This window comes from Esox lucius, chromosome 23 (genome assembly GCF_011004845.1).
Source record: "Esox lucius isolate fEsoLuc1 chromosome 23, fEsoLuc1.pri, whole genome shotgun sequence".
NCBI lineage: Eukaryota > Metazoa > Chordata > Actinopteri > Esociformes > Esocidae > Esox > Esox lucius.
In genome coordinates, this window is record NC_047591.1 from 13,868,961 (window position 1) to 13,941,049 (window position 72,089).

The 72,089-nt window shown below is 42.2% G+C and overlaps 2 protein-coding genes across 2 annotated transcripts; one reads left to right on the forward strand and one right to left on the reverse strand.

Annotated features, from left to right (window-relative positions):
• The first annotated feature begins 616 nt into the window (after positions 1–616).
• On the forward strand, positions 617–5,360 carry cd36 (CD36 molecule (thrombospondin receptor)). The gene is made up of 12 exons (XM_010892587.4): positions 617–874; positions 1,189–1,349; positions 1,854–2,001; positions 2,494–2,640; positions 2,824–2,915; positions 3,110–3,159; positions 3,261–3,330; positions 3,651–3,838; positions 4,100–4,215; positions 4,389–4,462; positions 4,544–4,598; positions 4,738–5,360. The coding sequence occupies exons 1-12, from the start codon at positions 752–754 to the stop codon at positions 4,909–4,911; spliced, it is 1,398 nt and encodes a 465-aa protein (XP_010890889.3). The 5' UTR covers positions 617–751; the 3' UTR covers positions 4,912–5,360.
• A 3,745-nt stretch (positions 5,361–9,105) lies between these two features.
• sema3c (sema domain, immunoglobulin domain (Ig), short basic domain, secreted, (semaphorin) 3C) lies at positions 9,106–52,408 on the reverse strand. Its single transcript, XM_010892588.4, has 18 exons — positions 52,080–52,408; positions 47,019–47,181; positions 32,386–32,546; positions 31,918–31,980; positions 29,913–30,032; positions 22,868–22,958; positions 20,910–21,029; positions 20,443–20,585; positions 20,243–20,357; positions 19,868–19,937; positions 18,933–19,077; positions 18,481–18,703; positions 17,263–17,351; positions 15,813–15,854; positions 15,573–15,730; positions 14,617–14,684; positions 12,567–12,697; positions 9,106–12,007 (listed from the first exon to the last, which is right to left on the reverse strand). The coding sequence occupies exons 2-18, from the start codon at positions 47,146–47,148 to the stop codon at positions 11,573–11,575; spliced, it is 2,304 nt and encodes a 767-aa protein (XP_010890890.1). The 5' UTR covers positions 47,149–47,181; positions 52,080–52,408; the 3' UTR covers positions 9,106–11,572.
• Positions 52,409–72,089: the final 19,681 nt, after the last annotated feature.

Genomic DNA, 72,089 nt, shown 5'->3' on the forward strand with positions numbered 1-72,089 from the left:
GTCGCTAATATAATTCGTTTTTGTGCATTAGTGTTGGCTGTCTGTTGGTACGTAACTAACACTTCTTGTCCCGATTTGAATGCTTTCTACCTGGTTAATATCATAGTATGGTCTTGAAACAATTACAATCAGGAAATATAGTTATAAACACTGTTTGAGCTAAATGTGAGTAAATAATAGCGCGGTTTTACCAGCCATTGTTACGTTACTTGTAGCTAGGTATGCTAATGGTGCGTTCTAAACATGACGTTCTAATCACACCAGTGTGATCGTACGCTCCAGGGACCACTCTAGATTGATCACACTGGTGTGATCGTACGCGCCAAAGGGTTAATGAAATCAGGATGTAACATTAGAATAGAATATCCAGTTAAACCTACATGACACACAGAGACAGACGATTGCAGACGCACACCAGAGACAAAATTGTGTACCACCAACTCCTCTTGTTTCATACTACACAAATTACAAGTCTCTCAGAGCCACTTCTCCCTTCCAGCCTCTTCAGAGCTCTAATCAGCGGTCAGATAGTGCAGAGATACCACGCGGATCAAGAGTTTATTATCATCCAACCTTCAACCCCTATTGCTGTCTTTTTATTATATAATTTCAGTTGGTGTCTGTCTTGTTCCAAGATAGCTATGAAGGCCGGTACCTGCCCTGTACTTCATTAGTCTCTCAGTCTCTCTGCTGGCACAGCAGCTGCTGCAGGGACATAACTACATCCTCAGAGAGAAACACACACTCCACCATGGGCTGCTGTAGCGTGCTGTGCGGGCTGAAGGCTGGAATTGGGATTGGAATTGCTCTGGCCATACTGGGTATAATCCTTTTCCCCGTGGGCAACAACATCATCCAGGAGACTGTTGAAAAGGTGAGTGGTCAGCCACCCGCATTCCCGTAGGTCTCAAAGAGAAGACAGAAAATAACATTTATTGTCTGGAAATGCGTTTTGAGGATTTATGAAAAACTGCTTGATGCTAGGACCAATTCTCCAAAAATACATCTCAATGCAACCATTGTCTCACCTTACCAGGTTTTGTTCATACTTTGCCGTCATTGAAACCCACTTCGGGCAAAGTGTAAATAAAAAAAAAAGGAAAAGATAGCTGTTTTACTCTTAACTATGCCACCATATGCATATTTTGTGTTTGCCTGTCTGTTTATCGGTCTGTCTGGTGGATGCAGGAATCTGTCCTAGAGCCTGGAACCACAGCTTGGGACAACTTTGTGTCTGTAGGACCACCTGTGTACAGACAGTTCTGGCTCTTTGATGTGCAGAACCCACTGGATGTGGTGGAGAATGGGTCAAAGCCGATAGTGGTTGAGAAAGGGCCCTACACATACAGGTAAGTCCACATTCAAATGATTCCAACACTGCACAGAATGCCTATTGGCATAGTTCATCTCTGTTTTGTGTGCAGACTATCTTTTAATAATTCGCTCCTTAAATCTGCAATTAGTAGATGAAAAGTAAGCATAAGAAAACAACACAAACTTGAAATATTTTTAGTCAATTTAATCAATTAGAAAGATGTTTCCATGCGAGTTTAGTCAGATGCAGATTTCTAGAATAGTTGAGCATTTGTCAAACAGCCTTCATTGACTAAAAGCTCAACTATGACAGAAAACAAGGTCTAACTAAATAAACCTTTCACCATCTTTTCAGTTTCTATTACCTTGACCTAATAACTGCGGAATATTCTGCCCTTCTCGTAATCAATCCGGTTCAGAACATAATCTAATCTTGTACACAGTACTGTATGATGGGTCAAAAGTCACTGGCAAAGTGGCGTGGCTGAAGACTAAAGGGTGTGTAAAACCTTTTCACACGTCTCTCTTTATGCATCAAGGACGCGATACCTGGCCAAAGCGGACATAACGCCCAATACAGAAACCCACACCGTGTCCTTCCGGCTCCCTCTGGGGGCTATCTTCGAGCCCTCCATGTCTGTGGGATCTGAGGGAGATAATGTCACCTCCCTCAACCTGGCTGTGGCTGTAAGTGTCACCTCACAGTGTCATGTTGTCTCTTTGTACCTATAGGGATGTTGTGTATCTGTCAAGGTTACTTTCAGTAAATCTTTTATTAATAATTAGGATTCATTATTAAAAGTGTATATAATAACCTAACCAAGGGTCTGTATTGTACAAGCGAAATATAACCGTTTTTTTCACGTTATTTTGTTCTCAGTGTATTGAAGATGTCAGTCTGGCTGGGGTCTCAACATTTCAGTGTTGTTATTGAAGATTTTAATTTGAAATTCATCTGATTTGTATGTAATTGACATGGCTTTCCAAAGATGACATAGGCTGAAGATAATAACAAAGCAAATTGTAGGACAGTCTTCTCCTGCAGGTTTCCGTATCTACAATCATTAAAGGATTTTGTGATATTCCTCAACTACTGTATGACCTTGCAAAGCATGTGAATGTGTGGTGGTGTTGTGCAATGCACTTGTCTTTAATAATGGAAATGTGACTGACTTTTAGGCTGGTTACAAATTATTGCCCCCTGGTCTTCTGGAGGCTGCAATACTGCTCAAAGGTGTCTCACTCTTCCAGCGACGGACAGTAGGGGAATTGCTCTGGGGATACAAAGATCCTATTCTGAAAAGTACACTGGGCTTCTTTTATCCTGTAAGTTCACAAGTATATTTTATGCACCGTCTCTAGTATAAACATGATTCCCAAAATACCAGTCTAGATTGTATAAGCCTTTGTAACATTTACAGAAAACGTAAGGTAGTTTGAATACTTTTGGTTGTGGTAAAAACCCTGTGTGTTCTAGCGCTACCTGACTGTTCTAATGTATTTCTGTAGTACAATGGCACCTTTGATGGGCCCTACAGTATCTTCACAGGAAAGCACAACATCTCCAAAGTGTCTATAATTGACACCTGGAAGGGGAAAAAGTGAGTCTTTCTTGAGCCTTGTCACATACTTTTTGTAAGGACTTCAATCAAAATATTGCAATGACTAATTCAGACTAATGCTATATGGTTGTACAGTATCATCTCAAGAGCAAAGGGGGTAAAGCTCCATCACCTGGAAGTGGTAGGTAATTGTGTGATAATGGCCAATAACCAAATACTTTTCTGTCCAACAGAAAGGTGTCTTTCTGGAACAACACATACTGCAACATGATCAATGGCTCAGGTATACTAAGCCCAGTATTTAGGCAGCAGACGACTAACATCACTGTCTTCTTTAACTGGGGAATTGTTAGGTAACACTTCCTCTCTGACTGTCTTCACCAGATGCCACATCATTCCCTCCCTTCATAGACATGAAGAAATCTCTGTACTTCTTTGTCTCTGACATTGCAAGGTAGACTAAACTATTCTTCATAGACCTGCTGGGTTGGAAAGGACAGTCGCTTCAGTCAGATCAGGAACATTATATACGCTAAGCCTCTGAGTGGATGTTGATCGGTGGATTAGGACACCCTGTTAACGCAATCTTAAAGTCAAAACTGATCCCAAACTGGCGCTAAAATTGAGGTGCTTTATGTCCCTGATTTACTGCTTTATTCCAATCGTCATCCCCACCTCTGAGAATGTTAGTTCTTACCATGACCACAAGAGGTCAGGCTCCTCCTGCTACCAAGTACCTCATCTCCTAACGGCGCTCTTCTTCAACATCCTCAGGTCTGTGTCTGCTGTGTATGAGGACAGCCTGGACCTGAAGGGGATTGAGGTGTACCGATTCAAACTGCCTCCGCTCACCCTGGCCTCTCCGCTAGAAAACCCAGACAACATGTGCTACTGCACGGATCCTGTAGTTACCAGGAACTGCACAATGGCCGGAGTCCTGGACATCAGCTCATTCCGCGGTGGTAAGGGCCACGGGCAACAGGCACAAACCTGTTGCTGCACTACTCATCAATCAAGAAATATCCCAGTGGGATCAGCCTTTCTGTTCGCACAGTGTGAATTCCACAGTCTACTAGCAGCTAGCTTTTTACTGCGCTTTTATTTTGGAATGAGCAGGTTTCAGAGTCAAGAAAACTGTTGATTCGACACATCCTGTATGCATCTACTGTAGCGCGTAAAACGTTGCGGTGAATAACATTGACGTTTTTGATCCTCTCCATTAGTACCAGTCTACATCTCCCTGCCCCACTTCCTGCATGGTAGTCCGAATCTGGTTGACGCTATTCAGGGCCTCAGACCTAATGATGAGCAACACTTTACTTTCTTGGATGTTGAACCGGTGAGAGCCTGGCATCCATTCACGTTCTACAATATGTTACATTTGTCTTCTGAATAACACCAAGAATTGTAGAAGTCTTAGTCTGTATGGTATTTACAGCCAGCTTCAACTTTTTTCTCAATCTACTTTGATTTGTGCTGACCATTTTGACTAATCCTTTTTGTTTTGCTCAGACCACAGGGTTCACTCTGAGGGCTGCTAAGAGACTTCAGGTGAACATGATGTATGGACCCTCCGATGTCATCACGTAGGTTAAATGTCCGTTATTTCCCCCTAATTAACTGTTGTTCATACAGATTTTTGTCTAAGCATATCTCTCATTCTCCAGGGTGTTAAAGAAAGTGAAAGACTACACCATATTCCCTTTAGTTTGGCTAAACGAGGTAGGTCATTCGAGCTGTGTTTTGCCAGGTCTGACTTTCTAAGACTTATTTGCATGACAACATCCATACTTAAAAGCATTTCCTAAGAGCAGTCTCTCTTATTTCTACACATGATGCTGTGAATGTGTCTTTTTTGCAGACAGCATCCCTGGATGATGAGACAGCAGAGATGTTTAAGACGGAATTATTCTCCCGAATTGAAATGCTAAAAACAGTGCAGTTTACCCTGTTAGGCTTAGGGTCAGCATGCTTTGTTCTATGTCTGGTGGCCCATTGTGTGCTGAGCAGAAGAAAGAGCAACGAAAGTGTATGAATGGGGAAGTGCAACCCTACTCCCACCGAACGGCGCGCCGACAGAACATGGATATCAGCACAATCACTTTTTATACAATGCACTTTTCTTAATTTAAGTTAATTTAAGTGTTATTTAAAATGTTCAAATTCTTACTATGATACATAGCAAGCATGTGTGAATGTAGATATTTTGTGAGTAAGAATAATACTACACATTGGATATCTTTGTACTGTTCTGTCAGAAGATAGATATAATATATCTGCAGTAACAGTGTAATTATTGTGTTTCACAGTATTACTTACCCGCCAATTATGTGAATGGCTCCAATATTTAGCCGCTGATTTCTCCTGACATTTAATAAGTTAACATGCATACCAACTATTTGGTTAAACTGACTGACAGCTGGCCAAAGCCCACTGACTCTGCTTTTTAACAGTTAGGTCAAAATAAAGGTGAATATATGTTAATATATGCTAATTCTGGTCTATCTTGTAACATCCTAAACACAAAGTAAGATCGTAACAACTGAAAGTATGCATTTGAGTTTAAGTTTAGTTTTCACATTCAAAGTTAAGGGGCAAAACTTGTGAACTTTTTAAAACCTTCAAAATGTGACTATCTCCATAAGAACATTTAATAAAAATGCTGTTTTCTGGAGAAAAACGTTTTTGCTCTTTGATAGGCTAATGAGTAATTACTGCCATTTTGTCATGTTAGCATTGGACTAACTTTGTATGTCCTATGCTATGTATGAGTCTTTGTATGTTTCTGAAGTATGGCTCCTGTACTGTATGTTTGAGCTTAGAATCAAACGCAGCTTCGCAAACAAAAACATTGTCACTGTGGCGCAGTGTTTATCTTCAGATCAAATCAGCCTCATTTTCAGATGTGTTAACAGAAACCATTCATCTTGGAAAGCAAAATCTTTTGAGTCAAACCTTTATATTAATCAAACTATCCACAATAATTACATTATTGTGCGCATGTAAAAATGTCCATTGATGTTAAGATTTGAAAGCTTTTTTGAGTTTGAGGTTGGGGCAAAGGACCAATGGAGAAAACTTTCTGGTTGTAAAAATACATTTGGTGGATGAAGCCGAAGCTAAAAAGTCAAGCATGTGTGAGGGGAGATTAGTTTGGAAAGAAGCATAATGTTGCATTCACTTGACTTGCATGTGTGGAAGAAATTCCTTGTTTAGCCTTTTTTTAAATGTATTACTAACTATTATTTTAGTTGATTGTAATTTAATATGCACACCTCCCACCAATATTGTGGTCTGATCATAAGGTAGTTAAAAATATTTTTCAATTCATCAGCATTGGCTAACATTCATGACTAATAAAAACAAGTCAACGCGGATTCAACTGTACCCAACTCACCATTGACAGGCACTGAGGTTGGGTCATGAATACCAACAGAAAACTAGTACTGTTTTTTTTATTGATACCTGCTTCTGTGCCCAAGGGGTCTTAACTGGGGTTATGAGTCTAGCAAAATTGTCTGACTTCCCTAAGGAAAGTAACCAGCTCAGGTTCTGTAGCTGCTGGAACAAACGCTCTATTGTACACTTTGATGCCAAATTATTTGATTTCCCTTTAACCTCACGTGACTTGTAAATCATAATGACGGTGAAAACACACATACAAAGAATATGCTGCGGTTTCTGCAAGGCACTTAGGTTTATTTGGTGAGAAAGCAATGTTTTAGCCCATAAATATCTTAGTTTTCTCTTAGTTTCATATGGTTGAAAATGACCCTCTGTGGTAAAATGTAATTTACAGTCTAGATCATATATAATGTACAAACTATATGCTTCACATGTCACTGTATAAGACTGTGCGAATTGATGAACAAAACACACACAGTCAACTAAGAGGGACCTGTGTGATCAAGAAAAAGCACTACCATCAATTTTGGTTTCTTCACCACTGAAAACATTTGATCATATACAGTGGGGGAAATAAGTATTCAAAACATAAACAATATTGTCATAAAATATATTTCCAATGCCGCTATTCACATGAAATTCAGACCAGACATTGGTATTAACTTAATAAAGCCCCGCAGCTAAAGAAATCATAACATTCCAGTCTATAAAAAAAGTTATGTGCAATAAAGGGAAATTACACAGGGAAAAAGTATTGAATATGCTAAGTGAATTTATATAATACTTGGTGGAGAAGACTGTGAGCAATGACAGCTTTCAGATGCTTTCTCTACGAAGAAAGTAATCTCTCACAATGTTCAGGTGGGATTTTTGCCCTTTCTTCTATACATACAGTCACTAGATCTTGAAGATTCCAGGGGTCCCGCTGGTGAATGTTGATCTTCAGATACTTCCACAAATGGCCTATTGGGTTTAAGTTTGCTGATTCACTGGGTCATTCCATCACCTTTGTTGTCTTCCTCAGAAACACACTTGAGAGTCTCCTTTGCATTATGTTTTGGTTCGTTGTCCTGCTGGTAGGTCCACCGCGTCTCATCCTCATCCTTCTGGTTCTTTTCAAGAGATACCGCTACATGGCTCCATTCATCTTCCCTTTGATGATTTTGGTTGTGTTGGTACCATGAGAAGAAAAACAGCCCCATATTATGATGCTTCCACCTCTGAACTTCACTGTATTTTTAGGGTCATGTGCAGAGACATTTCTCTTCCAAACAAGGTGTGTCGTATTGTTCCCGAAATGTTTGATTTATTTCTTGTCTGACCACACTATTTTCTCCCAGTAATGAAAAGGCTTCTCAAAATGTTGTATAGCAAACTTCAAATGTGCAGCAACATGCCTTTTCTTCAGTAATGGAGTCTTCCAAGGCGATGGAGATGGAGGGCATGGAGACCGTGAGGTGGAGTGTGTTGCTTATGGTTTTCTCTGTGACAACTGTACCTGCTGCTTCCGGGTCTTTCTCAAGCTCTTTTTGAGTGGCATCTTGGGGTAATCTTGCAAGGAGCTTTTGTGTGTGGCGTGTTGATGGTGGAGTGATGTTCCTTCCTCTTGCTGATAATGACCCCAATGATGCTTACAGAAACATTTAAGAGTTGAGAAATATGTGGGTCTCCTGTACCAGTGCCATTGCTATGTTCCTCAACAATCTGATTACAAAGGTCTTAGGAGAGCTGTTTGCCTCTGCCCATTATGGGATGCTTAATTGAGTTAATACCAACATTTGGGCTGAATTTCATGTGTATGGCTGCATTGGAAATAAGTTTTATGACAATATTGTTGACATGTTGAATACCTATTTCCCTCACTACTATAAGCATTCTTCCTTAGTCTACAGTGCTGTTTGTCATTGCTGAGTTTACTTGCATTTTCTTTCTTGTTTGTAGTTGGATAGTTAACACACCTACGGTAATGTTTGACCATGTCTCTGATCAATTAATACTGTTTTGTCTACCTCATGATGGCCTGGATGTCTTTTATTGAAAATTCTTTAGCTCTCATTTTGCCAGACAGCAACAGACTCCAAATGCAAATGCAAAGCCTAGAATCAAGACAAACACACCTGTGTAATACAAAACTGCAGTGAAGCCAGTTGTCCAAGTACTCTCAGGATCCAAATTCCAACGCTGTTTAAAGTAAATTAATAAAATATTCAGAAGATTCTCAAGCCATGTATTTTAACAAAATGAAAATGAACTTTTTGGCCTAACAATAAACATTGCATTTAGTTCAAACCCAACACCACACATGAAATGCCTATGAGTGACCCAGTCAGAGGCCAGACAGAAATTCAATAAGTGTGTCTTGTCTTGAAGATTGTCGTTTATCAGTGCCTCCAAAGGAACTTGACAGAGCTGTTGTTAAAAAAGAGAACAATCTCTCTGCATCTTCAAAATGGCAGAATTTTAAATATTAAAGTTTTTCAGTATATGACCTAAGGCACAATACATACTTTTACTTGCTTTATAAATTATATTTTATGTTTTTTAATTTTGAAAATAGACAACAATGCTAATGATATTAGCCCTGGCTCATGATATACTGTATTTAATATTTTAATAATCTAAACAATCAAGGCCTTTGCACACTTGTTGGACTATAAATGTAAAACTGTGTTATGCAAATCTGATACTTTGATCTTACAAAACAGATATTTTGAATGTTCCTTATTAAAACAAATATGTAAATAAAATAGGGAATGTTTTGAATTTCAATAAATCCTAAATTATTATTTAGAAATAACATCAGTTGCCTGTACAGCTTAAAAAATATTGAGCATTCATAATTTATTTGTAAACATCTTTTCACAATCAATTTGTTGAAAAGAAACCTTGACAAAATAAAATAAAATTCACACATTGAATGAATTAACATTTTGGTGATATTTAGAACATTTGTAAAGCTGCTGTTTCTATTACACCTCACAATGTTTTTAGGGGGGTGGGTGGGTATCAAATGGATTTATTCTGGCTGCTATCAATAAATATAAACAAAGAACGTTCATGGTAACATGGAAAATACATTGAACTGACATTCGCTGTTGAAAATGTAAATCCATCTTAAAACTTAAGAGTAATCAATTGTTGTCAAAATGAAATGATATCTCTGCAATTTGCAGATACAGTCAGACAGTTTTTGATGAAATACATATATTTGTTTACTATACACTAGGATGGCATTCAAAAGCACAAATCCACATAAAAATAACACATTATGACCGATAAGTTAGAATGATGAAAATATAGAATGAAAAAAAAAAATCTGTACACATACCAAACATTACTATATCTACACTAACCATACCTACAAACAGGAGAGAGCTATTCACACTATTAACAGAGAAAGCCAAACTGACAGTCTCACAAAGTGTTGTGTTGAATACATTATATGATCAGTGTAATTATTCCTGTCTATCTTGATGTATGTTAAATCCAATTTCAGTAAAAGGGTTAAATAATATATCCCTACCAAATCCTCTATCAAGTCAGTCAGACAATAAAATCAGGAAAGGTCCTAAAAATTGTACATTAATGAAGATTTTGAAAATAAATGTTTTAAATGAATATTCCACTTTTGCAGTAGGTATGGGGTTCTTTTCTACTCATGCATTCCTATCTCAAAACCAAATTCATTACTGGTTTGCATGGCCAAAGAACTAGAACATATTTTCTAGAATTTTGCTAAACAGCATTTGCATTTGGTTTGGAACTGGTGCTTTGGTCAGACATATTAGAATAAATGTCTTAGCGCTGTTTAGGTGAGATATTGGAAAAACAAGGCTTTCTTAAGTTAGACTTAGTCCAATTTTATAGCAAATATAATTTCTACATTTTGTTTGCAAACACTAAAGCTCATAATGTGAAGTATTCATTTAATCAATTACGTTCATTCATATCAATGTCTAGTCGGCCTACTGTACATGCTCATACAGTACATACCTGAATACTATTTATTGGGTTTTTGTGATGTACAGTGGTGGCGTACAACCCACCAGCTATGTATTTTAAATAGCCACACGGTTTATAGAAATTGTATACACATTAAGCATGCTTCTGTGCTGAAACACAACACAGTGTAATAAATTATAAGACAATAGAATAGATACTGTACTTGTACTGTATGGCACACTTTTCAATACCCTGTACCATGTAAGAACATTGTGATGTTCTATGTCAATAAATACAGGAAAGACAGAATGTATGGATGCTGAGACCTTTTATGACCTTCGTCCTATTATAAGTGATGTTTATGAAACGACACATTTTCCCTTATCTGTGGCCTGTATTTCTGTAATAAAGTGATCAGAATCCCTCCCAACGATGTATCTTCTCTCAGACAGGGCTACAGGTTGGAGTGTATGTATGCTGTCCATGGGGGTGGCGGCTGAGCTGAAAGTGTACTTTGGCCTAGCGACTACGTTTGGATTTCAATGGCAGTGATATTTTTATTGGGAACACTTAGCATAGACACTCTGCCCTTTGTAGACTGTTGCTATCTTATCCGGTGTTGCTATCTTATCAGAGACAGTGCTACGACGTGCACATACAAATGGTTCAGATAATTAGAGGTTGGATTAATCTTGACAACAGCCATGAACTGAAACATGTTAGTTGTAAACAGTGTTCATATAGACCAATATGATGTGAATATGAGTGGATGTATAGTAGAGAGCGGAGTTTAAGCAGCCATCTGTAACTCCATATTAAGCCATGCTGTGGATACATTCGGTTCATGACAATACTGTAATACACTACATCAGATTATTTCCTACTGTATAACTCCACTACAGTATTTGTCAGGCCAGTATTATCATACTACAATGGGAGCAGCTTCCTGGATGCAGTGATTAAGCATATAGGATCTAACCTGAACCTGATGCCTAAATTCACTCATCTACATGGATCCAGGGTCACGGAAAACGCCTCTGTCTAAATTGCCAGTGTGACAGGACGTGAGGTTTGTGTGTGTGTGTGCGTGTGCGTGTGTGTGCGTGCGTGCATCTCACAGTATCTGGTCAGCGTACCTCATGCATTTAAGACTTCAGTTAGCCCCAGGCAGGATGGATCCCGCGTCCACCTGCACTTGCTCAGGTGCAGCCAGGAAGAGAAGTGTTCAGGTAAGGTCCATTGTCTCTGGGCAGGAGCTCCGGGGTTGTGACCAGGTGTGTGTATGTGCGTCAGTATAGCCTACGTATACCTCCCTCTCCATAGACCCGTTAACCCCTCGCTCGCCTCGGTCAGACATCGTCGTGCGCTTCCAGGTGATTTCGGCGGTTGCGGCTCTTTCTGCGGTCCAACAGGGGCTTGAGCTTGGCCATGTCTCCCCTGAGAGGAGGCCCTCCGCCCGGACCCTGGCGGTGCTGGATCCCATGCAGGCTCTGGAGCTGCTTCTTCTCCTTGCAGTACTGCTGCACGGCCAGGCTCTCCGCAGGGCTGAAGGCGGACAGTAGGGCCTTAGGGTGCAGGGCGTTGGCCCAGGCCCAGGGAGACTGCTGCTTGTCCGTCAGCACAGTCACCATGGCTTCACTCAGCACCCGCAGGCGGATCTTGGCCACAGTGCGCTTGAAGTGGTTCTCCGTGGCCAGGCAGTAGTAGAGACCTTGGTCGGACAGCTGGACCGAGCGAATGAGCAGACCGTGGTCGGTGGAGACCACGCGGTCACCCAGCTTCACCTGCAAGGGGGGGTGGGGGTTCAGCACTACTGTTGTGACACTGTAGATCCGAACAGTTTACCTCTTATAGTACTTATCATAGAACAGGTAAATGAACTGTTACGCATGAGTTTAAACATATTCTCAAATCTATAAAATGCTTCAGTTTTATTCAGGGAGCAGTAACAGTTTTATAGGGTGTGCTTAATTCGTGAAATTTGCTTTTTCGTTTTTATTATGCTGTATCTCTAGTCTGATTGATTTCACCTTTTACTCTGCTAATAAATCAGCAGTATCATCCCATATGTATTTCATTCTAAAAAGATCAAGCCGATGATATGATTAGACTATGATAGGGTGTTTGATATTACTTCAGCCTTTGGACTCACAGTCTGCCATGTGTGTTACTGACAAATGAAAACGGTCATCTACACAGGTCTCATCTTCATTGTGGGATTTCATATTCGCTTTAGTTGTCCGAATTGAGCTAGCTCTGAAGCTGAACCCATAGCAAGACTCTTTTGATTTATGTGGTTCAACCTAGCTTCTCAAAGCCCTTTGACCTGTAATGCTGTCTGACCTCTTTCCTTCTGTCATTGTCTCTGTGTATAAGCCAGCGGACGGAGGCCTGAGGGGTCTTGGGCAGACACTCTAGGAAAGTGGTGTTGTTCTTCACCCCATACTGAGTCATCTCCACCGCATTCCTATACGCTGAAATAAGAAAACAAGGGCGGTTAACAAAATCCATTTGCTGACAGACAAAAACCCCACAGCTGGTTCATGTAAGTCTCAAAACATCCAACATTCCAGATCATGAGACCTGAGGGATTGGGACACCTGCAACCAAAACCTCCTAGTCACTAGGAGCCAAATCCTAACATCCATTAGGATTTGACATTAAAAATGAAAAGTCAACCAGAGTGAAAGTCAAAACAAAAAAGTCAGATTGTTTTGCTAGAAGCACTTTACATATATTTTTTAAAACCCAATTGTCTTAATCTGTCTGCATTGTCATAATTTTTTGGTTAATTTTCCAGGTAATGGGCATATTTTCGTAGACAGGTGGCAAGAATCTTTTGAAGCCCAGCTGATCTTTACAAATTGCAGTAATTCCTGGTTTGGGGTAGTTATCTTTGAATATCAGTGATTTTAAACCTTTTCTATTACATTCGGCAAGTAGGTAAAAATGAAAAATAACAAAATCATGAAAAAGTGTGAACACAGACTTTAAACTGTTCTAGCACTCATGGACCCATAGCCTCTCCTCGGGTGGGAGAGCATGCTGACAGCTGACTGTGTGAATCATCAGTGTTACACACACACACACACACACCCACACACACACACCCACACACACACACACACCCACACACCCACACACACACACAGCATTGAATCAATTTGGGTTTGGATTGAGAGAGACTCAGGGGGACTAAACAGTAAAATACTCTATGCACCTGCTATTGAACCATGAGAAGGTCTGAATCCAAATAGCCCATAACCAATGTAATCTATGCTACAGTAGGTAGACCATTTTCATACCAGAGATAAACCATCATGAGATCAGAAGTCATACTGTTGCTATAGACCATGGAATCTGACCAAGTCTAACAAATGGATTAGCTCCCAAATTGCATTTATTGGCCAATACCCTGAATAATGTGCGTGTGATCCAGGTCATTGTGTACATGTGGGGACCAGATGTCTCCACACAGAGAGTGAAGACAGATAAATATTTGATCTCTGGCTTAGGTTAGGTTTAGGGTAAATTCAGACAGGGGTTAGGTTTAGGGCAAGTTTTGGTTATAAAGTTTATTATAGGGTTAGGCTTATCTCATCAACAGTGGATATAAAAAGTCTACAGACCCCTGTTAAAATTCAAAGATTTCAGATTTTCAATTGAATTGTTCACATTATAGGTCATATTTAAAGTGGAAAAAAGTTCTGACATGATTTCTCTTTGTCTCGTTCTTTTACATCACAAAAACCTGTCATTTTAGGGGTGTGTAGACTTTTCATATCCACTGTATATGTATTTATGTATGTATGTTTGTTCATGGATTTTTATTGGTCGGTATATATTGTGAGCATTTGGGTGGCCTGGTGACCTCGGGACTCCACAAACAACACAAACCTGCCTGCTCAGTGTGGGGTAAGCACAACTGTTTGCACCTGTTACTAATTATGTCACTTGTGTCTCTGCCCACAAAACCTGGCCAGGCTAGATATTCAAGAGATTCCATTTCAGATGACGAACCAGTCAAGTCTATGAACCGAAAAACCACAAACTAGCCATTACTCAGAATAGAGCCGGTGGCTTCCATTCCCTGCTGAGACGCTTATCATTCGGTACTTTACCAGCAACCAGTCCTTGTTAAAGTGTTATTGTGCACCTGAAAGAGTATGTTAGGGCAGAGAATGTGACTTTTTGTACCTGAAATGTTGAGTGTAGGTTACAATTTGGGTTAGGGTCAGAAACAAGGATGGGGTTATGCCTATGGACTAGGTTAACTTTAGGGTTACAGTTGAGGTTAGTGTAAGGCTTAGGGTTAGAACTAGTGTCCCCCTTTACATAGCTAACTGTGTGTGTGTTTATACAATATGTGCTTGCTGGCTGGATGCTGTACTACCTTTCAGGTTGAATCCTCTGCACTGAGTCAATGGGTTGCCATGAATGATGTCCTGTCTTCTGCTCCTCCTATACAGAAAGAATAACAACATGTATTTTGAGTGCCACAATGGTATCGCATATCTCTCACACAATTTAGCCAAATATATTGTACATAGAATTTTCAATGGTTACATTAAATAGCTGGTAAAACACACATGAAAAAAAGCCCAGTAGCTCTGAATATGTAGTTGCAAGCTTAACACTCATAATGTAAACAGTGAGGGAGGAGCATCCGAGGCTGACACAGAGGAGTGGAATTAATATGATCCAGTGTTATTCCACTCTATGGCACAAGAGTCTCCCATCCAACAGCTACAGGATGAGACCACATGAACAGCAGGCACATTACAAGCACATTGTCAATAAAGAGGCAAAGCCTTTGTTCTGTGACCAACCTAAACTTGAACTATGATTGGCTGTAATAGCAGCTGAGCAGGCGTCAAGAAAGGAAACAGAGTGCAGATTTTTCCTACGCTACTGCTGCGATATGGCTGTGGATGGATCAATTAATTACATTGCGTATTTTAAGTCGGAACTGAAGGTAAGAAATATTGCACAACCAGCCTCTGAAACAATGATTTATACCTGTGGAAAAACCTAGCTATGCAGTCTCAGTCACAAGCTAGGAGTTTGTGTAGCACATAAATCATTAGCTGAGAGCTTTTAAAATGTTTCAGGGAAAGGAAAATAAACTACTAACAAAGTTGAATAGTAACATTTACCTAAAACACGTGATTATTATCTAGGTTATGTGAGGGACAGCATGAACCCCTAAACAACAGGGGTCCTGAGCCCTGGGGGTTTACACCCTAGACAGTCCCCCGCACCCATCCCGGTGGAGAGGAATAACAACGACACGTTCTTGGTTGGCCTCAACGCGGTGATAACGTAACGTCAGTGTTAGCATTAGCGTACCTCTTGCCAGTGGGATAGAAGCGCGAGCAGGTCAAGCCATCCCAGGCGCAGTAGGGGTCTCTGGCCAGGCAGCAGTCAGCGCACGCAGAGCCATAGGCATGACATCGGTGCAAAGACACTTGGGAAACGCCATGCTCTGAGCTAACATATAGCTGTTGCTGCAGGAGGGAACAGTTCAAGTGTCAGCCACACTGTATACGGTACATGGGTATGTGATGAGTACAGCTTGTGTATACTTACTTTTTTGGAGGATATTCTCAGGTTTGTCACTGGAACTTGGTTCTGGGAAAAGGAAGAAACAAGATATCAATAATGTTATGTAACAGATGTTTTGACAGTATGTCATAAAATTTATTATGTATGAGCCATAAAAAGTTACTATTTACTTTCATCAAATTCCACGTAGCCATGGGCTGATTGTTGTCAGTGTGTGTGGGTGGTTGTGTACCAACATTTCAAGGTAATTTTACACTGCAAACTGATCACAATGAAGCCCAAAATGTATTTAATAAGTTGATTAAGCAGAGACAAACTGTACACATTCCTGATTTGCGAATAGGATGGATGCTTCAGCCCACCCCCTTACACAGTTTAACAGTAATTGGTAGATTACAATCTGTTCAATTAAGCGCCATCAAAGTAAGCAAAAAGTTCCATCCAACTAAAAAGATTACAAGCAGTAATTTTTTAAACAGCTTTTTATGTAGTACTATCATGATAAAAAAATAATCTGGGTTGTTTTGACATCTCAGTGTGGACACAGCCATTAAAACAGAAAATCCCCCTTTGAATGCACTGGGCCTTTAAAATATTCCTTGTTGCACATTTCACATTTTTCTGTGAAAGGATCTTTTCATCACAGCCTCATTTTTCCACCTCACACTGTAACACTCTTTAAATGTTCTAGCATCCTATTAACCCAACCTCCCACCATGAAACACCAGTAGGATCAGGATGTGAGATCTCACCATACCAGTAGGATCTGGATGTGAGATCACCCCACACCAGTAGGATCTGGATGTGAGATCTCACCACACCAGTAGGAGCCTGGATGTGAGATCTCCCCACACCAGTAGGATCTGGATGTGAGATCTCCCCACACCAGTAGGAGCCTGGATGTGAGATCTCCCCACACCAGTAGGATCTGGATGTGAGATCTCACCACACCAGTAGGAGCCTGGATGTGAGATCTCCCCACACCAGTAGGATCTGGATGTGAGATCTCCCCACACCAGTAGGATCTGGATGTGAGATCACCCCACACCAGTAGGAGCCTGGATGTGAGATCACCCCACACCAGTAGGAGCCTGGATGTGAGATCTCCCCACACCAGTAGGAGCCTGGATGTGAGATCTCCCCACACCAGTAGGATCTGGATGTGAGATCTCCCCACACCAGTAGGATCTGGATGTGAGATCTCCCCACACCAGTAGGAGCCTGGGAGACTGTTTTAGCCCAGGTGCAAAAACAGATCAAAGCTTGGTTGAGCCTTGATCACACAGATGACTTTGTTTATCCGGCTGTATGCTTCCCATCATCTATGTCAGTCTAAAGCCCGGCTCATCCCTCTCCTGAAGACAGCTCCCTTAGGAGTACAGTGTCCACCACCCTATTGGTCCTAACCCTTTTGTAAAGAAGCCAAGAATCTCCAGATGTCTTTGATGTGTCTCAGAAAGAGAAAAATTCATACCTTAAACACTTCCAGCTCCTCTAGGATCAGATCTTCATCCAAGGAGCGGTTGGTGGGCAGAGCAATGACCTTCTGCACTGTCCCTTTGTCTGACGAGTCACACACAAACACAATTGTTATTAGATTATCGCTCCACAGGCACAGAATGTCACTGACACTGACCACACACCAACCTTCCCACAGACCCAGCTTAAAAACCTGCGTGTGGCCAGTGAAATCACCATTCCAAATGGAAATGACACAAGAACCCCCTCTCCCCCCCCCCCCCCCCCCCCCCCCCTCCCCCCCAGGGGAACAGACAAAGGCCATGAAAAGAGCAGAACTCTGTTACTTCATTTAGCTAGCGAACGTAGGAAGGGGAGACAAGAATTACAACGTGAGCTCCTGGAAATCTCTGACAGAACTACCCACATCCAAGAAACAAAGCCTCTGCTTCTCCGCCCTGCAGTCTGACATTACTGGCACGTCTTCAGGAATCCTGGAGGACTGGGAGGCAGATAAACATGAACAGCTGTGTGTGTGTGTGTGCGCGCACGCGGGGGTGAGAGAGAGGAGAGAGAGTCTCCTTGGGATGTGGGAGACACAGCCAGCTCCATATCGCCTCTGTCTGTTCCAGAACAGTGCTGTTCCTCTTCTACATCCTCCCAAAGAGCTGCATCTCCCTCCCGGACGCCTGTTGGTCCCCGTTGTACCTCGTTAAAATCCTATTTCGCCGTGCAGAGAGAGTCAGCCTACTTGTTATCATTCCCAGTATCCCAGTCCTGCCAGAGTTCACATCCCGTCTGTAATCATATGCTAAGGAAACGCCTGCGTCAAAGCATGAAAGTAGACGTGGATCATTTAACCGTAGCATGGTGGCATGTACAGGAATTAACTGCTTTATTTACTGCATGCATTGCGGTCTCTGCAGAGGACGGGTCATAGACGCGTTGAGGATGGGTCATAGACGCGTTGAGGACGGGTCATAGATGCGTTGAGGACGGGTCATGGACTCGTTCAGGACTCGGGGGGCTGTCGGCCTCTGTGGCAGACACGGGTGCTCCGCACGCGTCATACTTGAAACGCGCGTTACGCAGGCATCGGCCGCATTCGTTAGAACCCTTAGAGGCGTTTGGTTGTTGTGGGCTGGCGGTGAGAAAGCTGATACATCATGTGGCGTGGCGAGACCGGCATCGCTAGATGCAGTGGATCAGTAAAGATGGATGATTTGGTACAAACCTGTGCCCAGGAAGAGCACTTGGTACTGGCCATCTGCAGCGGTGACCTGGTCCACAGCGATCGACGTGTACTTGTAGTCGGTGTGTGTTCTGACCACCAAGGGTCGCCGGCCCACAGGGTAAATGGGATTGAACATGACCGGATGGTTCCTGACAAACGTCACCACCTCGTCTGGAAACTCCTTGGTGCTCTGTATGTGTGGCGTGAAGGCTCCACCTGGACACTGACAGGGGCGAGGCGGACGTGAGGAAAGAGAGATATTTGTTATGAAGTTCAGCTCCGTGAGAAAGGCCTTGACCATGAACCCTACTGAACCTCTGAGTGTGCTTTCTCAACTGCTGGATCACATTTGTAGACATTTATGACGTTTAAAAAGAAGCTGCTCCGCCTACAGTATTTGAATTGGAGCTACTGTGTTTTGGTTCAACACAGATATGAGACCCTTAACTTACTGTTCCAGGTCGGGGATAAGGGATGCGTCCCTGGTATGCCACCCACTGGAAGTTAGGCCCATCCCTGTGAGCGAATGGGCCGTTGAAGACCGTCAGGATGTCCGCCATGTTGTAAACACAGACGGCTGAGCCCTTGAACACAGAGCTGTTGGAAAGAAACAAGATGTTCTTTTTTTTTAAATGTGATGTCGAGAACTAACATCCAGGAAGCCCCTACATCCATCCAGTTAAAACAACACTGAGGTTCTAATAATGCCCAAGCTATCCAATTGGGATTAAGCTTACTTCCACTTCACTTCGCCGTACCCCAGACAGCTAAACCCTGCACCCCTCACTTTGTTCCCAAAAGGACATAAGGATATGATGTCATTTGGAATGTACCCTAAAACAATCACACAAGCTTTGGTAATACAGGGAGAGCTTTTGTTCAGTGAGTGTAAAGGAAAATGGCTGGGGAACGAGAGGAAGAAAGACATTGTTCCAATAGGAATAATAATGTTGAATAGAGACCTGGAGATTACTGAATGTTTGTTTAGGCCAAAGACAGGATGAATCCCAAATTGCTCTCAAATGCCTATAGGGTGAAATACAAAATGACGTGCAGCTAGAGCAAAATTTAATTAAGCCTTGATCTGCTTCTTGGGTTACAAGAGGTAATAAATGGACCATGGGGTTATGGACGTGTCCACTACATTATTACAAAAGGCTAAGAAACCCTTTACAAATATTTAACAAATGCAAACAGTTTCTATTCCCAAAACGGCATTGCTATTACACAAGTACAATATAATGAAAGAATTAAAAGTGTGGTTCTCTGTATTAAGGTAACAGTTCTCTATCCAGGAGCACGTTCCACATTATTCCTGGTGAAATCCGGTTCTGCTCTGTGTGTTAGCTAGCTACTAGGTTTAGAGAAATATTACCACTGGACTCACCTAGTGGAAGTGAAAATGCCAAACACCAGAAGGCTCTTGGGGTTATCTGTTTCCAGCAAAAATACGCTTTCTAGAAGAGAAAAAGATAACACTGTTATGGAGTTGGCAAGCATTCACCATCTTATCGTTTAATATTCCTGGAATGAAGGAGTATGTGTGGGGATTCATTTAATTATTATTGGACAGGTAACAGTAAGGAGTTAGTCAAGGAAAGTGTGTAAACACTATCTCAAATCAGAAGCTATGCTGATGTTTTTAAAGAGTTAATGAATGTTTAGTTTTAGAGTAAACAGGAGAAATGGGTTCAGGTTGGCTCGGAATGTGATGCCTCAGGTCTGGGTAAATACACTAAGTGTGTTTTGGCGTCTTCCTCACCAAGCTCGTCAAAGTGTGTCTCGGTGCCGTCCTCTTCCAGGACTGAACACACCATCCGGGCCTTCAGGAATGTGGTCCACTTGTTCACCAGACTTCGCTGGCCACCTGTGTCATTCTGTAGACATAGACGGAGTTGGGATGTAGTTTAGGACATGCGAGTGCGCGCACACACACAATAAAACAGACAGACATCCACTTACTGGACACACTCTAGCCACCATGGTGTGAATGTTTTTGGTATTCCCACTGTTATCCGTCAGCCTCTCCCGGAAAAAGAAATACAGTTTAGCATCGTTGGGATCCGATCCATCTGGAATCAACTGGGCATCTATAAAGATGGGTTCTATGGGGAAAATGTGTACACTGTTATAATACAACACATTCTTTTTTTACTGAACTGCTTCAGTATTTAAAGTATCTGGACTGAATGGGCACTCCAAGTGTACGGGATGGTTTCCTGGACACATATTAAGCCTGGTCAAGGACTAAACATCAATGCCCACGGAGACTGCGTCCATGATTAGGCTTAATCTGACTGTAAAACTTTGGGTATGCCCAATTACAAAGCCTTCTCAGAGAACTTTGCTGAATTGTGTATATCAGAGTGTGTGTGTGTGTATATGTGTGTGTGTGAAGCGTGTGTGCGCATGTGTCATTGTTTACTCACCACTCAGCCATTTGGAGTTATGCTGGTCAGTCCTCACAGCGTTTCTCCTGGTGAGGCTCCTGAAAACGGCAGCGTCTGTCCCCATGAAGTCAATGTACATCCCAGAGAACAGCTCCTCATCTGTGACACAACCGAAAATGTTCATTAGGCACTAAACGTCACAACGAGACGCTACCGGAACTTTTTCCAGTGGGCAAAACGTTCCTTTTCTTGCTATAGTGCGCTCAAATAATTCACAACCAAGTATATACAGTGGGGAGAGCAAGTATTTGATACACTGGTTTTCCCACTTACAAAGCATGTAGAAGTCTGTAATTTTTATCATAGGTACTCTTCAACTGTGAGTGACGGAATCTAAAACAAAAATCCAGAAAATCACATTGTATGATTTTTAAGTAATGAATTAGCATTTTATTGCATGACATAAATATTTGATACATCAGAAAAGCAGAACTTAATATTTGGTACAGAAACCTTTGTTTGCAATTACAGAGATCATATGTTTCCTGTAGTTCTTGACCAGGTTTGCACACACTGCAGCAGGGATTTTGGCCCACTCCTCCATACAGACCTCCAGATCCTTCAGGTTTCGGGGCTGTTGCTGGGCAATATGGATTTTCAGCTCCCTCCAAAGATTTTCTATTGGGTTCAGGTCTGGCTAGGCCACTCCGGGACCTTGAGATGCTTATTACGGAGCCACTCCTTAGTTGCCCTGGCTGTGTGTTTCGGGTCGTTGTCATGCTGGAAGATCCAGCCACGACCCATCTTCAATGCTCTTACTGAGGGAAGGAGGTTGTTGGCCAAGATATCGCTATACATGGCCCCATCCATCCTCCCCTCAATACGGTGCAGTCGTCCTGTCCCCTTTGCACAAAAGCATCCCCAAAGAATGATGTTTCCACCTCCATGCTTCACGGTTGGGATGATGTTCTTGGGGTTGTACTCATCCTTCTTCCTCCAAACACGGCGAGTGGAGTTTAAACCAAAAGGCCCCTATTTTTGTCTCATCAGACCACATGACCTTCTCCCATTCCTCCTCTGGATCATCCAGATGGTCATTGGCAAACTTCAGACAGGCCTGGACATGGCTTGAGCAGGGGGACCTGCGTGCGCTGCAGGATTTTAATCCATGACGGCGTAGTGTGTTACTAATGGTTTTCTTTGAGACTGTGGTCCCAGCTCTCTTCAGGTCATTGACTAGGTCCTGCCGTGTAGTTCTGGGCTGATCCTTCACCTTCCTCATGATCACTGATGCCACAGTTGAGGTGTACCTATGATAAAAAATTACAGACCTCTACATGCTTTGTAAGTAGGAAAACCTACAAAATCGGCAGTGTATCAAATACTTGTTCTCCCCACTGTATCTGAGGGATAGGTGCCAATAAATAGTATGAAGCTTTTCCCCTGTCGGTCCTCGCCCTATACCCTTTGCTATTCACCATTCCATGACATTGTCACCCGCTCAGCATGCATCCCTCTGTGGAGATACAGTGATGGTCCAAGTATGTTTGTCTATGTGTCTGGACACACTGAGGGTAGGACAAGCTGTCTCCATAACAACCAGACAAACCCATGTCTCATATGAGGGGTCCAATACATAGTTAAGTCTTTTATCTAGTTCAGACACAGGCTGGATTGTCTCTCGGTTGGACACGGAGTAAAGTGGGGGATGAGTACTGCATTATTGCTTTCCCGGCCTGGGTGTTTGGGAGCAGGGCCTGATAACGGGTGAGGCTGCCGATGCCACGGGTGTCTGAAAGACGAGTTGAGAGTGTGACGAGGCGTCTCTGGTTGTGTCAAACGCAAACTGACACCAGGCGACCAATTAGAGATTAAAAAAGAGACTTCACTTGACGGAGTTTAGAACGGCCCAACCCGCTGCATGGGCACAGATGAGTGGCGCGTGTTTGCGTGTCTGCGTGTTTGTGCATGTGCGTTCGGGGGAGGGGATAACTCACTAAGCATGACAGAGACAGTGTTGACTCTAGGATTGAAGGAGCACCTCCCCTTGCCAGATTCCGCTCTGGAGTCAATGTTAAAGACTTGTTCCTGAAGGAAAAGAAAATGGAAACAACAGATACAAGAGAGAACTGAATATGGGAATTTGATGGAATTCTACCCTTCACCCTTAATAGAACTAGAACATTATGATCATTCCAAATGTTGTCACGCCAGTCCGGTGTAACGTTTTCCCCTCTGGTTCAATGAGTAACAAAGCCAGCATCGGTCTTTACCTTTATTGGTCTGTATGGAACAATAAAAGAAGATTCCATTAGAGCGGAGAGGAAGAATGTCTTCCTGATGGGTAGGGCTGCCGTGGTTCCATCTCAAACCTGGCTGTCTGCCAACCCTTACACTGAAATGGATCACTGGGCTTCACAACCTCTGCGGTCACAAGCTAGCTCCCCCACCTCACCCGAGGTTCAGTCGGACCCACACTTCCGCAGCTTTGAAAGCGGGGATGAATGAAGAAGGCCTCACGCGGCTGCTCAGCGGGTGACAGTTGGGAATCGCACTACGTGGCTAGGAGGGGCAAAACTTTGCCGCTCGTCACGGGACCTGAGCAATGGCGGGTGACACATTCACATGCAGATGACCTGGCCCGTCTGTGATAGCGTGACCGTCCCCTCACCGGGCTACCATACGACGCCGTCACACACGCCCAAAGGGCCCAGGCAGTTGTGTCACACAATAGCAGATTGTTAGGATTGGCAGACTAACACACCAGGGCAGACGCCAAAGGGAAAAACCAAGCTTTTCAAACAAAACACGTAATGACTGAAGGTACCGCAGTGCGGAAAGAGCCTGGTTTTGAGCTTTGTGTCTGCTAGCGCTTGGCAGACACCGAGCCTGGCTCTCAGCCAAACTGACATGACCCTCACTACTACACGAGCCGGTGTCAGCTAGACCGGGTCTCTCCAGCGGAGAGTTCAGTGAGCATTTCTCCTGGAGGGGGATTCCCGTTCCCTTCCCAGTCTTGCGGCTGGAGACAGGGGCCGAAAGGTCAGTCATTTCTCCTCAGCTTCTCCTCAACTCCGTTCCTTTCTTCTCTGTCTAGGGAGGTGAGCCGCCAGGCTGATTTCCTGAGGACACTGATTCGAGACTAGGATTTATTCTAGGCTCAGTTGTGTCTATTAGTTATTGATTGATTATGTAATGTTTAATTCCAATAGCTGTACATTTACTCACCCACAATCTTGCAGGGTTTTGGGAGATGGATCTAAATCATCTAGACTGTATTGTCTCTGAATTACCATTCATCCTGTAAATCTATCCTCACCATCCTTTTCTTCCAGTTTCTCTCCACTCAATCCACTTTCTATCACTCTAAATGTAAAATGTCTAACACGCCCCCACAAAACTCTTTGCCACATTCTCATCTATCCTTAATTCTTCACCTCATCCTCTTTTATGTTCCTCGTCTGGAATCAACTTTGTCAACAACTTTGAAAAGAAAGCAGATGACATCCATACCTCATTTACTCCTATTGAGTCCACTAGACACTCAAACAATGAACAAATCAGACAAAGCAGTTGTGTTACGTGTTAATGGGTTGATTCCCACTAAACCTTCTTAAGATGAACGCACTCTGGATAACATTGTCTGCTAAATGACTACAGTATACTTAACCCAAAACATTTCCATAACGATTCCAGCAACACCCCCATTAGACTGGATATCATTTGAAAAATGAATGACATTTTTCTTTGAGTAGCATATGCTTAATTAACCAACAAACACATTTGCGAGGAAGACATGGAGAGGAAGATTTGTCCTGAATGAAGATCCGACTCAGTTTTTCCTGAGACGAACTGCATTGTGGGATTGTTGACGTGCTGTACCCTGCCTGCTGTTACCTACCTGGCTACCTGCCAAACTTTTTCGAATTTACTCGATATAAACTAATTGGTCAAAATTCTATTTTAGAGTTTTACCAACGCAATATTTATCTGTTGACCTCTTACCCAACTTTTCTACACCGGGACTCTTTTTGGACATAATTAACAGAACTACTCACCCCTGAACACCCGAGGCTAAGTATCATTACAATGCCTTTTCACTGTAATTGTTGTAGCAACAACACGGAGGAGAATGTTCGTCTTAAGTTAAAGATAGCAGAGTTAGAGGCTCGGCTTCTGACGCAAATGCCAGGCAAGGATTATGCTAGTGTAGAAATAGAAAAATCTGCGTCAGTGCCACCAGGTAGAAACGATAGTTTTGTTAGCCCCCCGGCACAGCTCCTGCAGCCGGGCAATAACTTTCTCTTGGTCACTGGGAAGAAATGCCGTCGACCAGTTAAACCTGAATCGTTGCTAAAACCAACTGAGACTTTGAACAGGTTTTCCCCACTGGAGTCGGAGTCAAGACCCGAGCCGTCTTCGGAGGGGAATGGTCGGCAGGCATGTTCTACCGGTGGACTTGAAAAACTGAAAACTTTAGTCATTGGCGATTCCATCACACGCAGTATTAGACTAAAGAATCAGCCGGCGATCGTACATTGTTTACCGGGGGGCAGAGCCACCGACGTAGCCGCAAATCTGGGGTTGGTGCTAGCGAAGTCTAAAACTGGCAAGTATAGAGAGTACAGAGATATTGTTATCCACGTTGGCACCAACGATGTTAGGATGAAACAGTCAGAGGTTACGAAGCAGAACATAGCATCAGCGTGTAAATTAGCTAGAAAGATGTGTCGGCATCGAGTAATTGTCTCTGGCCCCCTCCCAGCTAGGGGTGGTGACGAGCTCTACAGCAGACTTGCGCAACTCAATCGCTGGCTGAAAACGGAGTTCTGCCCGTCGCATGAGGTAGAGTTTGTAGATAACTGGCCTTCTTTTTGGGACTCTCCCAGAAATAGGGCCAGGCCTGATCTGCTGAGGAGCGACGGACTCCATCCTAGCTGGAGTGGTGCTCTTCTTTTGTCTAGGAACATTGACAGGAGTCTCACTCCTATAGCTTTAACATGAGATAGGGTGCAGGTCAGGCTGCAGGCTGTTAGCCAGCCTGCTAGCATAGTGGAGTCTGTCAATAGCATAGCCAGAGTAGTTAGTACAGCTTTACCTATTGCCACTGTGACTCGTTCCAGGCTGAGAAAAGTTAAACAAGGTAGTGCTAACAAAAACAACCTTATTAAGATAAAGCCTTCCTCCACCTCGGTCAAAAATAAAAATAATTGTATCACTTCGCATCTCAAAATGGGACTCCTAAATATTAGATCTCTTGCTCCAAAGGCAGTTGCGGTAAATGAATTAATCTCTGATCATAAACTAGATGCTATTGGTTTATGTGAAACGTGGCTAAAGCCTAAAGAATTCACTGCCTTAAATGAGGCCTCTCCTCCTGGCTATACTAGTGATCATATCCCTCGTGCATCCCGAAAAGGAGGGGGTGTCGCTAATATTTATGACAGTAAATATAAACTTACTCTCAAACATATCACAGAGTTTCATTCTTTCGAAGTTTTACTCATGAAAGTTAACCAGGCCGATAAATCATTTTACATAGCTACTATTTATAGGCCCCCCGGGCCATACACATTGTTCCTCAATGAGTTTCCAGAATTCTTGTCTAACCTTGTAGTCATGGCAGATAGTATTCTAATTTTTGGCGATTTCAATATCCATATGGAAAACCCCCATGATCCTCTTCAAAAAGCCTTTCAAGCCATAATCGACTCAATGGGTTTCATCCAACATGTCTCAGGTCCAACACATTGCCACAATCATACCTTAGATTTAGTCCTGTCACGAGAAATAGATATTGTAGATCTAATAATTTACCCCCAAAATCCTGGATTATCGGATCACTGTCTTATTACATTTACCGTTAAAACAAGAAATTCACTTGCCCCCCAAACAATGAGTTTCAAAAGCCGTACTATAAATTCTCGGATTACAAATAAATTCCTTGATATTCTTACTAGTTCGCTCTTAAATGACAGAGTAAATAAATCTGTAAACGATCAAATCGAGGATCTAAACTCAATACTGCGAAATACATTAGACATAGTTGCACCACTAAAAACTAAAGAAATACGCAACAAGAAACTTGCTCCTTGGTACACCGACAATACTAGAGCACTTAAGCAAGCCTCCAGAAAATTGGAGCGAAAGTGGCGCTCCACCAAGTTGGAAGTATTTAGACTAGCCTGGATAGACAGCACAGTACAATACCGAAAATCTCTCACGTCTGCTCGATCAGCTTATTTCTCCAACCTGATTGAGGCGAACAAAAACAATCCAAAATTTCTCTTTGATACAGTTGCAAAGTTAACAAAAAAGCAAAGCTTAGCATGTGAAGTGGGTCTTCACTTTAGTTGTAATGAATACATGAACTACTTTGATGAAAAGATCGTCACCATTAGAAAACAAATAACTGAATCCCTAAATAGTTATGGTCCTAAAAATCTCGGTTGTCCGGAAAATTTCCGGAGCCTCCCTGATCAGGTGTCAATGGGGACACTTGAGTTTTTTGATACCGTATCGCTCGACACATTTACAAAATTTGTAATGAGTTCTAAACCCACAAACTCTCAGCTAGACCCGATTCCTACAAAATTACTTAAGGAGTTATTTCCTGTGCTAGGTCAGCCAATGCTGAACATAATAAATTGCTCCCTTTCCTCCGGATGCGTACCAAACTCACTAAAAATTGCGGAAATTAAGCCTCTTCTAAAAAAATCTAATCTAGATCCCGACATATTAAATAATTATAGGCCAATATCGAACCTCCCGTTCCTCTCAAAAATCTTAGAAAAATGTGTTTCCCAACAACTGAATGCCTTCCTAAAGACAAAAAACATTTATGAAATATTCCAGTCTGGTTTTAGATCCCATCATAGTACTGAGACTGCACTCGTGAAGGTAACAAATGACCTTCTAATGGCCTCAGACAAAGGTTCCGCATCCGTCCTGTTGCTTCTTGATCTTAGTGCTGCTTTTGACACTATTGATCACTCCCTTCTCTTAGAGAGACTGGAAACCAATATTGGGCTACGTGGACATGTTCTAGCCTGGTTTAAATCTTATTTATCTGAAAGATATCAGTTCGTTAGTGTGGATGGCATATCCTCTGACAAGTCAAAGGTATGCTTTGGAGTTCCTCAAGGCTCGGTTCTGGGCCCATTACTTTTCTCACTATACATGCTCCCTCTGGGCGATGTAATCCGAAATCACAATATTAACTTTCACTGTTATGCTGATGACACACAGTTATATATTTCAATGAAGCATGGAGAAGCCCCTAAATTAGCTATTTTGGAAGCATGCGTTTCAGATATTAGGAAGTGGATGACAGAGAATTTCTTGCTCTTAAACTCAAATAAAACAGAAATGCTCCTTTTAGGACCCAAAAAACAAATAGCGTTGTTAGCAGATCTCACTGTGAACCTCGACGGCTGCATGGTCGTATCCCAAAAAACTGTAAAAAACCTTGGCGTTACCCTTGACCCTGACCTCTCCTTTGAAGAACATATAAAATATGTCTCAAGAGTTGCTTATTTTCATCTTCGAAACATCGCAAAAATTAGAAACTTCCTATCAAAAACTGATGCAGAAAAATTAATCCATGCTTTCGTTACTTCTAGATTAGATTACTGCAATGCTCTTATCTCTGGTTATCCAGACAAATTAATAAATAAACTTCAATTAGTGCTGCACACAGCTGCTAGAATCCTAACTAGAACAAAAAAATTTGAACACATTACTCCTGTCCTGGCATCCTTACATTGGCTGCCTGTTAGGGTTAGGGCTGATTTTAAGGTTTTACTCTTAACCTATAAATCAATACATGGACTTGCTCCTACTTACCTTGCTGAAATGATCCAGCCATATATACCTACACGTAACCTTAGATCGCAAGACGCAGGCCTTTTAATTGTACCTAGAATTTCTAAACAAACAATTGGCGGCAGGGCCTTTTCTCATAGAGCTCCACTCCTGTGGAATGATCTGCCAATTAAGGTTAGAAATGCAAACTCACTGCAAACTTTCAAGTGTCTACTAAAAACTCATCTCTACAGCACGGTTTATAATTAGGTGTAGCCTGGCCCGGGGGCGTGAAGGTGACCAGTAGGCTTGATACTGTCCACCCTTGCTGTCTTGCCAGGTGGGCTCTCGTCGCCACTGGGATGCCCTCCCTCCAATGCCCTTCGGGGGAAGAGTCACTGGCTTGTTGTTGACTCTCTATTGCGCACTTGTGCAGTTGGGCTGTACGCTACTAGCAATACTCGGCCCTCATTCAGGGGGGTTGCGGTTGGTGGGTGTCCCTTTGGTTGATGCCTGGCAATGTGGTTGGATTGATTTCCTGCCTGTTGGGCCCTGTCCGGGGCCTCCCCCGGGTAGGGCCACAGTGTCACCGGACCCCCCCCGTCTCAGTTTCCAAGGTGTTACGCTGCTATATTATTGTGCTGGGGGACATGAGGGATGTACTACTAACTTTTCTCAGTTTCCTCCAATTTTAAATTTTAGAAGGAGATGAGGTCCTGGTCCACACCTGCGGATTACCTGGTTTGGGGGGACCGTTGCTGTTCCTGTCCTTGTCCACCTGGTCATACTTCTGACCTAGTCTAAAATCAAATATACTCTGGATTTAGCCAAGAGAAATTTATTTATTATTCCAATTGGACTCTTAATATCTCACCCGGCACAGCCAGAAGAGGACTGGTCACCCCTCTGAGCCTGGGTCCTCACTAGGTTTCTTCCTAAAATTCGACCTTCTTAGGGAGTTTTTCCTAGCCACTGAAATTCAACACTACTGTTGTTTGCTCCTTGGGGTTTAAGGCCGGGTGTCTCTGTAAAGCACTTTGTGACAACTGCTGTTGTAAAAAGCGCTTTATAAATAAATTTTGATTGATTGATTGATTGATTGATTTGCAGAGATAATCTAACTAATGAGAAATATGATGATGGCAATGGTTGTTAGCTAGCTTCGTGATAGAGGCAGTACTCCTAGTGAAGTATAGCATAGCTGTCATGATCAGACTATTGGTCAGGGAGAATACTGACCTCTGGTCTTCGACCTCTGTTGACGAAAGCACAGACAGGACTGTAGGCACCACTTCCACAGATGAACAAATGGGTTCTGTTGTATGGCTGGACTACCCGAATGAAGTTCCCACAGCCATGCTGCACAGGAGGAAAATACATAGGTAAGTAAATGTATGAAATCAATGAAGTATCTAAACATCAGTCAGTCTGTACATCATGTAATACAGCAGCATGTTGCTTGGTCAGTATGTCTTCCTTTTCAATATTTTGGCATCAAACTGCTACACAATTTCAAAGCTAATTTATATGAATGTGGATTAGATCCTGTTTTCATTCATTAGGCTATTTTCTTTTAAACCATACATATATATATATATATATATATATATATATATATATATTGGAAACAAAACTAACACTATATAAGATTTCCAGTAGCTTTGCAACCCTATTCAGGGCTACTGCTTCATAAAGAGCAATTAAACAGTTCCCCATGGTTCCAACTTTCCTCATGTGCCACTTATATACTGTCATAATTGCTATTTTCAGTTTGCTCCCTGTTTGGTAGAGTGGAAAAAGCGTGTCAACAGGGAAAGTGATATTTTGTCAAAGCCCTGCCTACAACAGACTAGGGCTGAGTATACACAAGCCAGTGATCCGGTTACAAATCTGATCAGGATTTTTCCCTCTTCAGTGTGAGGCTGGAGCGATAGGAGTGCTGGGCTTCGTAGGTAATAAAGCCTCAGACCACTGAACGAGCTGTGAAGGAGAGACGCACCCAGGGAGACATTAGGAACTTGGCCATTGCCACGGAAACAACAGCTGTGGCCACTCATACTCTCCCTCTCTCTCAGTTTGTCTCTCCCTTTCTCCCTCTTTCTCTATCTGTCTCTCTCGCACTCTCGCTTTCTCTCTCTCTGTAACGCACACAACTCTGCCGAGAACAGAAAGAACAACAACACTTCCCAACATCACACACCCTTCTCTCACTCTCTTTTCTCTCTTTCTTGTGACTGTCTTTCATTTTCCCATTTGGCGCTCCTAGCACATAAACACCCCCCTCCCAAACAAAACTTTCCATCAACTCAACACCCCCCGCCGTCCAATATCCGAATTACATTATCATACAAATGAAGTAATATAATGCCCTAAAGCTTGCTTGATTTAACTCCACAGGCCCCCTTTAGAAATGAACTAAAGACACTGCAGGTGCCCACTGCCTATAGTGTTCCAAGGAAGAACATACCGTGAGGGAACTTTTAAACAGGAATGTTATCAGTCTCTGCCATTAAAAAAGGATATCAACTAATAATACTTTCCAAAATATCAACCTTCCATTGCTGCACAATGTGTGCTTGCTGTCTGCGGCCTTAGTGGCCGTTCATTCTATATAACGCATATTTGAATGGATACATCTCACAACCATAAAGAAGTGAAATAAAGCATCCAGTCAAAACTGCATTACGTAATTAACTTTTAAAATAACATGAGGGGTTGAGCAAAACAGGAAAACAAGGAGGGGACGAAAGAGGGAGAGAGACATTTGGTGGAGGAGGGATGAGCCTTCTAGGCAACGGCCTGGTAGAGCTCCAGAAGGGAAGGATGACTTAATAGAGGCGAAGGACAGGAGGAGAGGGGTAAGTCGCCCTCCGGGCTGCTCCACACAGACGGCTCGCACAAATATTTATGGGAGGCTGTCTAGAAAGCTGAGGCTGTGATGTTACGCAGCGATGACTCCCTTGCCCTGTGTATAGGCAGGATCCGCTGCTACCATTGAGCTTGTCAAATTTCTCTGCCACTGCAGCTGAGGTATACAGTAGAGGGCTGGATCGGGCCCGGTCATGGGACCTGGAATGTGTCTCGGATGGTACCCCATTGCTGTGTGAACCATTACTCATGAAATAGGACCAGAAACATTAGCTTAGGACTCTCGTTCATCTAGTTAGCGATTTGCATCGCACATGGCTTTTAGTGGATTTAGTTACTGGTTAGAGCAACATAGTGTTAGTGTTCATTTCCTTACCGTAGGGTCCTTGCCAGCCATTTGGCATTCCTCGATCTTGCTAACAGAGGCAGGCCAAAAAACCTAACGAAAAACAAAGATGACAGCTTTAGTAGTGATCATTGCACACCTTGTCTTCGGGGAAAGCTGGGGGAGAAAAAAACAGTAGAAAGGAAGCAGGGACATAGAACCTTAGAGAGCGGGATTCCAAAATGTTTTAACTAAAATGTAACATTTGCCTCTAAATCTGCACATTTTCTCACGCATTTCTAATACACCTGCCATTTTCTTCCTTGACATCCCCATACTGGGCCATTTTGTCCCTTGCGGCCCAGTTTATTTGCCAGATTATAGTATTTCTAATGTAATAAAAAATATATTACTGGCTAAAAAAGGACACCGGGGTAATTGAATGTTGGCATCAGACCATCACAACAAGCAATGGCCCAAACAAACGCGTCAGCTGTGCCGTGGATGTCAGAACGTTACCTTGAGCGTCCCAAGGGAGATGTTGTTGATGTCCATAGACAGGACATGGTCCTTACAGCCCACATACATCCTGTCCTGGTCCTCATCCATCAACAGGATCCTGTAGTCCATGGGCTTCTCTGACAGACTATAGTACTCCATGGTCTGGGATGCCTGCAGGTCTGGGAAACACACAAACACAGGTTTAATTGTGTTATAAGGAAAAGGAATTGCCTGTTACATTTAAAGTGGATGTTGGTTGGGTTGGTTGGGTTGACTTAATTCATTACAGCACTGACTTGATTAACTTGATTGCATCTATTTTGCAACACTGGGCAGAGGTAAAGAGATGATTCTTATCATCATCATCATCATTAATGGATCCAAGAGATCTGTGCAAAAGTCTTTGGACCAACCACCATTCTAAAAAGGTCAAAATTCCAACGGAAGAACTTAAGCATCCAGAGGGGGAGAGTTCTCCACCAAACCATGTCATCAAAGACACTCTGTCTACTCCAAACTCATGCATATTCATTACATTTAAATGACTATTGAGAGGGGACAGAAGTAGAACAGCAGAGGAGAGCAGGTCGATCCAGGCTTTTGATTCCTTCCTCTTTTTTTGACCTGCTCCTATGTTTTCTCTCCAATCAACAAGCAGGTTGGCTGTGTTCCCCCTCAGTCTAATGTCACTTTGCATTATTCTACAGCACATCGCCAGGAAGTCAATGTCTTTTCATCCTGAATGAAAGCGGTTTTCCATTGCCTCCCGTCCTGCGTCCTCTGATCATGAGTGTGTGTTTAGTGTTCTTGCTGAATGGGTTGAAACAAGACTTGTTCACCTAAATGATAAGTAGTGTTTCCCACGCCTTTTCACTTTGTCCATCTTGACATACCTCTATGTCCTAGTCCTTACATGGTATGCCTCAATCAAACTGAGATTGCAAAGCTCATAGTCATATGAAAGAAGCCCGTTTGTTAATTATGTGTAATTATAGGAACACACACATTATCTCACAGCAGTAATGAAGAGCATAACCTGTATTTACACAAACATTATCTCACAGCAGTAATGAAGAGCATACATATATATACACAAACATACCAAAGATTCTTTGTTTCCATCAGACCAAAACCGAATAAGATGTCCCTTTTCAAACTACAACATGACAACATGCATTTAATAAAGGGAACCTCTGAAATAAGAAGAGCACATCTAGCAATTCTAGTTAAGTTTAAGCCTTTAGCTCATCAGGCTAAAGTTGTTTCACTGCAGCCCTGCCAGAGAACAGAGAAGCCAAGCAAAGAAGTAACTATGAGAACTGGGGTGAAGAAGTAACTATGAGAACCAATTAAAACCCTGCTACAAAACTCAACAAAAAAACTCAACAAAAAACACATGACTACTAAATACCCTTACCATGAGCAGGCAGGAGAGAGATTTAAAGACCTTGTTGGAAAGGAGTTTATTTCATCTTTTTCGTATGCTTGAGGGACAAACGTTTTCATTCACCAGCTTTATGACTCCTGCTTCTGTTTTGCCTGGAGCAAAATGTGCTGCACTTCACTTACTAATGCTGACCACTTACAGAAGGGTTTATGGAAGCTCTGTTTAATATAGATCTGGAGCAACCCTAGTTGTCTTGGTTTTGTCTGTTTCATTCCATAATGTCCGTCTAGGACAATCAACAAGGAGAAGAAAAACTCAAAAGGGCGTGTGGTGAGGAGACCCAGGTGAAATAACTGTTCTTATTATCATTGACTTAGTTTTGTTTTGTCAGTGGAGGAACTGGAGACTTGACTCTTCCGTGGGTGGAATTCTTAACCAAGTCCAGTGTTTTGTGGGGAAACAGCACGACAGGCATGCCTCTAATGACCCCGACAAGGCACCTAGTGAATACCACTGGATCCTGTTTCTGTCTGCTCATCATGGCTCCAGCAGGCAAACACATAAGTCATCCCTGGATAAGCATTAAGGCCTTTTATCACAAGGTCATAACCACAGTTAGCACCTGCCCTCAGTGAGAGAAACCTCAAGGCTAACTCGCCTTCAAGAGTCTCTGTCTACGATTCCATGTGAGCCGGCTGTATTTGAAGCACAGCTTAACGGGAGATCCGACGTGAGCTAGCCCTAGCAGCGTGGGGGTAGGGAATTATGGATTTTGATGTGATGGGATTGGAGGTTATCCTTGTACGATGGGTTATGTTTGACCGGGATCATCTTCCACTGGAATCTTGAATAAATTAAATAATTTTAGGGTAATAAATGTGATACATACAGTACCAATCTAAAGTTATGATTGGTAAAGTTAAGAGTCATTTATTAATGTTCTTGTTTTCAAAATAAAAAAATAACATTGATCAGAAATACAGTGTAGACATTGTTAATGTTGTAAATGACTACTGTAGCTGGAAAAAATAAATGTCCAGAGGCCCATTATCAGCAACCATCCCTCCTGTGTTCCAATAGCACATTGTGTTTGCTAATCCAAGTTTATCATTTTAAAAGGCTAATTGATCATTAGAAAACCCTTTTGCAATTATGTTAGCATCGCTGAAAACTGATTAAAGAAGCAATAAAACTGATCTTCTTTAGACTAGTTCAGTATCTTCAGCATTTGTGGTTTAGATTAAAGGCCAGAATGTCCAGAAACAAAGAACCTTGAAACTGACTGAAACTCATCAGTCAATTCTTATTCTGAGAAATGAAGGAAATTCCATGTGAGAAATTGCCAAGAAACTGAAGATCTCGTACAACAAGATCTTCACAGAACAGGGCAAAATGGTTCTAAACAGAATAGAAAGAGGTGCAAAACTGAGCAAGAGGACAAATACATTAGAGTGACTAGTTTGAGAAACAGACATCTCACAGGTCCTCAACTGGCAGCTTCATTAAATAGCACCCGCAAAACACCAGTCTCAACGTCAAAAGTGAAGGGGAAACTCCGGGACGCTGGCCTTCTAGGCAGAGTTACAAAGAAAAAGCCATATCTCAGACCTGGCCATTATAAAGAAAAGATAACGATAGGCTAAAGAACACAGACACTAAACAGATGAAGAACTGTACCTAGAAGGCCAGCATCCCGGAGTCCATTCACTGTCGACGTTGAGACTGGTGTCTTGAGGGTACTATTTATTGAAGCTGCCAGCTAGATACAGTAGTGTATATATAATGTATCTGTCACAAGTTTCTTGTCTTCTAATCAACATACCATCCTTGAAGGATAGCATAATGTGTGTCATCTAAGTTGTTTAGTCATTTCCATTCACCTCGTAAGCTTGGAAGATGACATTAAAAACAGGCTGTGCATTAGTTGGCTATGGAGACCGTTTTCTATTAAAGTTAGAATGGGATGCCACAAAAAAGCTAGGCAAATATCGGTCATAGATTAATAATAATCTATCCCAGTAGAGCAGCTCAGAGCATGTAAGGACAGTGGCTGGTTCATATAAACTGTACAAACTACTGCCTAATAAATCAGTAGCAACAACCAAAGCCATGCTTTCACAAGCTTGGGATGGCTTGTTCAAAATCAACATATGAAATGGGAGCTGCAACATTGCTCATCCAATAATTAATTATAAATCCATTAGGAGTTAATTGGGATCTACATTAGCCACTGCCAAATGCAACAGCTCCACTTCCTGGGGTCCACACAAAACATCTGACATGATACTGAACATCAAAAAAGAAATAATGTAACAGGGAACAAAAGAACCGCATCCGTTTAAAATACAATACATGATTTCATTGCGGAGAAAGCTTAATAAGAAAGAAGCCGACAACCCACTGTAATCCAGTACTTAGATTCTCAGTGTATTGCTCTGTAACATTGCAATCAAATTGCTTTGCGGAGACAGTTGTTTTGTCTAAGCAGTCCTTGACATCCTAAAACCTCAGCGATCTGTTCAGCAAACAACCAAAGTGACATTAACAATAAACGCAGCTGTGCTGTGAGGTGTTGTTTTGTATTGTAGGTTGTGGAAACAAAATAGAGGTACCCAATCCATGAACTGACTTCATAGGTTTGATGCCCGTATTCACGGTTCAGAGTGCCAAATCCAACATTCAAGTCTTAACCTGGTTCACTATAAACACTGGAACCTAACATTTAGAGGAATGTTACAGGCAGAGTTTTTAAAAAAACAGTAAAAGTTGTGGTTTATGCAAGCCATTTTTACTCTTTGTTTGAGTGATAAGACGGCAAGTAATTTCTATGCCATCATGGTTCTTTATGAATTGTTTAATATTCTGTGCATTGCCTTACATCCGTTCTAGATTTGCAGATGGGGGAAATACCTTTTGTACTATGTCTTAGTAGTAATATTCCCTAGATGTAGATGGATGTATTAGTCATGGGTTAAGCCTGCATTCCATTATAAGGATATCATCATCAGAAATCCTAAGGAGCATTTCAAGCGAGTGCTTTTGGACATAAACCATCCTTGTCCCACGAGTTTTACGGGTGGTGATGTTTCTGTGTACGCATTTCACTCGCATGTGGCTCGAGGAGAACAAAATAATTTGGTTACTTAGAAACATTTAAAAAACAAAAGTTGATAAGTGTTGGATAATGAAATGGGAGAACAGTAAGAATTTCGAGTGCTTGTATGTAGGTTCAGATAAGGTGCTAATAACAAAAGTGTATACCATGCTGTTCAGGGATCACAGACAGAATAGAAAAAACGATGTCCTTAAAACATAAGTGAATGCGAAGCAACGATGAGGGAGGAGTAGAGGATTGTGGGTTGTCTATTATGTATGTAGCCAGGTGGGCTGCACCTTCCCCAGTGTGTTTGTGTGCCTCCTGGCAAGACCCTTGAGGCTACAATGACCATAAGGGTTCTCGCACTGGGGTCCTGCTGGGCCGATACAGCACTCCGACACACACTCATCCAGGGAGTTGACCGCCTGGCCAAGATTCATCCACGGAGTGGGCTGCCGGGCTGATACCGGGCCTCTGACCCGGGGGGGTTGGCAGAGCAGCCAACCAGAGCAGGTGACTGCACCTCACCGCGCCCTTTGAAGAGTGTCTCATTTGTGAGGGTTTGGTCAAGCAGAAGTGGTAAAAAAAAGCCTTGTTTAGAGTCAAGGAGACCGCAGAGCTCATTCAATATTAAAGAGTGGTGGTGGGTTGGGGTCTTCGCATGCTTGTACACTTTCACAAAGCAGCTGCAGATGTTTGGTAGTCAGAGTGCATTATTCTACATATATTTCAAGCTGCTTTTCTGTTGTTAATTCAGGTATAAATCAGGCCTATAAAAAGAGGCCTGCCAATGCCACAGGTCTACAGTTGCAATAATACAGGTAATACCCATCTAAGGCACATTCTCCATCACGTTACAAACTCTGATCAATCGTTCCCTACAGTCGAGTTGTATTCTACAAACTACTGGAGGATTTGATCTTTCAAGGACACGGGTCTTCATGGGATAGCATAGAACCAAGAAAACCTTGTGTTCCAAAAATTATGAATATAACAAAATACTTGGGAGGTTAATGTCGTGATGAGATTCAGATATCTAGGCTGGCCTGGTGAATATCCAGAAGACAACTGGTTCCCAAAAACCATGCAGAGACAACCTTTTCACCATGGGACACGGTGATAGGACAAGCCATTTTGTGGCTTATCACTCAATGTTTTGGTAAGGACATCCACCTCTTCTTCTCGTTAACAATAAATGTTCGACATCATGAGGCTGAAACCGCAAAACACAATGTCCGTTTCTATGGCCTATGTTAATCACTCTCACAGGAAAAGCTAAAATGATACAAATTACTTTGATTGTGATTCCATAGGACACAAATGGAACAAAAGCAAACTGGACTTGATACGGATGTTATGTTTCCAAGAACTAGCCTCTCCTAAAACGAGATGAGACACAACAACATTTTTGGAGAAATGTCTAGAGAGACTAACAGTTAACCATGAGCCACACGTCACACCAGGGTGAAACCACAGGCTAAGACCACCTTGAATATAAACAGGGTAGTCTGATTTTAATCACACTTATCAGTACATTCTCAACAGCCCAAATACTGCAAAAATGGCTCACTTTATAATCGTTTTTTTATCTGCTAATTATGGGGAGAGCCAACCCTCATGCATCACTTCCTCCTCTCTGGTGCCACCATAGATAATAATAATAGTTCTGTTTTTTATTAGTTGAAACCCATAACCCAGAATGGCACGCAGACTCTCCCATTTGTTTGGCTGGTCGCATTGTTCCCCACCAGAAAACAAGACTGTGGTGTTTTAGGTTTGGCTCAACATACAGGCAGAGGTTAATCACATTGCACGATCATAAAAAGACATTCCAGGGAGCTGGAATGTACTTCTGGTGGCTGGCTTTTATGAGAGCGACGACTGTGTGAGTCCCTTCAAGATCAGATTTTAGTAGATGGAGCCAGGAGTCTGAATTGGGTGGCCCACTAAGTCATCCTGACAGGCTCATCATACTATCCTTTTCTCTCAGTGTGAGGCCCAGTTGGGGAGTGACACTCTCTGGCAACACCGAGCCATGACACCTGTTGTCCAACTGTGTCCAGCCAGGGTCAAGTGCACAGAGAGGCAGGAAAGATCCGGATCAGTGGATCAGGATGCTTAGAATGGAGCCTTTAGGGAATCATCTCAGGGGTCCGGAGAAGCATGGTGCAATTGTGTTTGTAATTGAATACTGTAACTTTGACTTGTTGCACTCTAGCAACTCCTTGTGGCGGCGTCCATGCTTGTTGCCTCATTTGAGATAGGAGAGCCTTTCTTCCTTAGGATTCTAGAACAGTCAGGATTCTGTTCTAGACTTCCTGGTTGAGTGAGCAGCATGATAAGAGCCAGAATAGCATCCAATGTGCTTGGGGGAAACATCTATGACATTGACAGTATCAAGTCCGCTGGGAGTTGCTGCTATGAAGTGTGGCCCTTAATCCCAAAAGGAATATCATGACAACTGGAGAGAACATCGTAAAAGTTCAAAAAGAAAGAAAAAAAGAAAGGAGGCTTTTGTTGGGTCTAAAAAAGTTCTGAATACTAAACCAACTCAATATGGACTAGGTCTGGGATTTTCTTCTCAGAGCTGCCTCATACTGAAACACTGGAGCATCTTAACAAGAGGTTAAACGGTCATCTAATCTGGCTGAGTGTCAGAGACTGCCTATATGCTCTCTAGTGTCTGAGCCAGATAGTCAGACCCCATTAAAAGCCACACAGCTGGGCAACCGGCCAATCACAGACCTCCCTTTGTGCCCTGGATTCAATGCAATCCTTTTCAACAGACCTCACCCTCAAAGGCCACAGTGAATAAATTAACCACGTGCAAATTAGACTTCATCTAGCCCTTATACTGTTGTCAGGGGCAGCCAGTTGGCGGACGCAAATCACTTGGCTTGATAAATATTGAAGCATGGGCTTAGTACACCTCCACCCCCTGATTCATGTTCCCATTGAAGATAGAGTGGCTTTCCTTCAGAAAATCTGACTTTAAATCCCTTGCCAACTGCTGGTGCTCATGGCGAGGACAATGCCACAGCTCGTTGTGTTCGGTTCTGCATGGCTACACTGTAATAGGGTGTCGGTACATGCACACATACTGTGCCACGGACAACTTCTACCCTGGCAACTCGGAGCCTCAGTCTGGCTCCGGAGACACAAAATGGTCGCTGACTTGTACCAGAGCATTTCTGGCATTGTCGGGGGATAGGCCTTGGACTGAACCGTCTCTACAGCAGAGGGTGATGTATCGGCCGTTGGAGCAGAAGGGTTGGAAACTGTGGCATCAAGTGGTCTCCCCTCCTCGTTTGCCCCCTGGGACCGCCTTAAGCGGACAATGCATTCAGACAGAGTCGTCTAGTTGTCTGTCTAACGGACATTCCCTATATTCTCGTGGGGCAACAGGAACACACACACACTCACCAGTTAAGCATCGAAACAATGTCCTCTTCACAGGCATAGAGGGGCTGCTTGTCACGAATAGCGGCCAACACTTAGCTGGCTCCATCCAACATCATCCCCTCGTCACTCTTGGCTGCGGAGTTCTATGTGAGTCTCCTCAAGGCGATTCATATATAAGGTGGCTGCTTCTCCTTCGGGACTTTTCTGTCATTGATCTGGCGAGCACTGGCCGCAAAGTCTTCAGAATTTACTGCAGGACGGGATGGCCAGGAGTAGTCTCTCATCATCAGCAAGTGTCAGTCTCCCTCTGACCCCCGCAGGGTGAGGTTTCTCAGCACCAGCGTCACGGCAGTCTTGGTTACATGGTTGACCTGCACTGCGGTGGTGCTGTGAGGCGTTGAGTAATATTCCCTCCAGGAGCCTGAAACCGGAGACGCCAACCAACCTGTCCATCACACTAGCTAGCTTTAGTGCTCCCAGTGCCTCAATTAGCACTCGGTTCCTTCACCTGTTACAGTATCTTGCCAACCCCCTCTGGCCTTCAACAACCTTAGTGCCTCTCACAACACTTCACCTAACCAGCAGGCTTCCAGTTACCCCTTCACACCACCCGTGAATGCTAAATCAATGTGTTTCAATGGTAAGATCAGTTCCAGCCACCATGAGAAAAGGGGGAGACTGAAAGGTCTAGGGCAGGTTTAATAGACATTAACGGGTCATTGGATTCTTTGAGTCGGTTGATTTATTGTTGATGTTGGTGGAGGAGAAGCAGAAGGCAGGTTCAGCTAGGGCCAATGGGGCAGAGGTGATATGTTGAGGGTGTTGGTTTGTTCATTTTAAAAGTCAACATTTCCTGACTGACATCATGCAGTTCAAACAGTCATCATAGGGCTATGGCATGATGGCAAGGGTTAAAAGTTGGTTACACACTCAGAAGGCAAGGAATGTGTTCAATGTTATATTAAAAGGTAATTTGTAGAGTCATTTAGAGCTTTGTTCCATTTTAGGGGGTGAGGGGTGGGGTCTTGTGTATGGAAATCCACTTAAAAAGTCAGAATGAGAATTACTTTCAAACTCCCCAAACACTGTAGAATTCTGAAAACGTGCTGCTCTGCAAAAAATTTTTTAGACTAAATCTGTAAAAATGTAGAATGCATTTCAACTAATCAGTAACCTTAATTACCAGACAGTAACAATTTCAATTTGACATATTGCAGCTTGCAATAAGATACTGTCTCTTGCACTCGGATGGTCATTGATTATCTCTCAACAAGAGAGCAAGGTCAGATAGAGGAATTTCACCAATTCAGTAAACCAGAGACAGGTGGAGGATGGAGGAAAAGGGACACAAAGGTAGGCTGATTGACAGACAGAAGCCTTGTCAAACACTGCCTGCAAACAGACATGGTCTTAGACTTGGCCTTTACCCATCAACCTTCACTGGACAACGTCCAGGTTTTCACCCAATCAGAATGGCTGCGCTAGAGAGACGAAAACCAACCCCGAATCTGTCAGGTTATTCGTATGTCTTGACAGCCACTCTCTGGGTTGTAAGGCCTGGGACTCCCTGAAGCAGGTAACGTGATTGATTTGGGATTTCACTTCAAAATAAAAAGTATTTCTGGAAATTTCTAGTTTAGAAGGATGTATATAAACCAGGGATGGGACGATCTCTGAAAAAACATTTTACTGTCCCTGAGAATTAATGTAGACATACTGGTTGCATTTTGCCCCGCGTCAGCCCTCCCTATAGTCTTTGACCTTTGACATCCTAATGATCCTGCTGACGACCCGGCAGGCCATGGTCTGTTTGACCTATCCTGGCCCTGTAATGGCAGAGGGGTCAGGGATGGAAGACACAGTCAAAGGTCAATCCCATAGAGAACAAATTACCATGACATATTTTAAAGATCTGGGGGCACGTTAGTACAATTTATGGCCAGGATCCAGGTTTAGGCTTCAACAGAGATTAAACCCTGAATGTCAAACCACAGGCTCTGAGGTTTCAGTAGATTTCAGTTTTGAGACATTACCTTACAGGAGATGAATGTTACATTGGCAAGGCTGTGCTGTTTATTTTTTAACCGATCCCTTGACACAGGAATTCCAAAAATGTTTTACCTTGGCTATGTTTCAGTTTCACTGAATGCAACTCTTGATTACTCTTGGTAAATGGTGAGATTAAATACGATTAAATCTAAACAGGGTCAAAAAAAAATTGGGAAACCTAAAGTATTCTAAATATTCCCTTTGCAGCTTGCAGTTTCCATGTGTCTTATAAAGTCGGTAAAAAAAAAAAAAAACACAGGCTTTGATTCCATGGTGCTTCAGCAGAAAGTTACACCACGAAAGACTAATCATATGTGAAGAATTTCCAAAGCGCATACATCCACTCCCAGACCCGCCATTAAATAAACACCCTTCACAGTTGGAGGAGCACCTGATATTCGACCTACATGAATAATAAGGGGTGAGAGCAGATTTAAATGAAGCATGATAGAAGTAAGACCTAATCTGTGGAAGCAAGGGAACCAAAGCATCCGTTTTCTGGGGGGGGGGGCGGTTGGCTGAGAGACAGAAGGCTGTGTGGGCGCGCGACGTCAGCACGTGTGTGAGAAGACCGTTTCCTTTCAGGGTCTGGCTGAAAACAGAAGCGGCTCCCGGAGGATGGGAACACTCGTTAATGACAGTCTTCATCACAATCAATCTCTCACATGTCTCAACGGCATCTACACCCTGACTGAGACAGGTCAGGAGGTTTCAAATGGATACGTAACAGACAAGTCAATGTCCACACACACACACACACACACACACATTTTCATTTTTCACAAACCGACATTGCGTTGTGAAAAGCCTGACTGCCAACAATGATTTGCCAGAGAGATAAGGAACAATTTTGACACATTAAAGAAAGGACACCACCCAAGACTGCAGCCTCATGTATCCTGTCAACCGTGACAGAGACGAGGACTCTCAACACCCACTGTGTTAGTTTATAAACCTCTCCAGGATCCCCCAGAATGCACCAGCCCAAACACAAACTGCCTTGGGTGGGTGACATGGACACATACAGCTGCAGCACCTCGTAAATATGGCTTCCTGACAATTAGGTCAGAGCTGAAGCATGTTGTATTGGGATGGACGCTCACTGGCATGCGTTGAAGGAAGCCCAACAATGGCTGCGAATGTTTTAACTGGGTCAAACGAAGGGTATGAACATGACGGGCCTAACAAGGCACAGGAAACAAATGATCAAACTTGGTTTTCTAGCCATATTCCAGAAATTTGGAAATAATTTCCTCAACCGCTCAGAGGAGGTTATAGAGGATGCCTCAGAGTCAGTGGTTTGTAATTCAGCCACCGGCTTTGTACTCTACCATTCTCACATTTCACAATGGTTAAAAGACAATGTCACGTATGGCAGTGTTTGACTGTTTATTATGTGTTCTGGGGTCTGCATTTCTCATTGTTTAATGTTGTGTTCGGGTTGTGTTCGGGATGAATGTGCCTTGCCAAATCTAAGGCAAGAGTAAGCAGTATGAGGGAACAGGAATGTCAGAGGCAGCAACTTCTACTAGAGACCTAAGCTGACTGCTATGTGAACCTGCCTTGCCCTTGGTTAGGGTTTCAGGAGCCAGGGAGAGAGGAGAGGGAGAAGAGAGGGAGAAGGGGAGAAAAAGACAAAGAAGAAGACGAGAAACAGAGGGGTTGATAAAGAGGATGATAGAAATACTTCCCCAACACTTCCCAATTTATTAGATCAGTTCATTTTATTAGATCCTGCTTTGGTTCTGTCAGATGTGAGTTGCGAGTTACATTCTAGGCCTTCACTAGAGTTTGCTGTACTGGGTCTTCGGTGGAAAAGCTTTTCTCTGGTCCAGAAACCCATCATTACAGGTGCGGTTGACTGACCCACCACCTGTTAGCATCATGGGCCCTTCACCCCTCCTCTAACCTCCACAGCTTTGGCCCTGGAGAGAACATCAACTTGCTACAGTAAGGACGTTCACAATTATGTTTATGGAAGAAGGCTGGGTCTCCGAGTTAGGAAGAGGAGTCTCCAAAATCTGCATTTTTCCTTGGCACAAGCTCGGATTGAAGAAACCAACGTCCAAATATTTTTTCTCCACCAACAACCACACATCCAGCTAAACTCCCTGGTCTTAACACTGCTTGGCCATAATCAAAAAGACAGAAACTAACCGACACATGAAATCCTACCTCTGCTCTTTAGCTTCCATCAAATCTCCATTCCTTGCTTTTCCTTGAAATATAAATCCTGTTGATGCCAAAAGAACCTCTGCCTTTGTCTCATAAGAAGCACAGCAAAGTACTCACATAAAAGTTAATCATAGTAGACCACCACAAAGGCAGAGATCAAACAAGAACCCCCCTATACCCTGATTTGCTGCTATTACTGCAGATTCTATAGAACTACTCTATTGGTACAGTATAACAGAGCTCAACCAGAATGGGAAACCACATCCGATTCACACAATGGCAAGGATCATCGGCAGGGATTTACTAATTTGCGGCAAGGTGACCTTTGAACCTGAAGTTCAGTCATTTTAGCCAGGCTGCAGTGAAGGGCCAGGCTACCGTGATTGTGTGGGGTAGAAAAAAAAAAACCAACACAGAGGTATTAGAGTGGTTTGGTCCGTCTGCAGGGAGTTAGCAGGCTTTTTCCTAGCCACCCGTCATGCTCCACCCAGCCACACTTCCCCCCCAGCCCCAGAGCCTACACAGCCTGGATCCTGTCCGTGAGCAGCTCTGCCGAGTGGGGCCATTCACTGCCCCGTCTCTGTCTGACAGCTGGCCTACAGCACTCAGGGGTGAGACGGGGAAGCACAGAATGAAAGAAGACTGAGGCCGAGGAGAGGGAAAGAGTAGGAGGTATAGACAGTATGTAATAGGAGATAGGAAGGGAGACACGAACAACAAGCGACAGCAGCTCAGATTTAAAAAAAAAAATGGACACAAGCATTTCATTTTTATATTTAAAGAGAATGATTCCCAGTCATCACACCTCGGTGCGCTGTCTGAGCACAGATTACAGACAGAACTCAGAGCCACAGGGAGTCATTCTCCGCTCCACTGAGCAGCATAGTCAGCCAGAGGTACCAAGAGGTGATCAAACAACAATTCCTGTACAATCTCTCAACCCCTGCACAAGGCTCCCCACACACGCTACTTACATGTCTAATTTATGAGATGGGGTGGGTGGTTCCTGAAAGCATAAAAAAACAAGAAACAACCCCTCCAGCCCCCAGTCCCGCAGGCATCCTCATCCGAGAGTTAATAATTCATCCAATCATCTGTGTCATGGAAATTAAATAAAAGAACACAATGAAACTCAGAGGCAGTCAAGATGCCCACAGGCAACACTGCCTCTCATTCCTGCACTGCGCCGTGCTGTCTGCCTGTCTGTCTGTGCGTCTGTATGTGTGTGTGTGTCTGTTTGTGTTTGATAAAAGTTTAACCAGGACCAGCCTAGGCCAAGGCAGCCTCTCCTGACACAGTGTAGAGTTCGGAATGAGGTACAGCGGTGTTGACTATGAGGTACGGCAGTGTTCACTATGAGGTACGGCGGGGTTCAGTATAAGGTACGGCAGTGTTCAGTATGAGGTACGGCGGGGTTCAATATGAGGTACGGCAGTGTTCAGTATGAGGTACGGCGGGGTTCAGTATGAGGTACGGCGGGGTTCAGTATGAGGTACGGCAGTGTTCAGTATGAGGTACGGCAGTGTTCAGTATGAGGTACGGCGGGGTTCAGTATGAGGTACGGCGGGGTTCAGTATGAGGTACGGCAGTATTCAGTATGAGGTACGGCGGGGTTCAGTATGAGGTACGGCGGGGTTCAGTATGAGGTACGGCGGGGTTCAGTATGAGGTATGGCGGGGTTCAGTATGAGGTACGGCGGGGTTCAGTATGAGGTACGGCAGTGTTCAGTAAGAGGTATGGCAGTGGTCAGTATGAGGTATTGCGCCCTCCCTGATCTGGAACAGGACTGACGATGGCAGAATGCTCTTAAGGTCTCACCAGGCCAGACTAGAACTTGACGATTTTAATTAAGGGCCACAGAGGTTTAGGTTTAGAGCTGCCTTCCCATCATCTAATGCATCATCAGGGTTAAATGTCAAACATCTAAGTCAATGTTCCATGAGGGGTGGCAAATATACTAGTGGGTACAGTGTCTGAAAGGTTGCTCGATTTGGATCCCTGAGTTTGCAAGGTAAAACATGTTGCTCTGTCTTTAAGCAAGGCAGTTAATCCAAATTGTTCCCTGATCATTGGAATGCGTTGTACCTTGTAACATAAAGGGTAAAAAAAATATAATCTTCAGGGCAGAGAAGAATGTTGTATGTGATGTTTCTCAGATCAAAATGCTGAACACATGCATTATCTGGCTATCATTTTGTGCAAGGAAAACAAGACAGAAAACAGCTTTACCGCCATAAATAATAACAGCTATACCTAATCTGTTATTGATCTTTTGTTAAACATTAACACATCATAAACTAACAGCATCACTGTTCTGTAAATTGATCCCATCTGTGGTAGAAAACAACCAACCAGTATGAGAAATATGCCCAAAGCAATGCATTACATCTACCCTGCTATCTAAAAGCCCCTAAGACTTCAGCTGTCCCCGAAGGAGAACTTTTTCCATCAACCAGGTAGATTCCAGTTAGAAACCTTTTTGGTTTCAAACCAAAGGGTTTTACGTAACTACTGGTGTGAACAAAATAGAAATGTCCCTACCTTCAAAAGTGAGGAAGACTCTTGGCAGTGGAGGCAGGAAGCTGGAGACACAGGTCAGGAGGAGAGAGACAGCCAGAAGGATGTGTCCACCCTGGGACAAGGCCATTGTGACCTTCTCCGGCCACCCCATGACAAGAGGTCTTCTGGAACCACAACAAATAACCTGAGGGGGGAAGGGAGAAAGATTCATCATAACAGATACAGCAGGATGCTGAATTCCATCCATAAGGGCTTCAGAACTGCCACTTTCCCTTTAGGATAATGGGTCCATTACATTAATTGATTGGCCAGAGTTCATTCATCTGCTTTCCCTGGTTTCAGTCAGTTCCTCTTGATTACAGTAGACTGGGAACTATGAATGCTGCATCTCTTAACCACATGTATTTTCTATCCCAGTCATATGGTATTTAATTACTGTAGTAATAATAATATATGGTTAAAGGGAGTTTAAGGATCTGTTTTAAAGAATAGTGATTAGAACGTTACATGATGGTTAAATACACCAGTTAATTTATTATTTTTTTTAACATGACTTACTTAAATATGGATGAGATAAATCTACACAAAAGAGCTAGGGGAAAATCTTCTCTCTGTGTTCACTGTGCTTCCATTACTGAACAGGAGGATCTCAATTATTGATATAGACAGGTATTACCAGGGGAGTCCTCTGTAGAGAGATTCTCTCACAGTGTTTGAAAGAGTTGGGTTTTCCCACTGCCTCAGCAGGCTGTATCGCCCATGGCCTCACCACTCAAATTATTGTGCACCATGTTACCCCTTTGGTTAAGGAAATGAAAAGGGGAAAACAAAATGCACCCATAAAATGGCAGATCTCCATTCTCATGGCTAATAAATGATCTATGAAAGATTGATAGGTGAGGAGGAAAGCAGACGCCCTGATATCTAAAAAACTTTTCAGTTGGGATGCTGATGGGAATGTTGAGGCAGTGGGATCGGATGGACCTACAGAATGACTATATATCACCGGACTGCGTGAGGGGCTTGGTCCTTTGAGGAGCAAATTTATGTATGCATGTCTATGTCAGTGTACATGTCAAAGTTTCACTTTACATGTGAGGAACACAAATTCCCACAAGAGTAGGAAAATAAGGAAGAGCTAAGCTTGTAGGGGAAATGTTTCCATTCCACATGAGCATCTTTGTGTGCGTCGGGGGGGGGGGGGGGTTATGTTTGGGGAAAGAAGATTTTTGGGTCCCCACAAAAAACTAAAAAGGTGTGTGTTTAGGCAGCAAAAAAGCATATGGAAAAGTGCAGCTGGGTTAAGATCTCTTTGGCAGTGTTTGAGTGAGGCGGAACCGCGTTGTGTCCCAAACCGGCCGCACGGCCAGCCTCAGACCCGATTCCCCAGCTCTCCCTACCCCAGCCAACCCCTCCCAGGCAGGGAAGAGCTCCTTGCGTGCATAGCTTTTGTGTTAGACTGAAGATGTCAGTCTCACAGATGGTAAAGCCATTGCTGGGGACCAAAGCCCAGCAATGGCGGAGTGCTGAATGCCAGAAGTAATTACTATGTGATTGGACACATGCTCGCCATGGAACATCATCAACGAACCAGGATTAGACACTTACTGTACAGGAGCTTTCTTCTCGTGCTTCAGATATATCATCTTCCTATGGTTCAGTTTGACAGTTAAAAGAATATAAATCACCCTAATAATACCCTATTCGTGGATACTGTTCTGTTAAATCAGAGCTTTAGGAATTGGAGAGGACCAAAAGATTGTGTAGTTGGTTTTAAAATCTAAACTGGCTTTCTGCCAGTGTAACCTTGTGTCAGAGCATTCCACATAGCACTATACATAACTGACACATTCAATCTGGTTTTGGTTTGGAATTGTGGTGTGTCTAGTGGGGACCGTATGTGTGTATAATGTAAGTATATATGCAAAGTGGTTAGGAATTCAACACAATGTTTGGGGGAAAAAGGAGAGTACAAGGAAAGTAAGCAATCTCTTCCCAACGCTCAGGAACGGAAAACATTATAACTGTATGCATGATGTTGGTATTACTATATGAAGGTGAGGGCATGGCGTGTTTCTCTGTTTTCAGCCATTTGCAGCTATTCTAGATGTTTCTTTGCTGCTCTGGATAATATTACCAACAATTGGCACCAGTCTTTCAACATAAAAATTACACAGAACATCTTCTCCCCATTTTCACAACAAATGTGTCCTCAGATTATTCTCTTTAAATGTATACAGACATCCCCTAACTTGTAGAAACATTAGATATGAGACTTCCAAAAGCATGTTGGGCAGGCCTCAACCATGTTCTACAATTTTTTATAGGTAACAGCTTAATAATGAAACATTTTATATACAATAGAAATACATTTGGTGAACATTAATATTGCCAGTAATTTGACATAATCATAAGCATTCATAAATACTGCTGCTATTGAAGCCTTGAGGGTGTCTGCAGGATACTTTACAAAGAGGTGAACTTAAATCAACACCCAAATACATTACTGAAGGGTACAATGATAATTGGCTTTGTTGTTTGGATCTTGGCTGTTTGCCAAAACATTTTTCATCTCCTAGCTTCAGAGATCTCACTTTTTTGAAACACTAAAATCGATGAATGAAAACAGCTTGTTTTAACTGCATCCACACTTTCCAAAACGTAAAACAGAATGCAGTGATGTGCTAATAATTGAAACCCTATATTCAATAGACAGTAGAAAGACAACATATCAAATGTTGAAACTGAGAAATGTTATTGTTTCTTGACAAATATGTATTTTGAATTTGATACCAGCAACACATTTCTAAAAACCTGGGACAGGGGCAACAAAAGACTAGTTGAAAAGTTGTTTGCTAAAAAAAGTCTTATAAAAAAGAAAACTGGTGGAACATCTCGCAACTAATTAGGTTATTTGGCAACAGGTCAGTAACATGATTGGATATAAAAGGAGCTTCCCAGAGATTAGTCTTTCTGAAGTAAAAATGGGGAGGGGTTCGCCACTCTGTGAAAGACTGCACGAACAAATAGTGCAACAATTGAAGAACAACGTTCCTCAACATAATATTGTGAAGAATTTGGGGATCTCATCCTCCACAGTACATAATATCATTAAAAGATTTAGAGAATCCATAGAAATCTCTGTATGCAAGGGACAAGACCGAAAACCATGCTGTGACCTCCGGGCTAAAGTGGAGGGGGACCTTCAGGCTTCTTATCAGCACACAGTTCAAAAGCCAGCATCCATGATGGTATGGGGGTGCACACGGCATGTGTGATTTGCACACCTTTGAAGGCCCCTTTGCACAGTATATACAGGTTTCGGAGCAACATATGCTGCCACCCAGACAACGTATTTTTCAGGGAAGGCCTTGCTTATTTCAGCAAGACACTTCCAAACCACATTCTGGATGTATTACAACAGCATGGCTCCGTAGTAAAAGAGACAGGTGCTAAAGTGACCTGCCCGCAGTCCAGACCTGTCCCCTACTGAAAACATTTGCCGCGTTATGGAATGACAAATACAACAGGGGACAGGAGACCCCAAAGTGTTGAGCAGCTGAAATCCTCTATCAAACAAGAATGGGAAAACATTTAACTTTCAAACTACACCAATTGGTCTACTCAGTTCCCAAATGCTTACAGAGTATTATTGAAAGAGGTGACTCATCACAGTGGTAAATATCCCTTTTTTGAAACGTGTTGCGGGCATCAAATGCAAAATGGGCATGTATCCCCCCCCCCCCCCAAAAAAATAATCTCAATTTCAACATTTGCACTATATTAATTTAAATCCAGAGGTAAATGATTTGCACATCATTGCATTCTGTTTTTATTTGCATTTATGCAGCATCCCAACTTTTTGGGAAACCAGATTGTATTTGCTGAATGTGAGATTTGGGATGGTCTGGTCTTAATGTCATTATTTTATAAGAGCAATTGGTTGGTTTCTCGTTTGTAATTGCCTGTGCACTTATACACATTTGAACATGTTTGTGCGGAAACATGTGGAAAAAAACAGCCCCAGCTGGATCGCGACATAATAAACGGTACGTTTTATTCTCAAGTCCCTATTTTTCCAGGTTCCTCTCCTAATGAAATTACTATTTTGGATGAAGATAAACACAGACTAATCACACATAAAAATGACACGGTACTCTCCAATTCATGCCCTGGGTTATTTATAGGATGTAGAATGCAAAATCAGACATTAGGCAACTACGGATAGTAAGGGAATGAAAGAGTTGAAGTCGGTGTGAATCCGCTGTATGCCTTCCCTCTGCTGACAGGATCTGATCGAGGGGCTCCAAGTGTTCACACCACACCCTGTCATTCACCAGTCAACGGCTCGGTTACACGGACACGTTGTCAAGCACGCGTGACAGACATGGAGAGCACAGGGTAACTGAGTGATAGGGAAAACACTGCAAAGCCGACCTGTTGTGTAGTGGAATAATCATTTTCATCCATATTTCGGTTTTTCCATTTATGTTCGATCAACTTGTCTATTTATAGTCACATAACGAATGTCAGGTCGAAGCCTAACAAGCCCACTGACATCTAATCAGATGTAATGTATGTGTGATACCACATCTCATGACATAACAGTTGCACTTCTTTCTTATGTATTTAAATGACATAATGTTAAACCCGTAATATTTTTCACTATCATAACTCGTCGGCGGGCATAGAATAGAAACACCCTGAACGATCAGCAAGACTTTTCACATCACAGCGTGTCTCAATTCATGCCAGGCATTAAGCAAACAAAACAAAAATGTATTATTATAAATGGAGAAAATAAACCGTCAAAGTGCCAACAGATCCTCAAATTAACGAATCACATTAAAACATAGTTACATTTAAACAAGGTCTTCACTTTATCTTCATCTTAAGGTATTGCATTGGAGAGGTATTATTCCCATCAGTCTCAACAGCGGGAGCCTGCACCTGTTAGCCTGATTCCCTGCAGCTCTTACCCACTCCTCACTTTCACGGCCCAGGGAGTGATTTCTCAGTCACACCGATCTGCTATCCACACACCCTTGTCCCAGCCCAACACAGCCCAGGCATTAGACTCACCTTACTCGGAAGCTTCCTCTCCTGCTCGGCTTCTGTCCCGATCCAAAAACCCCCGGTTCCCCTGATTTGCTCCGGTGCAGACCAAGTTCTTCCTACTTCTATCCTGGCCCATGCACTTAAGTCCCACTCTGAGGCGGTTCCCTGGTGGCTCTCTCAGAAAGAGGGCAGAAAACAGAGCGCTGCTGCAGTTTCATCCAAGTGCCTGCAAGACGGACTGGACTACCAGAGTGCGTGAGAGAGAGACGGAGAGACAGAGAGAGAGGGAGAGAAAAGAGAGGAGGAGAGAGAAAGAGAGAGAGAGGGCTGGTTTCCTATTACATCCTCCTATGCCCTCTCCGCGCTCCTCTCCCCTGCTCCCACCCTCCTCTCTCCCTCCCATGCTTTCCTTCTCTCAGCTAACGAGACAGCGGACCGATCACCCAATCCCCCCGAGCACAAACACTGGTCCGGTGGAGGATTTCTCCCTTCGACAGATGGAGACGACCAGTGAGAAGGACACGAGAGACAGAGAGGTGTGCCACCGATGGGTCCCTGCTGCCTGTTTAAACACACAAGTCATTGTCCTTCAGCAACACAGTAGATTAAAATCAACACAGAAACGTCTCCCTTAACCACTTCAAACTACACGGCCAACAAAACATTAAATATTATTATTAAACGGTGACTACCGCCCAAATAATAAATCACAACTTTCCAAAAGAATTTTCTGGAGTCCGCTTCCAGTACGGCAGATTATTTTAAAGCAGTCATAAAATGTAATACCCTGGATATTGAGTTAGTCAGGGCGCTCAAAAGCGGAGATATTAATCAGTGGTTAGATATTATTTGAATTCTGATGTGGATTTGATATCCAATTAAAGTTACTACGGTATTCATACTATAACGCCTAAACTATGCATTTCCTCAATTTCCGTTCATTTGATAAACTGGCTTGTCAATTCTAATCTAAATACTTTATTGCCCAAGACATTCAAGGTAGAGTGGAGGTTTCAGGATTTTAGCACTGAGGAGCAATGACCCTCTAGCAGATACCATTGACTTTTTGTTATGGAATTAGCTAGTTAGCATTTGAACTAGCTCTATATATGAGAAGGAAGACAAGGGGCTCCGTTTAGGCTTAAAACCTACTGTACTGTAGTGATAGGGTTCAGAGTTCCAATGGCCTCCAATGACTTCATTACTTGTTCAACTGCAACATTCAGAAAATTGTATAACATTTATTTTAGCTCATTTTTAGATTTTAAAATTATTAAAAAGGCAACCACTGGTCAACAAAATGTGTATTTTATTTTTCATTCTGTCTCATCTCTTATCTATCATCTCTCAATGTCATTCTGTTTGGTCAAATATGAATGAATCATTAGTGCGAATACATCATTAATGTGACATTCAGCAAGATATTCAGCTTTCATTTAACTTTAGGCTGATCCACAACCCCCTTTGTTATACTGTTATTCTTACAATTGAAATATAACATTAATCAAAGCAATAGCAAGTGATGAGTGAGGTATTATGAATCGATCTGGGCACATGTTTTGTTTAAATGGAAATGGCTTATATATTCCTGTAATCGTTAGCAAGCATGGTGAATTTACACACAACACTTTAACATCACTGAGGTTTTCACAGATGTCGAGAGCAGGGTGGAAACCCGCTCCACAAAAAACATCACAAAAGATTGGCCAGTGTGAAATTGTTTCAATAAATCTACATTCAATAAAGTTACACAATCCTCCCTACTCATCCTCTCCATTCCCTTGGGATGAGGATAATGAACCACAGTCTTGGAAAAAACTGTGATAGCCTGTGTCTACGAGACAGTACTTGGGGTTTTTCAATAACTCATAATACTCAAAGTTTACAGTAAATGTCTGGGCGTGTTTCTCTGTGTCTATTAAAGGGAGTAAGAGTGGTACTGTAGGAATTACTGGTAGCAGGACACAGGGAAATAATTATCCCAAACTCTGACAAACGTGCTGACTTACACCTTTCCAATTAAACTGCCAGGAAACTGGTCAGAGGGACGGGAGAAACCATTTCATAGGGCTGTAAAGCCTCTTCCTTTCACCCAGAGAGAGGAGACGAAGAAAGGGTTGCTCTCTTACCAGTCCTTCTATAGAAGAGATTAGTGAGCAGTTGTATGTTACACTAATGGCTGTGTTGAGGCTGAAAGCACATCCTCAAACAGAAGGAGTGGGCTACAAGTGTCTTTCTGACATTACATTGAGAAATGAGAGATTATTGTTGAGGAATGAAATGCCCCCCAACCTGAATGAATAATGAGTGAAAAGCCATCTGATACTGTGAAAGATGCAGCAATGTACTACAGCTTCCCAGAGTATTAGTAAAAGAGGAATTTTCAACAGGGTCATATGAAATATGTGGGCTTTGGCTGTCTCCACACTCAAAACTCTCCAGACCAGAGATGAAAAAAATGTATGCCTCAATTTTCCTTACTTTTTCCAAAACTATTGTTAGTAGGATGAACATTGCTTTCTCTTTTTGTAATTTGTCACGCATTTTGGGCATTTCACCTGGAATTTCTTAGTTTCAGAATTGTTGGTTGTGTGGGCACATGCACAGAGCCACACATGCTCATTATTCATTGTCACATTGGAGTTAAATACACTGAGTGATGTCTGAGGTCAGGGGTGGTTCCCTGAGTTTGACATCCAGTCACACACATGCTTTCATGGTATGTGATTCTATACCAGAGCCTTCATTGTTTAGCTTAATACAACATCAACTGTCATCAGAGAGTGCATGGACAATCTATCAGACTGAGCATGAAATATTCCTCCACTGAAATGCAGTCAGTCTGAAATGCCTCCAGGCATTACATTCATTATACACAAATTGAGAGTTCGTAACACTTCGTTTTCTGCGGACGTTTGCCATTGGCTTTACGATATTTCACATATGTTTCTGTCGAAGACAACGGAATTCAGTGGCCTGTATGTGAATTCAACTTAAAACACTGGTTTTGCCAAACATTGTTCTCTAAACCACTGCCCTTCTGGAACCACTCAGTTGGCCCTAGTGTGTAGGTACAGCCTCAGCAAATGGTTTAGTTCAAATGTATTATTTATCAGAGCTACAGGCAAATAAATATTTTTCTATGATAAAACAGCTGGTTGTATATTAGAAAACATGGATGCCAGAGGTGGAGAGTTGACCTTGTCCACCTCCTCCATTGTATCAAACACAGTGGCATTAAATAAAGGGAAAGTTCACTGATTCACAGCCTCACTTCCTCAGTCTGAAATCAAATTGCATTACCTTTTACTGTCAGGTCTGGAAAATTCAACAAATTATAAATTTGACCGAATGAGCCTGCTATTTGACCTAACAATAAATGCATTCATATTTTGAACTTTGTGTGAGATGGCCCGAACAAGCTAAGAGAGAGTTAAAGCTTGTTGAAAGAATAAAGTGTCCTTGTTCAATAGAGCATTTTGGTTGTCACAGTGATGTTCCTAGATAAACCATCATGTGGAAATTGTTTAAGAAATCGGTTGAGAATCATGTTGACTGTAAAACCTACACTACAACGTTCTCTTTCGACAGGCTCTGGCTCGAAAGGTAAATGTTTACCTCAGTGGCTAGGTAGTATTTTGAGGAAATGTAAACAAAATACATTCTTCATGACAAAAGAAATGAATGGAGGTGTTCTAGACAAGCATGCCAATACTCATTGGCTGATTTTGCTCTGTGGAGAACAAATCATTGGTTGAAAAGTGTTATCAAATGTGATAGTGTATTATCCAACTTCTCCATTCACACGAATGCAGCTCCGGAAAGAATTATGAGACCACTGCACCTTTTCCTTTCCTTTCCAAAAAAATTGAAAAGAAAGGTTTTGAGTGTGGAACAGAAGGGTTAAAATTAAGAGACAAATTGAACGCTCCTGTTCCTCACTCAAAACCTTCCTTTGCAACTTTTTTGGAAGGGAAAGAGAAAGGTGCAGTGGTCTCTTTATTTTTTCTGGAGCTGTATATACAGTAACAACATAATTTTCTGATTTCACAGAATGGACCTTTTTGAAGTTCAGTAGAGGTGAAATAGATAATTTTAACCATGAATAGAAAAAATAGTATGGGGTGTGTTTCCGGAGGATGAAAATCCCTCTGAGCATTGTTGGACACAACTTGGATGGACATTGCTTTCAATATATAAAGATGAGAAAGGTCCCTTAATCTATTGCATCAAAGTGACAAAAAAGTTAAACTCACTGCTTTCCCCAAAGGCCACATGTACACCTTCTGCAGAACTGTTTTAATAGGCATTTCTTTATATATTCTTAAAGAAAAATTGGAGGCATTTCTATTAAGTTGAAGTAAATACTTTACTAGTTTCAGCTGGAATCATTTTGACTGCGTTTATACAAGCAAACCACTCCTTTCTCTAACTGGTCTTCCTGGGGGATAATTTTTTTCAAATTGAAGCTGTTGGGGAATCACAAAAAAATTTAATGTCCTCCCTTTGGGTGCCCAGAAACAGTGTTTTTGTCTCTCCCTGAAGTTGCAGGTTCTAGACTCATATTGGGCGGGTCCTGGGCTCATGCACATACCTTCTCAACGTCTTCGTGTCAAACCTCCTAGTGTGTCAAACCTCCTAGTGTTTCAAACCTCCTAGTGTGTCAAACCTCCTAGTGTTTCAAACCTCCTAGTGTGTCAAACCTCCTAGTGTTTCAAACCTCCTAGTGTTTCAAACCTCCTAGTGTGTCAAACCTCCTAGTGTTTCAAACCTCCTAGTGTGTCAAACCTCCTAGTGTTTCAAACCTCCTAGTGTTTCAAAACTCCTAGTGTTTCAAACCTCCTAGTGTGTCAAACCTCCTAGTGTTTCAAACCTCCTAGTGTGTCAAACCTCCTAGTGTTTCAAACCTCCTAGTGTGTCAAACCTCCTAGTGTTTCAAACCTCCTAGTGTTTCAAAGATTTGAGTCTCAGAAAGTCAGAATGTCGAACCAAAAACAATGATCATATTACAAACCCGATTCCAAAAACGTTGGGACCCTGTACAATTGTGAATAAAAACAGAATGCAATGATGTGGAAGTTTCAAATTTCAATATTTTATTTTATGGCCATTTCAGTACCCGGATCCTTCTTCTATGCAGCCATGACATTGTAATTGATGCAGTATGTGGTCTGGCATTGTCATGTTGGAAAATGCAAGGTCTTCCCTGAAAGAGACGACGTCTGGATGGGAGCATATGTTGTTCTAGAACTTGGATATAACTGTCAGCATTGATGGTGCCTTTCTAGATAGGCAGCCCATGCCACAAGCACTAATGCAACCCCATACAATCAAAGATGCAGGCTTATGAACTGAGCGCTGATAACAACTTGGGTTATCCTTGTCCTCTTTAGTCCGGATGACATGGCATTCCAGTTTTCCAAAATGAACTTCAAATTTTGATTAGTCTGACCACAGAACACTTTTCCACTTTGCCACAGTCCATTTTAAATGATCCTTGGCTGAGAAAAAAAAACATCCAGTGTGGTTTTCCTGCCTTGACCATTACGCACAGAGATTGTTCCAGATTCTCTGAATCTTTGGATGATATTATGCACTGTAGATGATGATAACTTCAAACTCTTTGCAATTTTTCTCTGAAAAACTCCTTTCTGATACTGCTCCACTATTTTTCGCCGCAGCATTGGGGGAATTGGTGATCCTCTGCCCATCTTGACTTCTGAGAGACACTGCCACTCTGAGAGGCTCTTTTTATACCGAATCATGTGGCCAATTGACATAATAATTTGCAAATTGGTCCTCCAGCTGTTCCTTATCTGTACATTTAACTTTTACGGCCTCTTATTGCTACCTGTCCCAACTTTTTTGGAATGTGTAGCTTTCATGAAATCCAAAATGAGCCAATATTTGGCATAGCATTACAAAATGTCTCACTTTCAACATTCGATATGTTATCTATATTCTATTGTGACTTAAATATTAGTTTATGAGATTTGTAAATTATTCCATTCCTTTTTTACTCACAATTTGTACAGTGTCCCAACTTTTCTGGAATCGGGTTTGTACATAAATATTTATTTTTAATTTTTTTCAGATGAAAGGTTGTAATTGAAAAATTGTTATGACATATACTGGATGTTAATAGCATAAGTCATGGATGTACAGTAAAGCTGCAGTGGTGAAGTTTCCAAATGGTGCCCAATCCTTGTTATAGTATATATAGGGTTATATAGACTATGACCCCACTTACAACAATCGTTCATAGCGTTCTGGTCAAAAGCAAGGGAAAAGGGGGCACTTTTGAACACAACCTGTGTACTTTTGATGAATATTATGCAAACTGTACACAAAACCCCAGGGAAGATTATTCAAAACCCTCAACAACTTCCATGGGAGGGTTGGGCGTGTTAATGAGGCAGGAGCGTGTGAACACTAAACGCATAAACAAGCTAATGATCGATGGACTCGTATGTGATGTGTGTTGTGAGAGGCGTATTATTAAGGACATACTGTTTTCCCCTAGGTGCAGCTGGGCTCATTTTGCATATCTCTCCCTCCATCTGTGCACACAGCACCTAGCTGGGGCCCCCAGGGCCACTCAGCCATTAAAGCCTGCAACAACACTGAAAAAGAAAACATAAATAATGGCAAAGCAAATAACAAGCTATTCACCAATGGGAGTGAATCTAACACTACAAATGGCGAGGAGCACTGTGTGGCCACTGGCTGTATACCTGCTGTTTGTGTGTACATGCCGTTAACTCCTTTAGACTGAAAAACAGTTGGTGTTGAAACGTCCTGAGCCAGAACTCCTTAGACACATCTCCTTGGACCGTGTCTAGGAATTCCAAATATCATGGTGGTGATGTTACAGTTACACTTCTGATTGAGCCAGGCCACTGATTAAGTCTAATGTGGAATGGCTTGGTGTTTGAGAGGGAAAGAGAAAGAAAGAGACACTTTCTATGAATAAAGGCATTTCCATATCTAAAAGACATCAGCAGCATGTAATCTCACAGCACAAACCCAACAAGAGTGCCTGAAATACCAGCCTATGAGAAAAGGAGACTAATGAGAGGAAAATAGGACAGTGAAGAGAGAGGACAAAACTGTGTAATAAGGGAAATATCTGTCCTTCAGAAGATCCTTCCACAGGATGCCTGCTTTTTTGCCTAACTCAATTAACTCAATGACTCATAATACCCAGAAAGTTCTGTATAAGAGTCAAGTCTCTGTCAATGTAAGTAATTAACTCCAAAATAGCTGATTTATTTTTGACCCCATCCCAGAAGAATGCCAATTCAATGGAGAATACCCTTTCAATTCTAAGTACCTGCTTTTTACAATGAATCGTTCACTGTACCTTTGAAGTTGCCCACAGAAATCGGAGTTAGCCAACGCTGTCAGGAAATACACAAACATCATCAGGTGTCTAATAATAGCACTTCTCATCATTACTTCTGCCAAAGCAGGCTCATACATACCAGCTTCCAGAAAGCCCCAAAGGAAGGCTGGAGTTAAAATAGGGGGTGAATCTAGGGCCATTTCCTGGTATAATCGTTACCCTCTTACCACTCTTCTGCTTCCCTCTTTGAGTTGCACTGTAACCAATCAGCTTTAATTTCTTTGGATCTGTCGGGTGTTTGCGATGCAGTCTGGCTATGCATGAGGCCTTTAGGTTTTTAGGGACAATATATTCTAAGTGGCTATTTACAACTTTCCCCTTGGGTGGTGTTGAAAGAAAAGTTCTCATAGGCCACAAGCACAACTTCACTTTGGTTTTGCTTTATTTTTGTTCATTGCATTGAAAGGCCATTACTTGCTGAAAACAATAGTATACTTAAAGGGAGCTATTTCTAAGTCCAGCCCACTAGCGTCTACAAAGGGAATTGCATGAACTACATGTTTACAACTCCAGGTAGAGCTGCAGAAGAGTAGCTAGCTTGGCAATCTAGCTACTTTTAGAGAACGGGCGATTGTGATTTACCTGTGGTATAATTGTAACTTAAAAGGTGTAGGCTAGTATTGCCAGACAGAGATTGGAAGCTTACTAGGCAGCCAGCTTCCAATGTTGAGGAAAATATAACAAACTGTCATATGGGTTTTTCTTTGTAACTCTGTCTAGAAGGCCAGCATCCCGGAGCTGCCTCTTCATTCATCACGTTGAGACTGGTGCTTTGTGGGTACTGTTTAATGAAGCTGCCAGTTGAGGACCTGTGAGGAATTTGTTTCTTAAACTAGACACTCTAATGTATTTGTCCTCTTGTTCAGTTGTGCACCGGGGCCTCCCACTCCTCTTTCTATTCTGGTTAGAGCCAGTTCGTGCTGTTCTGTGAAGGGAGTATTACACATTGTACACATCTTCAGTTTCTTAGCAATTTATCGCATGGAATAGCCTTCATTTCTCAGGATGAGAAGTGAATGCCAAGTTTCAGAAAAAAGTTAGTTGTTTATGGCAATTTTGAGCCTGTAATCGAACCCAAACACTGATTCTGAAGATACTGAACTAGTCTAATGAAGGCCAGTTTAATTGCTTCTGTAATCAGCACAACACTTTAGCATTGCTACCATAATCGCAAAATGGTTTTCTAATGATCAATTAGCCTTGTAAAATGACTAATTTGGATTAGAAACAACTTGCCATTGGAACACAGGAGTGATGTGCCTCTGTACGGTAAACCTATGTAGATAATCCACTGAAAATCAGCCTTTTCCAGATACAATAGTCATTTACAACATAAAAAATGTCTACATTGTTTTTCTGATCAATCGATGTGATTTTAATGGAAAAAAAGAGCTTTTCTTTCAAAACAAAAGAAATTCAAAGTGACCTCAAACTTTTGAATAGTAGTGCATGTACATATTTTTGTAAAAGTAATACATAAATCTAGGCTTTGTTGAAAGGGTGCTGATAGTGAAAGACATTTGTTTTCCTTCCAGGTTAGGCATGGTTTAGATGACTACTTCATGACATGATTAATGACCTCCAACCTGAATCTAAAAAATGTTAAATACTTTGAAATCCTTTCGTTGGGTCTGAATGAGAATTCTTGGCACAAGTTACAACACATACTTAAGATATTTGAAATAATATCTGAACATTATTATATTTGAAATAATATCTGAACATTATTATTATTATTATAAATATCTGGGTACTTTTCCCAACCTCTCCACTGCCCCAACTTCCTATTGCCACTAAACTACAACTCTGGAAAAAATTAAGAGACCACTGCACCTTTTTATTTTCTTTCCAAAAAAGTGGAAAAGGAAAGTTTTGAGAGAAGTACAGAAGCATCCAATTTGCAGTGGTCTCTTAAACCTTCCTTTTCAACTTTTTTGGAAAGGAGAGAAAAAGGTGCAGCGGTTTCTTACTTTTTTACAGAGCTGTATATTGTCTGTCACAAGGTCAGTCTTCTCAGCAAGGGGTAAGTATACTCAAATATTTACCCTCGCAGGAGCTGCATGGTTGTTCAATTCTATTGTAGCTTAACTTCAATAAGAAAGACATATTGGAGTTGGGTTATGAGATATAATCGCTTCCTGTAGTTTTGTCTAGCCATTGTCTGTAATAAAGAATATGGCTTGAGCAGAGAAGATCATTTTGACCTTCCTATCCGGGAATCTTTGGGATATGATTTTGAATTATGGATTTTGGAGACCAGCTGGGAGTATAGTAGTGATAGATATGTGTTACCATATGTTAAGGTGAGCATCTCTCAAGCAACTAAGATTGGAATTAAATACTGTGCATAAGGGCACAACAACATATTTTTCACCTAGTTCAGCACGTATTTCAAAACAGCGACCTGACCCAATTCTCAAACCACTAGGCTATCAGTGGCCACATTTATTAGGATCATTTCTCGTTTAAAGGACCAATGTCCTCCAATGACTGTGTGGACAATTAGTTCAATGTCCATGAATCAGCCACTCAAAGTGATCCATTCACATTCAGAAGCCACAGACATCTGTGAGGAATTTATCACCGGATGTTACCAGCTTCTAAATATGTTATTCAAATGATTAGCATGCCAGAAAGAGAGAGACAGTGCCAAAAAGAGCGTGAAGGAGAGAGGACAGATCCAGATGGAAAAAAAAAGGTGCCTAAGCTAAGGAAGTCAGAAGAGACTGGGGCTGACAGCCAGAAAGACTGACCTCACGCAACATGTGACCCTACTGACTTTTTCAACTGGGATGGAAAACAAGTGAACACTCAGGACATAATTCAACGTTGTTAACTCTGACTCAGAGAGGTTCTAGAAGTTTAAAATACACAACCAAAGTTTTGGAAAGAATGCAGCCATATTTGTATTAACTTGCCCCGGTAAATTGGAATCTGATAATCTGGTAAGTGGATTGTAGCTTTAACCTCTTACTAAACTTCCCTATCAGCATGTGCTAGTGATTTGGTTTGTGGGTCAAAAGCTCTTGATACAGTCACCTCTGATTACTTTGACACTGAGCACCCCCTTAAAGATGGAAACTGATGAGGTGCTGTGGAACTGATTAAACCTTTAGAAACAACTCGACCAAGACCGATCCATCATCATCATCCTCTGGGCTGTGCAGAAGACAGAAAGTTCCTTTAGGGTGTTTTTAAGTTCTGCTTTATCTTTTGCATCTAGCCTCCTGTGATTTGAGTGTCATTGCTAATCATGCGTATCATCACAGGTGTCTTTAGCTGTTCACTAGGATCTTCTGCCAGAATTCGGATTGACTTGTGTCAATGTAGAATCATTTTCAACAGGACATTCCTTCATTCGGGTCACGACAGGGATAGGTTGCTCAATAGCCGTTCCACTTGAAGCAGCTGATGCCAATTGAAATTCTGTGGCCATTCTACCCCAAACAGATCATGACAATGTCAATGGGGATTGGTCACGCTTCTCTAAATGAGCCTCCATAATAGGTTAAAGGTCACCTGTCCATCACAATCCAAGTGCCAATCAGAGGATGACCTTTCGGACCATAGAGGAAAAAGAGAGAATGCCAGATTCACCAAAGCGGTCTCTACTGCTATTCTACCCAGATTTAACCCAGAATGGCTGTCAACATTAATGGAATTGCAGCCAAAAGTCAAAGACCAGATTGTATATGTGAAAGTCAGGGCCACACTCTACAAAAAAGGTTTAAGGTACACAAAGTTTCAGAGTGGGGGAAAGTCAGATCCATCCGTCTTAGAACATGTAAACTCACCAGAAGACTTGAGTGCACAATAGTTTTCAAAACAAACGGAACGCTGAATCACTCCTGACGAATCACAATGTTATTGAACCTGTCTATCTAAATAGCAGATTAATCAAATACATAAATACATGTTGAGTTTAGCTTGACTTCTTAACTTTAACTCAACCAAAGCCATATTTGCTTCTTTTTTTTCAAAATTTCAAGAAAAACTGCCTCATTACAGCACATGATGCTGGGGAGGGGAGGATGTCTCGTAATAATGGTTGGAATGGAATAAATAGAATGGAATTCAACACATGGAAACCATGTGTGCGATATTATTCCATTTATCCCGTTTCAGCTATTACTATGAGCCTGTCCTCCCCAATTAAGGTTCCAGCAGCCAGGTAAAGTAAACCTTTTAGGATAGGCAACATACATACATCAATGAGGGTCAAGCTCTCTGAGAGCTTACAGCTACAACTGCTATCCACTCCCATAGATCAGCAGATTTTCTGCAATTGCACAGAAGCCCTGGCCCAGTGGCCCAACATGCTACCTGCCTTTCAACAGATGTGCCGGGAGCAGGCCGCCCCTCGATCCAACCAAGCATGACGACCAATGGCATGATTTTCTCCAAAGGCCAGGGGTCAAACCATATCCCTTACTCGGCCTGGGCATTAAACACAGATGCATATTGTTGGTCTCCATGGCGATGCTGCCTTGCGAGTCACATGACAGAGTCAGCGACCGTGAGGGTTCTCCCCATGACCCGGCGGACTCAACAGCTACTCAGCATGAACTTTAACTAACTAGCCGTGTGTGCGCATTTCATCCAGGATCCATCCCAGTGGGGCTACAAAGGCCTGCAACCCCACATCCGCACAACGTTACCTCAGAAACACACCAAGGTCAACACCTGTGGATGTAGAGAGCTTGAAGTGATCCTAAGAAATGTCAAAATGCGCATATAGTGAAAATTAGCAGAGGTCTGAACAATGTTTCAGTGGTAAAATAATCTGTGTAGTGTTATCAGAAATTGTTACGGCCCGTTATCTGTAGCAAGACTGTGTACCCAACCAGCAAGTTGGCTTTATGAAACTGGTTTCATATTTGAAAACAAAAATACATTTCCAAATGTTCCAGCATTTACAGACAATTAATGTTTTAGATAACGTTTTCCACTTCAGAGACAATTATGGTATTGCTTTTTCACTGCATTATTTACAATTATGTTTACAAGCAGATTGCATTCCCAGACCCTGGTCACCAGGAAAAATGCTTTTAACCTCTCCCGTCCAGCCAAGCATGACAAAATGGAACCTACTCACTCATCGAAACAAACGCGATTGCTGTGGGACCACGCTTTCATCACGGACAGAGTGCCTTATCTAGAACACACATGATCAATAAAGCAATACATTTTCATTCTCCTGGCGACTTCATTCTCCATAAGTAACGACAGGCAGGGGACCAGTGCATTGTGGTTACTCCCTCCACATGCTGTATAAATTAAGTAGAAACAAAAGACTAATTTATCTGATTAGGGTGGACTCACAGTCTTGCAGGGAGCGGATATTGGGTCCGTGTCTCGCAGCACTTATGAATTGACCTTGTGCAAACATCCTGCAGTTTTATATGCTCCCTGGGGTTAAGGGTCAACATACGAGCATGACCAATCACAGCCTTAAATCAGGATCCGAAAGCGTTCTGTCATCAACACAGTAGAATTAAATTAGGTTTTATTCATTTTAAAGACTTGCTATCAGCCTCATTTTAACTCTTGTTGATTAATGGGGGTTTTAACAAGGGAAAGTGCATGCTAGAATTTCACATCTCCCCATGTTTATAGGAACTGCAGTGTGTGCCTGTACAGGAAGAGGAAGAAAGTGACACTTGATTTCTACTTACTAATAGCATTCCAGGGTCTCTTTTGATCCACACCAGTCGACCATTTCTTATATTGAGTCCACAATTCAATCAGAAGGTCCCCTAAGACCAGACCAATCAGAAACAGACACACTGATTCAACCCACATACAATTTAGTCAATAACTCCAATTCTAGTGGAGGGATTGGGACCTCTACAGAAATAATACGTTTGAGTCTGCATTTTGAACGGGCAGTGGTCTTTTCTCAATTGTTTAGATTCTTTACATTTAAGGCATTTCACGTTCCTGGTTTCAGATTTAAGTAAAATAAAAAGATTGCTTGCTTTTTATGCAGTAATTGTGTACGCATGTAGGTCTTCCTGATTGCAATACCCTTAACACACTGGGGAATCGCTTACAGACTGCAGCCTTGGATCTCCATCTTGAATGTCAGATATGATGTCACTCTCTGAAGAGGGTCACGACAGTCTTCACGGCCAGCACTGTGTGGGGAAAAAAACAGGCTCATTACAGCAAGCTATCAAGCGTACACCAGGCTGATCACAAACACGTAGAAGACATGTGGCAGACCTTGGGGAGGGGTGACGATAACACACAAATATTTGGCAACCTAGAAAACGAGTAAAAACCAACAACCTGACACTCAAAGACTGTAGTCCCACACCACAAGATTGGGGTGTGGGGGCATTTCTTTTCTTTGAAACGTATTTGCTTTGATCCCCTCCATGCTTTCTACCTAAGAATCTCATTCAAACCACGGAGAATGTATATTCTGAATGCGTTGCTTAATGTCAGTTCTTTCAGCAGCACATCCAATCATTTAATTACACACAGCAGGTCTCTGACCTAACCCTAACAATCAGTTATATTACTCAAACAATGACCCCAACCCCATCGAGTCCCTCCTGTTCCAAATGGGATTACTTCACGTCAGATCAATATGGCATTGCTGAGGAGTGGGAAGGGTCTCTCTCTTTGTTCATGGTAGTGAAATATAAGTGTGTGTGTGTGCCTGGGTATGTATGTGCGTGAGTGACATGTGCACATGCACACATTGGTAAATACATGTAAACATGCATGTGGGTGAATGTAATTGGCCCAGCCTGTAAACAAGGGCCGCTCCTCCTCCAGAAGTAAAGTACTTTGCTATTTGCATGAATTGATGACCTGGGGACTCGGGAAGGACACACAGGCAGTTTGGCTCCGATTGATTCTGTCGACATTAACCGGTGTCTCTTATTGCTCCAGCAGGCTATGGGACCCCTCCCACATTACAGCCCCAGGGTGGTCAGAGAATCATCCGCCATGCGTCCACCACGGTGCCAGAGGTCCCGTCCATAACGCAGAGTCTGCAGGTGGACTGCGTTGAGTCATGGACACCAGGACCTGTTAGTACAGTGTTAATGAATCAGTGTTTAGTGAGGCGTGACAGTTAGTTATGATTATCTGTATTTCAAGAGGGAGCATCGACCACATTCATGGACTTACAGAGCTATCTCAGGGTTAGTGCTACCCATGCTTTCAGCCATATACTATACTAGATGATCTACAAAGCTGTAAAGATCTGCGGTGAAATGAATGTGAAAAAGATACTTCTTAGTGATGTCATCTGGATGCACATTGCATGTCTAGGAGTGGACTATAATACTGAACATGTCGCAGTTCTTGGGACAAAGAGCCAGTGTTCAGGGCCAAAACAGTTGGGACCTAGAGAGCCTCTCTGGTCATTCTTGGCACCTAAACCAGGCAAGGACTTCCTGGGTAAACTACGAATCAGATTTTGTTGGGAGAGAATCAGAAAGACATGGTGTGCCAGGACGCTTGGATTTTATTCTTTACCAAAGCATCTACGTTTTCTTCCAGTCCTCTGGCAGATGATGTTTATTTTGAAATCCTTCATGATATGTTTTTATGGAAATTTCCAGTGTTTCAAAACACAATACTGCCATGATGGACAATTATTTTATTTAAAATGCTTTAATAAGCCAACATTAGTTGATTACATGTCAATATAAACCGATTTTGACAAGAGCAGACAGGATAGTTACTATAAGTATGACCTTCAAAAACAGTTACTCTGTTCACATACCTCCTCACCTCAGTAAGGAAGAAACAAAAGCCAACATTTGTAAGCTATAATTTGGGCTCCTGTCAATGAAACTCCTTGCTTCAGTGAAACGCTAGGCGACACCAATGGACGTTTGTTTCTTCTAATGGACGTTTTTTTCTTCGACAAAGTCTCTTTGTAGGGCACATTATATTTCTTTCTTTGACATTATTACCTTTTCTTGTTGATTAGTGACAAAACTCCTAATTAGATAAATGTTTATGTCATGCTGTCACACAATAAAATGTGGAAACACCTCAGTGGGTGAATACTTTTGAGAGCCACTGTAATTAGGACACATCAGGAACATTTATGGACCAATTGACATGTTTACACAAGACACTTCCAGAATACAGTGATTTAATTGAAAAGACTCCGGGATCTGGACACAAGTGGACAATTAAATGTAGCTGTAGACTCATGACCTGTTTGGAACTCCATGTTCCAATCTATGATCAGATTACAAAAACTGCATTAACTGTCAAGTGTAAACATGGCCACCCTGCCACACTCTCTCTTCACAGTGTGTGGGGTATCAGCTTTTTGAGAGAAATGGTTCAACTTCTCCCCCCCTAAGCATCTGCAGAGTCGTTAAGTGACTCATCTTTTCACATCTGTTCCCATGAAAAACACAATTAACAAGAAAGTAGAAAAAAAGAGAGAGATCCACCAAGCCAACAGTGTTGTATTTTTCTACTATCTGATCCAAGTCAACATTCTTTCCCCATGGTTGAATAAAGTTTAGGACGTGTCAGGTCTGAACAGACAACCTTCACACAATGTTTGTCAGGCGGCGTCTCGTGATAACTCACTTCTCAGAGGGGTGATGATCTAGGGATCTACGGATGACAGTGTTTCTCAAAGTCATACCCCTAAGATCCATAATACTATAGGCGATCATGCCTGTGATTTCCAAAATCAGATGACGCGTTGGAATGGAAGGACAAGCAGTTTGACTAAATGGTTCAGAAGGTCAGGACTGCTCCCTCCTCCTTCATAGTGTTTCATAGAGTTTCACACTGAACACACACACACACATATATATAATGGGAGTGCTGCCTCTGGTGACCTAGCTCAGAGTTGTGTTGGAGCACGTCTGAGGTGAACACACACCCAGACACGGATGACTGAGCACACACACCTCCGGATTGTTTTTCACAGTACTCGGTCCACATACTCAATGTCAGTGTTTACTCAGGAAGAAACAAATACTTTGATTCCCCATGCATGGATGCCTAACGCTCCATTTGCTCTACATGTTGATGTGAGCGCAACACACATTCAAACCATTCTAAGATGACTACAGAGAAAATAAATCCCATTGACCACTGCTTTCTATGAGTCACAATGAAGGATTCACGGTTAAACAGAGAAGATGCTTGGATGGAAATTTGCCCAAGACTTAAACAGTGTGGAGTTCAATTACAGTCAAGTGTTCTACTCTTCCTGGCCCACCTGCTAAATCTAAATAAGTGACTATTGATCAGAAACCTCAGCGGAGTCAGAAAATCAACAAGCACTTCTAAATGTCAAGACAAAAATAAATCAATGTTTCATTGTTTACTTAAAACAGCTTTTTCACAAGTCCGAGCACTTCATCTTACACTTCTCTTCTTACCAGCAAAGGTTTCTCCGGGTACAACAACAAACAACAATAGCCTCCATAAAGAGATCCAGCAAAGAGGCAAGAGAAACTGTTGGCCTGTGACGAACTGGCTACGTGGTCAATGGATTTGCACAATGCCCAACTTGAGTCCATTAAAATCCATTGTTGTTTCTACATCACACACCTGATGTATTGTGGGGTCTGGGCAATGATGGGCACAGGATAAGGTTGTTGCTACTTCGGCAGTAACTGCTGGAATGGCGTTAAAATGGGGAATACTGTTTGATATGGAGCAAAACATCGAGGTGTATTACCAGAACATTTCAGTACTGAGAAACAACTGTGCATAATAACAAAAGTTTTTATGGTGTACCCTATTGGACAATGACCCGGCAAGGCCATATAATTGGGCATCTCTGTCTTATTCTGAAGTGACTTCGACGTGCTTAGTACTCCTGACCTCCCCCCGCCTCGTCCACCCTCCTCTTCTTCTACCGTTTAATTAACGGGCCACGGGTTCATGTCAACATATATTTGAATGAGTCAAAAGACCCTCGCTGGAGACTACAGCTAAAGACCCCGGCCCCCAGCACTCGCCCCCTAAACACCCCCTTGACACACACACACACACACACACTCGAAGTGCACAAAGTGATTGAGAACATTGACTCATCTGGAACACATTGCAATTAGAAGGAGCCCTGCTTTAGACGTTTCTTTTTTCTGTTTGTATTGCCTGCATCAATCCCATGTGTTTTTAAAGAAATCATGAAGATGCCAGATACACAACGGCGAATATGAGATTAAAAATGCAGTTTGTCATGGCCTGCATTACAGGGACAGTGATGCGTTCGCAATGATTTAACTGCGGCATGCTCTGCTCTCATTGGGCCTCCTGCCACAGCTTGTGTTGACATAAAATAAGTCTTCAGGGCCTGGATATCAAAAACAGATATCACATAGGATTCCCCCAATCCAATAGGATAAACATGGAATACCCATTCCCTAATTAACATTTGCAATCCAATTTCAACTTTAATCCGAATGTACGTTTTATTTAATTTTTTTATGACTCTCAAATGTCATTTGGATACTTTAGGTTCCAGAAGTCTGGAAGTGTGTGTGGGGTTCTGTGTGGCGTTTAAACTACTAAAGGTAGGTGTACCTGTAAATAACCCCATGGTGGCAGTCAATCAGTGACTGTAAAACATGTGGGGAAGGCAAATTAAAGGAACCAGGCCAATACTGAGGTGTAAAAACATTCCCAACAGGCTTGCAGTATATACAAATTCCAAACATTACCACAAGAAAATCTGTTCTTAATATTCCACAAATTTAGGGTTTCCTTAAATTCATGGTTTGGATAAGTTAAACCTTTTCTTCCAAATGTTAAAGAAAATGTGTAGTCAGTTTCAAATAGATGAATAGAGAATTCAATAATTGCACAGGCATTATAACCATCATGGGCCCCTGGCAACCACTGTCTCCACTGTTGTCTTTCTAGCCAAATGAAGAAGTACTGGGGAAGAGGATAACCTGGGATTTGGGATTTCTCACAGTGGGCATACGCACGCACGCCCATATGCACACACAAGCTCGCACACACACACACACACACACACACACGTATTTCTATCCTTGTGGGGACCTATCCTTGTAGGGATCTTTCCTAATCCTTTCCCTAACCCTAACTCTACCCTCAATAAATTAAAATGTAAGCCTAAACTTAACCTAGCTCCTATCTTAAAACAAAACCCATCTCATAATGCTAAAACCTAAACATAACCCAATTTTTTGCATTCATTTCAATTGTACGTCTGATCCTAAACCTAACCCCTAAGACACAAATATTGTGTCCCCATGGGGACCAGCTAAAGGCCATAATTATGTTGATAGCATGTTGCTATGGGTTCAACTCTGACCTCATACTATGTAACTGGTTGTTTGATACACTGAGGTGTCCAATTTCGTGATTAACACACCTAAGCACACGTGCACACATACACACATACACACATACACACATACACACATACACACATACACACATACACACATACACACATACACACATACAACAGTCTATTTAGGCTCCTAGACTGAGGGACAAACTCAACACAATCTATAGACCTCACTACTAAAACAATACTAATGTCTGAATTTGGTACACACTGTTGATGTACCGCAATTCATGTTTCAAGGTATAACAAGCATCCCTTTGAAATGAACCAATCCCTCCTGTCATTTTAGAAGAAATAAACCCCAGTAACAGATAAACCTTTAACATAGAAGATATTTCCTACATTTAAATTTTCTAATTTCTAAATCCAACATAAGCGAATGCATCTGTCGTATAATTATGCTGCCCTCCCACACTTTTTTATGAAATTGTGCTAAAAATAACATGGTGTCTTCTGGGATTCCACTGGTCTCATGGAGGAGGCGTTGTTAACTCAATGGGAAGGGACCAAGAAATGTGTAATAACCATGATAATATTCCCTCCATCAGCTTTGGAACACTTGTACAAAAGGTTGGTCTGTGGTCAGAAGGATTATGCTTATCTTGGTGTGAACTTTGTTCAGAGGGTCAGGGATTTGTGCATTGTCATGGTCACTAGCACCATAAGTAAAACATGAAGAAGGATACTGGCCTTTTGGAGTCACAATTTTTTGCATGCACTGTGCCATTGAGGGTATCCACTATTTTAACATTTTCAACTGTGTAGAACTTCTTAAAGAAAGATCACAAGGTTCTACCCAGTTTATGAGGAGGAATCAGACACTGATCAGAGCACTCTTCTACTTCGTGTGCCTAGTTGGCAAAACAGTTTTTAAAGTATGAATGAAATTAAATTAGCTTAGTTTCAGCACTGCAGGTATTGGTATTTTACCTAAATCATTTATCAAACAAACAATTTAAGAAGGAATTAGACTACGTTAATATGCGTTTTTCCTCAGTGACACTGCCTATGGAAACAGAGACACTTAATAATGTGAAATAAATTGGGGCGCACCCTCGATCCTTCTCTATTTGGTAATGACATTACGCTGTGCGTGGTTCTAGCTCATAAATCTGAAAATCAGACGCTGGCATGTGGAGCCTCTGTATGCCACACCTCCACTCTGTCCTTTCTCGTACCCCTGCCATGTGTGACAATGGATGATACAAACATTTTCTTTTGAAATAGCTTTAATCTATTATTCCCTCCTTTTCAGCACATAACACCAACATATTCTTTTAATGGAGTTTCAAAGGAAGCA

What these genes read in the sequence shown, in the direction of transcription:
- cd36 (XM_010892587.4), top strand. Translation starts at nt 752, where the DNA reads ATGGGCTGCTGTAGCGTGCTGTGCGGGCTGAAGGCTGGAATTGGGATT. An exon ending in TTTGTCTCTGACATTGCAAG is followed by an intron (nt 3,331 to 3,650) that starts GTAGACTAAACT and finishes CAACATCCTCAG; the next exon opens with GTCTGTGTCTGCTGTGTATG. An exon ending in GGACCCTCCGATGTCATCAC is followed by an intron (nt 4,463 to 4,543) that starts GTAGGTTAAATG and finishes CTCATTCTCCAG; the next exon opens with GGTGTTAAAGAAAGTGAAAG.
- sema3c (XM_010892588.4), bottom strand. Translation starts at nt 47,148, where the DNA reads ATGGGGTGGCCGGAGAAGGTCACAATGGCCTTGTCCCAGGGTGGACAC. An exon ending in ACAGAGGTCGAAGACCAGAG is followed by an intron (nt 22,959 to 29,912) that starts GTCAGTATTCTC and finishes CTTTTCCTTCAG; the next exon opens with GAACAAGTCTTTAACATTGA. An exon ending in ACAATGACAGAAGGAAAGAG is followed by an intron (nt 12,008 to 12,566) that starts GTCAGACAGCAT and finishes CCCCCCTTGCAG; the next exon opens with GTGAAGCTGGGTGACCGCGT.